Raw genomic sequence first — 72,089 nt, forward strand, 5'->3', positions numbered from 1 at the left:
AGTTGCTAAGCGCTGATGGTAATGTTCAACTGTGGCCAGACCCTATGAAGCCATGGATCCAAGTTTTCAACAAGGCACTTTACAAAGTGCTGGTAGCTCCATAATAGTATGGGCTGTGTTTACATGGAATGGACTGTCCTCTGGTCCAACTGAACCGATTATTGACTGGAAATGGTTATGTTCAGCTACTGGAGACCATTTGCAGCCATTCTTGGACTTCATGTTTCCAGACAACGCTGTCATAATTCTGACAATACCGACCATGACATCCTCCTGTGCGGATGCACACACATTGCCCGCACTCTTAAGGGACTTGGTGAGAATGTCTTCCACGAGTAATGAATGTTTTGGGGTGGGACACTACGAATGTAGTGTATGGACATATAAGGTGAGAATGTGGGTCTCGCGGGAAGCGTACGCGAGATAGTCACTGCAGTCGCACTATCCTGTGTACCCTCGGTGGCTCAGATGGATAGAGCGTCTGTCATGCAAGCCGGAGATCCCGGGTTCGAGTCCCGGTCGGGGCACACATTTTCACCTGTCCCAGTTGACATACATTAACGACTGTCAACAGCTGAAGGTATTCATATAATTCTAATTTCGTTCTAGACGGCTGTGGGTCATGAACAGACACCATATCCATATAAGCATAGTAATAGAGACGACAGGATTGCGTTGAGGTGACAAAACGCGTCACCACTTTGTACGCCAATGACATACTTCCTTCGAGGGCGAACGGCAGTCATGTAGATTCGTGACTACTAACATCAGTAACATCCGGTCGAGTGCGAAGGTGTCATTCCTACACGACACACGTTAAGCGGCCGACACTGTCATGGCCTTGTTGCAGGAAGTATACGTTCTTTGCTTCCAGGACATCTCTAGATACACGACATACGTATTACACGCGTCGGAAACGTTCCGTGGCTTCGCAGTACTTCTCAAAGAAGGTTTAATAGCCACCGATATACGATACCTACCGACTGCCAGGGCTATGGCACTTGCGGTCCAAGGGAAAGACTTCGTCAATGTTTACGCACCGTCCAGTACGAGCAAGAAGCGTGAACGTTCACTATTCTTTACTGAGGAATTAACACAATCATGCCAAGGCAGGACAGATGATACGGTGAAAGAGTGATTTTAATTGTACACAATCAGCTGATGACCAAATTCCTCAGCATTCACCAAGCCCAACACTTGGCGCTGTCATTCGCTAGCTCGGTCTGGTAGACACTTGTGACGTCTATGCCGATAGGGTTTCACGCACTTTACTGAACTGTCATCTAGCAGAATTTATAAGATATATATACCTCTGGGTATCTCAGGAATGCGGTCACGGCAGCAGAGTTCTAGCCAGCAGCATTTACTGACCACACTGCTTACGTTTGTACCATCACGCTTCGACGCGAACATGTGTGTCGCAGCCGCAGCCCGTGGAAATTTAACACCGCTCATTGGCCTCAACGGAATGCAAGACGGCGGTGGGTGACACGTGGAGACGAGAGGCATGTACGTCTGCTTTACAGTGGTGACTGGACTGTAGCAATCCGAGACTACTAGGTTCTTTGAAGATTATTAGTATGGAAGCTGTAGCAGGGAGGCGCAGCACTACAGACTTCTATTACGCCATCCTCTGAGTGCTCTGTTACGCCTCCATCAACCAACCTCCAGCTGAGTCACCCGAGTAAAAGCGAAGACTGACATTGACACGTCAACACCTGGAAGGGATCATCATTCGTACAAGTCAAACTGTCAGAATCGCCAACTAACTGCGCGGAAAAAAAGCGCAGAGACAGAACATTGATCCATGAGGTGACGACAGAAGACTGCGTCCTTCACGTCAAACACACAGACATGTTGTTGTTGTTGTTGTTGTGGTCTTCAGTCCTGAGACTGGTTTGATGCAGCTCTCCATGCTACTCTATCCTGTGCAAGCTTCTTCATCTCCCAGTACCTACTGCAACCTACATCCTTCTGAATCTGCTTAGTGTATTGATCTCTTGGTCTCCCTCTACGATTTTTACCCTCCACGCTGCCCTCCAATGCTAAATTTGTGATCCCTCGATGCCTCAGAACATGTCCTACCAACCGATCCCTTCTTCTAGTCAAGTTGTGCCACAAACTTCTCTTCTCCCCAATCCTGTTCAATACCTCCTCATTAGTTACATGATCTACCCACCTTATCTTCAGCATTCTTCTGTAGCACCACATTTCGAAAGCTTCTATTCTCTTCTTGTCCAAACTAGTTATCGTCCATGTCTCACTTCCATACATGGCTACACTCCATACAAATACTTTCAGAAACGACTTCCTGACACTTAAATCTATATTCGATGTTAACAAATTTCTCTTCTTGAGAAACGCTTTCCTTGCCATTGCCAGTCTAAATTTTATATCCTCTCTACTTCGACCATCATCGGTTATTTTACTCCCCAAATAGCAAAACTCCTTTACTACTTTAAGTGTCTCATTTCCTAATCTAATTCCCTCAGCATCACCCGACTTAATTTGACTACATTCCATTATCCTCGTTTTGCTTTTGTTGATGTTCATCTTATATCCTCCTTTCAAGACACTGTCCATTCCATTCAACTGCTCTTCCAAGTCCTTTGCTGTCTCTGACAGAATTACAATGTCATCGGCGAACCTCAAAGTTTTTACTTCTTCTCCATGAATTTTAATACCATCTCCGAATTTTTCTTTTGTTTCCTTTACTGCTTGCTCAATATACAGATTGAATAACATCGGGGAGAGGCTACAACCCTGTCTCACTCCTTTCCCAATCACTGCTTCCCTTTCATGCCCCTCGACTCTTATAACTGCCATCTGGTTTCTGTACAAATTGTAAATAGCCTTTCGCTCCCTGTATTTTACCCCTGCCACCTTCAGAATTTGAAAGAGAGTATTCCAGTCAACATTGTCAAAAGCTTTCTCCAAGTCTACAAATGCTAGAAACGTAGGTTTGCCTTTTCTTAATCTTTCTTCCAAGATAAGTCGTAAGGTCAGTATTGCCTCACGTGTTCCAACATTTCTACGGAATCCAAACTGATCTTCCCCGAGGTCGGCTTCTACCAGTTTTTCCATTCGTCTGTAAAGAATTCGCGTTAATATTTTGCAGCTGTGACTTATTAAACTGATAGTTCGGTAACTTTCACATCTGTCAACACCTGCTTTCTTTGGGATTGGAATTATTATATTCTTCTTAAAGTCTGAGGGTATTTCGCCTGTCTCATACATCGTGCTCACCAGATGGTAGAGTTTTGTAATGACTGGCTCTCCTGAGGCCATCAGTAGTTCTAATGGAATGTTGTCTACTCCCAGGGCCTTGTTTTGACTCAGGTCTTTCAGTGCTCTGTCAAACTCTTCACGCAGTATCTTATCTCCCATTTCATCTTCATCCTCTTCCATAATATTGTCCTCAAGTACATCGCCCTTGTATAAACCCTCTATATACTCCTTCCACCTTTCTGCTTTCCCTTCTTTGCTTAGAACTGGGTTGCCATCTGAGCTCTTGATGTTCATACAAGTGGTTCTCTTCTCTCCAAAGGTCTCTTTAATTTTCCTGTAGGCAGTATCTATCTTACCCCTAGTGAGACAAGCCTCTACATCCTTACATTTGTCCTCTAGCCATCCCTGCTTAGCCATTTTGCACTTCCTGTCGATTTCATTTTTGAGACGTTTGTATTCCTTTTTGCCTGCTTCATTTACGGCATTTTTATATTTTCTCCTTTCATCAATTAAATTCAATATTTCTTGTGTTACCCAAGGATTTCTATTAGCCCGCGTATTTTTACCTACTTGATCGTCTGCTGCCTTCACCACTTCATCCCTCAGAGCTACCCATTCTTCTTCTACTGTATTAATTTCCCCCATTCCTGTCAATTGTTCCCTAATGCTCTCCCTGAAACTCTCTACAACCTCTGGTTCTTTCAGTTTATTCAGGTCCCATCTCCTTAAATTCCCACCTTTTTGCTGTTTCTTCAGTTTCAATCTGCAGTTCATAACCAATAGATTGTGGACAGAATCTACATCTGCCCCAGGAAATGTCTTACAATTTAAAACCTGGTTCCTAAATCTCTGTCTTGCCATTATATAATCTATCTGAAACCTGTCAGTATCTCCAGGCTTCTTCCATGTATACAGCCTCCTTTCATGATTCTTGAACCAAGTGTTAGCTATGATTAAGTTATGCTCTGTGCAAAATTCTACAAGGCGGCTTCCTCTTTCATTCCTTCCCCCCAATCCATATTCACCTACTATGTTTCCTTCTCTCCCTTTTCCTACTGACGAATTCCAGTCACCCATCACTATTAAATTTTCGTCTCCCTTCACTACCTGAATAATTTCTTTTATCTCGTCATACATTTCATCTATTTCTTCATCATCTGCAGAGCTAGTTGGCATATAAACTTGTACTACTGTAGTAGGCATGGGCTTTGTGTCTATCTTGGCCACAATAATGCGTTCACTATGCTGTTTGTAGTAGCTAACCCGCACTCCTATTTTTTTATTCATTATTAAACCTACTCCTGCATTACCCCTATTTGATTTTGTATTTATAACCCTGTAATCACCTGACCAAAAGTCTTGTTCCTCCTGCCACCGAACTTCACTAATTCCCACTATATCTAACTTTAACCTATCCATCTCCCTTTTAAAATTTTTTAACCTACCTGCCCGATTAAGTGATCTGACATTCCACGCTCCGATCCGTAGAACGCCAGTTTTCTTTCTCCTGATAACGACGTCCTCTTGAGTAGTCCCCGCCCGGAGATCCGAATGGGGGACTATTTTACCTCCGGAATATTTTACCCAAGAGGACGCCATCATCATTTAATCATACAGTAGAGCTGCATGTCCTCGGGAAAAATTACGGCTGTAGTTTCCCCTTGCTTTCAGCCGTTCGCAGTACCAGCACAGCAAGGCCGTTTTGGTTAATGTTACAAGGCCAGATCAGTCAATCATCCAGACTGTTGCCCCTGCAACTACTGAAAAGGCTGCTGCCCCTCTTCAGGAACCACATGTTTGTCTGGCCTCTCAACAGATACCCTTCCGTTGTGGTTGCACCTACGGTACGGCCATCTGTATCGCTGAGGCACGCAAGCCTCCCCACCAACGGCAAGGTCCATTGTTCATGGGGGGGGGGGGGGGGGGGGGGGGGGGAGACACACAGACATAAGCAATGCATACTTTACCCATTATTCTCACCTGTAAGCGGAGACAAGTTCTGATCCAGAAATCATTACAGCTGTCGCTGGTTTGACGCACAGTTACTCTAACTCCAACAGGAATTGCTAGAACCGGTGACTGAAGAAGTGTTGGATGCGATAGGAGAAAGGGCACCCAATAAGTCACTAGGATCTGATGGGGTACCCTTTGAGTTTTCTAGTAGTTTCCAGGGGCTATTGGTGCCCTGTTCGACTACCATAGGAAACTAGAGTTGCAACTTTCGGCTGCCTTTGTGGAAGGCATCATCCCAACCCACAAACCTCACGGACGATCACGTATTATTGACTACCATTAACTTTTTTGAGCTTTGATATGAAAATCTTCACACGTCTACTGGCAGCTGGAATTCTGCGTACGACGTCTCGTCTTATCAACGGATCAGGCATCAATAGGTGGGAGCCCAATACCCGCGCCACCCTGTGGCGTTACAGGGACCTGACTGCCCTCGCTAAGTCGCTTCGTGTACCGGGAGCGCTGGCTGTGAGAGACATTAGTCAAGCATTTGATCACGTCAGTCATGTGTACTTAATTGCTGTTCTTCAGACTATACATTACCCGAGCGCTATCTTCAAGGTGATACTCCTACGTGGCGCAACATCTGAAGTACTTAACGGTAGGCTTTGTAACACCTTGCACATTCGTCGCTCTGTTAATGATGCCCATTATCGACAACACTGTACGCTTTAGCATCAGAACCTTTCTTGTACGGTCTGCGACAACGCCTGACGGGTTCGTCTCTTGGTTGCTTCATTTTTAGGTACACTTTGCATGCAGATCTGATAACTTCGTGACGAATATGCTGTACACGGTGCTTTGGAATGGTTAGTCCCTTATGGTGAAATTTCCGGAAGCCGTAAAAATGTACATAACTATGGTCTAACATTTGCACTGGGATGACACCTGCAAGCGTCGTCCCAGTCAGACTGAGAAAGTCCGCTGTCTCGGTATCTACTTCATGAACGACATCTCACGCATGACGACCCTTAATTATCGGAGCATCTTGCAACATATCCGCCCTGGACTTGTGGATCATCGTGTCCGTGCCTCGGACCTTCACAATGGACTGAATTTATTAATGTATCAAGCATCACGAATTCCGCATGTAGCGCGAATGCTACCAATGCCTAAACACACAATAGGGACATCATGGCAGCATTCAGTTTGTCAGCGCTGGAATGTAATGTGCGATATGATTCCTTCATTCGCCCTAGTTTCATGATCGAGCAGTGTCTAAGTTAGTGGCCACCTCAAACTTTGCCGGCGGTCCCAGATTAGCCTCATTGGCTTCTTGACCTTCCGGTGGCGCTTACTGATATACTAGTGCCATTTTCGTACATTGGGACGTTTTATCCGGAGTATAGCTACCTAAGGGACGTCCTCCCTTCTCACCAACGGCCAATGACCTCTACCGCGCACTACTTTGACGTCGGTCGCCTAATGTCATCTAACAGATGTCCCATGCATTGGAACGTCAACGCGGTAACGCTAGATTCAGAGGTACATTCGACCTGGTATTTGACGGTTAACAGAAAAATTGCTTAAGAGGGACTCCAAAGGATCCATTTTGCAGATTCGCGTTTGTGTGTGAGCTGCAACGTCCAGGATGGAGAACACTGGCTACATCGTTGCCTCAAATTTTGGCTTTTTACGGATGTCGCCCGCTTCTGTTTATCTCCCCTGTCCTCTATCCGAATACTGTTTATTACTCGACTAAGTCACTCCATGACAGGACAGCGACGTCCGTGGAGTAGAGCCGCATGTGCGTGTTACAGGAGTGACTTTCCCAGAGACAAGTCAAAGAGAACGCGGATTTATTTTTTTGTCCAATAAATGAATATCCTTCTGTCGCTATTTACCCCGTCCAAGTGTTCCTGTTTGGCGACGGAGACATGCCTCGTAAAATGACCCTTGCTCACGTTGCCCCGAGACTATTCCTTTACCCTGTGGTTAAAGTATTCGTGCTTCGTAAGAGCAAATATGTAGCAGGCGACAGTTCCACTCCTGCTCAAACTCAGTTTTTAATCTATATTTTTTCGTAACTTGATATTTAATTTATATGACATGTGATAGGTAATTAAAACAATGTATTTGCATGAACGTTTATTGAATTTCGTGTTATTTGACTAAATTTTAACAAAATTCAGTAAGTAGAACTAACATTTACAACTATCTACAAGTAAATGAAAATCTTGTTTCATGGAAAGGTATGCCTGACGTCATTCACGAAATCACTCATGAAGTTTGAACGTTAACCACTTCACCATTAACAACGTTCAGCACCTATGGTACATCAATTATATAGTAAATGCATAAAACTTTTGCAACTTTCTCTGCATTTCCAATGAAATGCATTTTATTATTCCCACGTTTTAATGGCTTACGAAAGGTTTACAAACTTTGAAGGAAGTCAATGATACCAAAGTCGTTGCCCCCTCCTATAAGGGGGGGTCTTAAAACATCCTCTGATTCTTTCAAGTTGTTGCCACCAATCGCCGCTCACCTAAATGTTCGTCTATTATGATTTGAGTACATTTAGTGACTTTTGCAATGTTTTACTTAGTGATGTAAACTTTCCACAACTTATATTTTATTATCTATATCTGTGTTTATATTGTACCACACCAGTCACTTTGTTGCAGCTATCTTCTGTTTTGATTAAATACTTACACTGTAACATTCTTTACGATGTTACCTAACGACGCAAGTTTCATGCTGTTAGTATGAGTTTTTCTTCCATAAAATTAGTATAAATGTATTTTGTCAAGTTGTTCACGATGTGCTGATTTACTTAATCGCAGTGAATAGAAGTTACTCCGACTTGCTCTCTGTGGTTAATGCAGGCGCCACCTACTGGCCTTCGTTTACCTCCGATAGCTTAGCTTAATCGCCACACACTTTGCACTGGTTCTATTCGGACTGACGACACTCAAATGTGCCCACATGAGATGCTTGTTCTGTATTCAGTCTATGTGCTCACTTTCGTTAGCTATGTACTAACGTTTGACTTATGTAAATACTATAGTACCGGTAACAAATTTCTGTGTATTTGAATACTTAGACGCGTACTTAAGCATATATTTCATATCAGTTTTCTTGTACGCTTCATTCCACAGCTTCAGCCTGATGAAAATTTGAAATGCGTAACATTTAATAGAAAATTGTGCGACCAAGACCTTTATTTCAAACTTGAGCCAAATCTGGATGGTCACCTGCCTCTACCTTGGGTGTATTTCTCACCAAGTAATTTTACATAACAATGTTAACCAAGTTTAGCAATTTTCAGCTACGTTCCTGAGAAATTTTGTGGAACAACTGCTTTTGAGTATTCTTCACATATAACGTAACGTACCCTGTGAAACAGTCTTGTGTGACAGGTCAAACAAGTTCGATTTTTGTATTTTTGTTTTTCCTGAGTGGAAACATTTATACCTTACACGTTTTAAGAGTTTAATTATTGAACTTCCTGGAAAGAAAATTTATTGTTGCAAGAAAAATACAGTGGGTCTAGTTCTATCTGCTTTCAACACGATTATTTAAATATCTCAGTAGTTCTTAAATGTAGATTGTTTTTCTCGTTTAATATTTAGCATGAAAAAGTCTGAAATCTGTTTTTGTTAAAGAGGAATGTCGACGTAGTACTAATTTTAAAAAGAAACAACTCGTTTATACAGTTCAGATTTTGTGAAGTTTTTTACCAATCACCCAAGGCAATGCAACTAATGTGAGGGAAGGAAAACAAGAGAGTGGGAGGCGCCAAATGGAATATTTGGGTGGAAAAAATACTCTCGAACTAGCCCTGAAAACGAGTGATATTTGATAACCACAGCACAGATACAGCAAGATTGATTTAGCACATCAGCAGTTTGCCCTTGTCAAGTGTGCATACTCTCAAAAAGGTGTGTCGTAATCCCATCACAAATGCCACGTAAAGGAGGAATGTGAAACAGTAACTTCTACAGGGTAAACCGAACATTTCTCCCCTAAGTTTTGTTGGAACATTTTATTACACAATTCTTTATAAAAAGATGTTTACATTTGAATGAATGATTTGGTCGGTCATCTATTCACTTTTTCGAAGTTTTGTATGGTATCCCTGATTATGAAAACATTCGTCTACAAAAACTGTAGGTCCTATCACCTCTTTAGAGAAGACGGTTCTTGCCTCCTGCACATGTGCAGTGAGCTGGTCTGTTGCATGGACAAGGTTCTTTGAGGACTGCATCCTGTGGTGTGCCCACAGGTGCTGCTACACCATAGGGTTTAAGTCTGGACTGTTTCCAGGCCAGCATCCCCAACAGGGAATTTCTCTCCCAAAGTGCTGAGTGAGCTATCACTCCATCTTGCATAATAACAGCATTCATTGGATTTGGTAGAAGACTATTCTTTCTGGACCACTTCAGCATAGACAGGTGCAATCCTTTTCCAGTAAGCACCAGAGACATTTCTGTAGCAGTCAGAAGCAGTTCAGATTTCCCATAGCCACAGACACTGTCAGGAACCATTATCTTAAAAAATGCACGTTGTTTTACTCTTTGCTTGAGGTATGGCATAACAGAACCCTTCCCAAACTCTTTTACAAAATTCCTGATCAATATTGACAGCATGGGATTTTGACTGGACATAAGCATGCTTTCCCAGGATTTTCTATGAATAAAGTCCTTTACAACTGTTCTACAAATGGCCTGTCTTTACTGGTAATCATACAAGAATTCAGACTTTTGGCAGCTGCCTAAGCAGCAACACCAATTTCTTACTTTAATGTCTGATTTTTATTTTAGTGCTTCATCTGAGTAGTTTGTTGTCCAACTCTGTTGCTGTCATGTTACCTTCACCTCAATTAACCCAAAGTCTATTAGCTTTCAGATCAACAACCAATACACGAGCACTTTTTTTTGTTAGACATTCTACTGACATGGAGGCCTTTAATCTGGGAACAAACATGTTCACGTTTTGGTCCCATTAATGACACCCTTAAAGAAGAAAAATTTTAAGGCAGTATACAGAAAGTTAAAAACTCAAGTAAGCAATGTGTAATCCATTATGTTGAAGAAAAATTTTAAATGACTATCTCCCTACTTAATATTTAGAGAATTATTTTTCTGTTCTTTGATTAGGTGAAAGTACATGAATACACAAAAAATAATGGACTTTCATTAACTTACCTAGTACAGATGTTTTAAAATTATGAAAATGATCTGCTCAGAAGTGTACCACCACAATTCTGCCAACAGTAGACTAACAGGTGTGGGAATTTTTCTACTATGATTCATCAAGTAATACAGACTGGCAGAGTTCATACAGGGAGCACCTTCTGTGAGTAAAATGGTACTCACTCTAAGACATCAAATCTAGTTTAATAAAAAAACTGGAGAAACTTCCATCACCCTCCATTTTGCAAATGATTTCACACTAAGTTCACGTATACTTCAAGCTTTTTCTGAACACTTCGAATACAAACTGTTAATGTTTCTTCAGTACCTGGTACGTCTATTCATTAACATTTGAACTTTGATTTTACACAATTTTACAGATAAATAGCGATGAGTGACAGCTAATTTCAAATTATTTATTATTCAGTTTCACCCTTTCGAACATGGAATTTCTGTACGATCATTTTACTGTATTTAGGTGTTACATATGATTTGAATAAGTTATCAAAATTTGGAACAAGGCAGTTTACAGAATGTGTGCAAGTGATTATCCTACTTGTGAAACTAGACTTGGAAACCAGTATTTTGCAAAGCTATGATTGTTTAAATCAAAGTATGTTCATAAAATAGGAGTTTTGCAGGAGAAACAATATAGGTTAGATCTGAAACTGTCCACTATCTTTGGCATTTTGTTATACTGTGCAAATAAACTTTTTTGCTTATTTAACACCCAGAGCCAGTAACAGTTTTAACCATAGCCAATGATAATTTTTCCCTCATCTTGTATGTATGGAATCACTATCTTGAAACTGTGTTGGATTATTTATGACTAATTTGAAATATGTCATATGATGCAGTTAACAAGCCTAACTGCTTGAGGAGAACCTACATGGTGACCCCAAGTGACCACATTCTTACTGCTTGCTGTTGTGCAATCAAAAATTTCTAAGTGATAGGCTAGCCCAGAAAGTTATTCCATATGGCATTATTAATTAGAAATATATAAAATATATCAGGAGTTGCTTTGTTTCTGAGACTGGCAGTTATATGAAGAGTGAACTCGTCTAACAACTGTGAGCAGCTTAGTAATATGTTTCTTCCAGTTAAAGTTTCCATCAGTATTTACACCCAACATCTAACATTGTCTCATTGTTCATCTGCTACATCAGTAGGTCCATACATTTCTGAGACTGGCAGTACATCCATGCACATCCATGTATATGTATGTAGTGTAGAAGTGAATGTTGTGTGTTCCCAAAATTGAGTTCAATTTCAGGGAACCACTTGTCACTAAAGTATTTGGAGGAGTGTAAATTGTACCTACTTAGAGTTTGTGGTCTAAATATGCTTAACTGAAGTTCTTGTGGTGTAGGCAACAAAGTATAATAATTTCATCACACTTAATCTTTCTGGCAGATGAACTAATATTTGTAAATACTAATGAGATCAGTATATTTGTTTTTGTTTATAACTGGCCTAAGAGTCTTACCTTTTCTTGCAATGAATCTAATTCAACACTGCGTGTGCATTTAATTTCAAGTCAGAGCCAGACATTTCCTGATCTTCAACTTTGTGACTAACAATTTTAGAATTTGACTTTACTTTTTGATTGTCATATGGCAGTCAGCACCATGTACTTTGTCTTGTCACTGTAGCAATACTGTACACTGTATATAATTTTACGAACAGGACTCAAAACAGGCAATTCTCCAGTTTTAGCTGAATAATGAAAGAATTAAGAATCTTTGCTTTTATTAAAAGTAATCTTAAAATCTGGTCTCACTGTCCACACATCTCAGCAGAGCTCTTGTCATAATGGAAATAGCTGTCAAACTAAAGTGTTGTCACCCATTTGTGATTACTACATTCGGCATGATATGCATTCTTCACATTGCAGCCACAGTCTTTAGTCCATTCTTCACATTGCAGCCACAGTCTTTAGTCCATTCTTCACATTGCAGCCACAGTCTTTAGTCCATTCTTCACATTGCAGCCACAGTCTTTAGTCCATTCTTCACATTGCAGCCACAGTCTTTAGTCCATTCTTCACATTGCAGCCACAGTCTTTAGTCCATTCTTCACATTGCAGCCACAGTCTTTAGTCCATTCTTCACATTGCAGCCACAGTCTTTAGTCCATTCTTCACATTGCAGCCACAGTCTTTAGTCCATTCTTCACATTGCAGCCACAGTCTTTAGTCCATTCTTCACATTGCAGCCACAGTCTTTAGTCCATTCTTCACATTGCAGCCACAGTCTTTAGTCCATTCTTCACATTGCAGCCACAGTCTTTAGTCCATTCTTCACATTGCAGCCACAGTCTTTAGTCCATTCACAAAGCAGCTGCCACCATCTCAGATCAATGCTCTCCATTCACTTTCCTAGAACAAACGAATATTAATCATGAGCTGAAATGGTAGGACACTATCAGTTTTATAAACTTCGATGAATGCACTAACAGGAAAAGGTTTAACAACATGTTAGTTTTCTACTTGCAAAGTCACTATCAAAATGGTAATCAGAAACTGGCATAGTGTTAAATATTTTTCAAAAAGCAAAAGCCTACAGATTTATTTCAAACATTCGGTAAAGTCATTTATCAAACCATCTCAAAAAAAAAACTTTGAATATACGCTTTGAACAGACAGGCTACATGGAAGGGTTGACATATATCACTGAACATACGTGTTCAGATTACAAAAATATGGAACTTCATTTTTTTTATGTTACTGCACTTTTACTGATTTTGTACGCATTATCTGTTTCATATCCATCATGAGATATGGTGTTCCGCCATCTGTGGGCGTCACTGCATCCGAGATAGCTGAGAATATTGCTGGCCGACTAGCTGTCGACGAACTCTGTACAAATTTTGAAGACATTGCCGCGATATCCTTTAATTAAAATTGAAATAAAATGAAACGTAAAAGTGGTACTATTTTGTATCTGGGCTAGTGAGCACACCATTAGGAAGTTTTTCTCTGTAGAAGCCTTCGTCCCATGACTGCGAGTGATGAGAGATGGTTATGAAGAGAAGTAATGTGGAGGATCGAAGCACTGAGCAGCTATAACGCAAAAATATGTAGTTTAAAGAGACTTCGAGATAATTTTCACAAAATGAATGGGAAGTCTTAAGTGGAGACTTACTGACATCTTCCAGGAAAAACTAACGTTCTTAGGCGTTAGTTTTTACGAACGTAAAGGATAGAAAAAGTTATGATTGTACTGAATTTGGCTATTGTGAAACGTGTAACTCGTTATGTGGATTTGGTAATTTGTCTGGTCTTTGAAGTTTCGGTGAAGTGTTAAAGGAAATGATTCAATGACAGTAACAGAATTTCATTTGTGTTGCCAAGTAACAATATACATAGCTGCGAAATCTGAGCGGAGTTTTAGTGTTGCTACTTTGATGAGGCTTCAGTAAATGATACTACTGACTCCCTATTTCATAGATTCTAGTAAATATTCATAGCTAGATAATACAGAGGAATTTTGTTGAGTATTAATAACTGTTTATGGAGAGTAGTTGTGGTGTGTGACTCAACATGATCAGTGGCGGATTGTGCTATATAAACACATTCTGAAGTGAGTGAGGAACGTTTAGGCAAGCAATGGTTCACTTTAATTCTAAAAGGTTTCGCTAGTGCGAGATTGAAGTGGCACGACGTCAACAACTGAAAGTTTAGGTGTTGAGAGAAGAGATTAAAGACTAATAGATTAGTAACTTTAGGAAAAATTCCCAATTACAATCAGAGTTGTGACATGCATTTTACGCCCAGGACCTTATTCCTTTTGTTTCACAAAAAGAAACTGCGGCCCACTAAAAGGATATGACTACGAAGTGAAGGGAGATTTCCTGTTTGCACTTAAAGCACTGTTTTCGGTGTTATACGACCACTTGCGGCTGGCGACAACACTCCTGACATCAAGCTAAGGAATCATTTAAAGTCTGACCAGTAAGCAAATTTGTCGAAAGTTTGCGCTAACCAGACTGTACGTGGAAGGATGAATGTAGCACAGTCACATAACCAACTCACTCCTTTGAAAAAGTACTCGTATTTTCATTGCCTTGAAAACTGCTGAAGTGTCTTATCGTGTGCACCCTTCTGAACCGATATTTATCAACCCAAGATACGTGATTTTTTCACGAACTTTCTGCAGCAACTAGCCGAGGGTCATACAGCCCATCCACCGGCTAAACTCTGCTGCTGAGTACTAAATGGCTGGAGTGGCATTCAGCAACACAGTAGCGGCAGGCTAGCTTACTTCATGCAGGGGCATAGCTCCATTATCTAGCAGCTGCCTACATAACGGGAAAGTGCCTCTTAATACGCCTCAGCTCGTCCGTTAACAGCACTTGTTGGCTTCCGCCGGTGCCGTTAGTCTCCCGAGCAGTCGGCTGTCCAATGTCAGTGTCACGACAGCCTGATCGAAGAGCATCATCGGTCACGTGAAGCCGCTGGTCGACGAGCCACTGTGTAGATCCGATGGTTCTGGGTCTAATTTTTACAGTTCTGGGTGTCATCACTTGACACCCAGGCCGACTGCAAGGGTCCCGGGTTTAAAAAAGCGTCTCTTCGCTCTTGCTGGTCACCTAGAGTCGCCTACGGTATACGTAGGGGCATCCACAAACTCAAGCCACAGAACTGACTTCAACATTTTATCAGCCCAGTTCCTACACCTCTTGTATAGAACCCATATTTAATACACTGAAGTGACCAATATTGTGGGATACCACCTCGAATCTTTGACCTCCTTCGCCCGGCTTAGTGCACCAAGTCGACATGGCATGGCATGGCCTCAAGCCGTTCGAAGTCCCCTGCAGAAATAGCTATGCTGTCTCCATAGCTGTACTTCACTACGAAAGTGCGGCCAGTGCAGGATTTCTGCACTAGGTGACCTCTACTATCTCCCATAAATATTCGATGGCATTCATTTCGAGCAGTGTGAATGGCCAAATCATTTGCTCTGTCTTCAATTGCGAACAATAATGGCCCAGCGACATGTCTGGGAACATTAAGTCCACAAATGGCTGCAAACTTTAAGTAGCCGAATAGAAGAGTTCCCAGTCGATCGGTTCAGTTGGACTGTATAAACAGCCCATACCATTATGGAATCAACAACAACTTGCACAGAGCCTTCTTGACAACTTGCGTCCGCTGTCATAGCCCATTAACGCGAAATTTCGCCGTACTGTCAAAGGATACGTTCATGTCGTTCCACAATATTTTCCGTGGTTATTTCAAGCAGAGTTGGTTGTCTGTTAGCTCTACCTAAATGCCACTGCTCTGTTAAATCAAGGCCATCGGCCACTGCTTTGCCCGTGGTGCTAGGTAATGCCTGAAATTTGGCATTCTCGGCACTATTGACACTATGGACCTCTGAATATTAAATTCCCTAACGTTTCCCGAAATGGAATGTCCCATGCGTCTAGCTCTAACTACCGTTCCGCGTTCAAAGTCACAATTCCCGTCGTGTAGCCATAATCACGTCGAACCTTTTCACATGATTCACTTGAGTAGATAGAAAGCTCCACCAATGCATTGCCCTTCTACACCTTGCGTATGCAATACTATCGCCATTATTATATGTGCATATCGCTATCCATGAGCTGTTAGCTCAGTGTGAATAGCTGCGTTATGGAATGACGATCAACCCCGCACTCACCGCGATATTGGGAGATCACAAATAGATCCCACACGTGCCATTCTGGGGCACAAGTGGTCATTCTGGCTGGTAAGCCTGCTGATGCCTTGACTGCAACTCCAGCACGCCATTACACATAGAAAATAAACACCGAAAATTATTTCAAGGAAGTTTTGTAAACATTCCATTGTAAGTACATATTTGTGTTTTGCAAGTCATTTTCAAGCCTGACATGTAGGATCACCTGCATAATTAATAGAATCGCCCACTGTGTAGTAAAGCAAGTTTAGGGCCATTGCCATTTGTTCTGTTATTTGCCTCCTTAAAAGGATTTTTTGCTTAATTGTGCTGTAAGATAAAACTGTCGTTCTGTAATTCAGAGTATAAGACCAGGCCCAACTTTGCTAAATTGCGAAAGACAGAAAAAATTTCCTAATTAACCACAAGCAGTAACTAGTTTTGCTATAGCTCTGTTGAATTAGCTAACAGTATTTTCTATTCCATTCACATTGTTGACGTATAAACAGATGCAATTACTCTACTACTGATAAAGTTAGGAAAATAACCCATAGAAATCCTTGAAGTATTCATGTAGCTTATTTCCAAAACATGGTAGGAACATCAGTACTTAGTTTATGGGTAATCAACACTAGTATGGTATTGGTACTGTTCAGCTGTTTTTGGAAGTTTCGTCATCGAAGGCATATTTCAGTCTAAATCCTTATTGTAACAAATATCAGACCTAAACCAATTTTTCTGCATTGTTCAGTTACTTTGAGCTGTAAAATTAGAATTGTAAATTATCGAAGATACGGATTTCACATTGTTATACTTCGTAGCTATTTTTGCAGGAGCTATGTAAGCAGTGGATGAAAAGCCATTTTAAGTCAGACTGTTCAGAGATTTCGAGCGTGGGACCTATATCAGTCAAAACAGCCATAATGTACTTGTGCAATAATATTTAACTTAATATGAAACCGGAATGTGAATTAAAACTTAATGGCAATATGAGGGTTAACTAAAATGGAAAACCGTCAGCACCTAGATTCAGAGTGTGAAAACCATGTCAGTCAGAACAATAATAATGTGATGGTGCAATTTTGTGTTGTGAATAAGACAGTGGACGACAATTGCGAAAGTCTAGAATAATTCCCTAATTAACCAAATGAAGTAACTTTTTTAGCTGCTTAGCTTTTATGTTAAAGTGTCACACGTATTGTTCATCTGAGTAAGACTTGGTTATGTTGTACTACACAGTGATTATTCTCACGTAACTAGAAAGTGCAGCATGAGCATACAATTAAGACACGGATTGGCCGTAACTAATTCAGTAAGATGTCTGACATTTATGGAAGTAAAGTCTGTGAAACGTGTGTGTGTGTGTGTGTGTGTGTGTGTGTGTGTGTGTGTGTGTGTGTGGGCTGGCACATTCTTTAACGTAGATAGTGCAGTACCCACCCATACTTAATTTTTCGCCCTCATCACTGCCACCGAGGAACTGCAAGATCTATGACCGGGCATGTCACAAACGCCAGCAAGCTTCTTGCCGCATTACCTCTTAATATTGATTGGTGGCACTGTTTTCTAGGTCACTATTCTCAGCCGTTTCTGTTTATTCGAGAGGGACAGCGATTCCTATTACAATCACCGCGTAAGAGCTACCGTGGAAAATAGTGTGGTTCATGATCTCATTTTTTACTTTTACAACCCCGTGCTACAATATTTGTTAGTGACCTATGCAGCACAGACAACAAGCCGAGGAGAAACTTATCTTCTCATCCCAGGTTCTGGGGAGAGGGCTGCTGTGATAGGGCAATAGCTCTGGTCAGGGTTAAACCGAGAGTTGCCACTTAAGTACGTATGAAATTTGTTATGCTTGTGGGGGAGACTATGATGCCTATTGAAAATCTGCCTCAGCTCTTAAAATTTTTGTTGAAGTCTTATGTCCTCACTCAGCACATAACTCGCAGTCTGAAAAGTTAGTGCTTTTCCGTGCGTGAATGACTGGCGAGAAGATTTCAATTTCAAATTCATTTTGTTCGACATGGGAAATGGCACAAGAAGTCATGTACTTGAAGTTTTACAAACCCATGGTAGTATGACTAGGCTCTATGGATCTGAAACTTTCGTTCCCACGTAAAAGCAAGTGACTGGTTCAGGCTCCAGAAGAGAAATTTCTCCATAGTGTTACAGCGTGCACCAGAGGAAACTGCTTCAGGAATGAAAACATTAGAAATGAATTACTAGTTCATTCACTACAAGAAAAAATAGATGTAAATAGAAACAGATTGTGGGAACACATTGGCAGAATGCAAGACAGACTTAAATTGATTACAAACAAGAGGGACAAAGAGGAGACCACACTAACTTGTTGAAAGGTGAAATCACCTAATCCATGAAAAGAGTAATCCAAACTTTGTTTCTATCAATTAACACTACGTAGAGCAGATTGTGTTCCTAACATTTGTACAATGGTTCTAGGGGTAGAGTGAATATTAATCAAATCGTCCTAGCTCCCAGTTCGAAACGAGGCATCGTTTAAAGTCTGAATAAAAGATGATCAATGACGGCCGAAGTCTTCCCTCACAATAAGTAACCATTTTTCTGCCAACAGCTTTGTCAAAGAGGACAGAGGACTAGATAGATGTTCAGAGCACTCTTACCCTTTGGAAGGGAAACCGCTCCAAAAAAAACAGATGAGCAATGACTAACGGCATGAGGATACAGAAGCCAAAGGAAACCAGTGCATTAAAGACAATGTGTATCCACAGGACATGTGGCCTGTAATTCAGTCATTATTATATCTCCATTGGCGAAACATTTCAGATTAGTCTCACATTCAGGTCTCCAGGAAGGGGCTGCCAAGGGGGTGGAGACCATGAGAATGAATAACCAGCAACGAAATAACATTCTATGAACGAAGCTTAGAAAGTCAAAAGTGAACGGTGGTAAGAAACCTAGAAAATGTTAAGAGGGAATGCGAAGGCATATCTAGATATAGTGGGTGCCAGTGAAGTGAAATGGAAATAAGTATTTATGGCCAGACAAATAAGGGTAATAACATCAGCAGGAAATTGGATAATTGGAGTTAAATTCTTTGTAAATGGTAAAGGACAAAGTTATTGCGAATAGTTCAGTGATAGGGTTTCTCCCATTATATCTGACAGCAAACACACACTGATAATTATAGTTCAGGTACACATGTCAACGTCACACACAGGAGACAGAACCTATGGAATTATTGAATGGGAAACTCGGTATTAAAGGGAGATGAAACTCTCATGTGATATTGGAATGCGGTTGCAGGGGGAGGAATAGAAGAAAGGATTACAGAAGAATATGGGCTTAGTAATAGGAACGAGAGAGGAGCGAGACAGTTTTGCACATTTCAGCCAGTAATAACGAATACCCTGTTCAAGAATCAGAAGGAGATAGTAAACTTGTAAAAGGCCAGGAAATACAGGAAGATTCCAGCTCGATTAAATGATCGTCAGTTTCCGCAATCAGACACTTGACTGTAAGGCGTACCCATGTGCAGATACGACTGTAGACTCAGATCACAATTTAGTAATTAAGCGTACAAGTTTAAAAGGATCGTAAGAATCAGTGTGGAGAAGGAATGATAAGACGTGTTTTAAGTTTGGTAAAGATGTGGATGGGGGGGGGGGGGGGTAAGGAATACCACAGTAGGGACTAGAGATGGGGGATCCGCTCCTGAACTGATTCATAGAGTTGAATCTTTCAAAGGAGTGAACAATCAGTGATTCAGAAAAAAAGAACAGTAGCTCCAAACGTTTCCCACAGCAGAGAGAGAGAGAGAGAGAGAGAGAGAGAGAGAGAGAGAGAGAGAGAGAGAGAGAGAGAGAGAGAGAGCATATCAGCAGCGCCTCTGTAGGTCAGAGCACAGTGCATGCCACACAACACAGCCAGTGTCGGCCTCTGCCCCAGTTCTACCTTGGCTGCCTGCATTGTGCAGTGCCCCATTGGATTTTGTGTTTCACATATGCCATGCCGTCTCTGTGCGTCCTCTGCCGCGTGCAGTGTCTGGCACAGCTTAACTTAGCATCGCACTCTGTCGGCGATCGTTTCAGTCGCACGTCCTGCCCTCTGGGCAGTTGATGCGAGCAACAGGACAGAGCCTCCTAGCGGAGAACATAAGAACTACTTGCAACAACCAGCTCGCAAGAGAACGGACGATTTGTCTCGGAGCGGGTGACTGGTGGCCGTTCACCGCTCCCCCACCCTCAGAACTCGCCCGCTCAACACTCACCCCACCGTTCTCGACTCTAGCCAGAGCGTTGAGCAAAGGAACTCAGGTGTCACTCTGGTCTCTGCGGTCTTAGCTCACGCAGTAATACAGCTCGCGGCTCGACCTACTCGACTCAGCGCCTCTGCATCGGAGTTTGCCTCTACTGGATATTGTTCTTCGTAGTAATACCGCTATGTATATTACATTATTATGTTATGTATACATCATTTATTTTTATTTTATTTTTATTTGTTTAAACTGATCAGATTAGGTTCCTGACGACTCCTCTTACTATAGGATTTTTATTATGGACACTCGAATTTACGCTTTAATTACGAGCGAACCGATAAACGTATCGCAAAATGTGATACACCAATATTTTCCTTGTTTTATTCTGCATAAGGCTATATGCAGCACTTTAGTCTTACAGTAAAATTTATATTTTTTTCTTATTCTGGTACGGATTTTGCGATTGTAGGCGTCTTCAGAAGGAAACATTCACTTTAAAAATATATGGCTTGCAGTGTATTTGTACGAGGTTAATGAAATTTTAATACATTATAGCCAAATATATTGTTAATGTAAATCTCAAGTTACAAAATTTTCCGATCACCCAAAAAACCACGACAGTGCAAAATAAACCAATAATCAAAAACTGTCATATCGTGGAAATTTCAGTAAACAATACAAAATTCTTACTCATTATCTGTGTTACTTCAAAATAGGATGAAATAAGATCAAAATACAGGTATAGTACTGGAATAAACCAAGTTTAAAGGGCAATGTGCCTTCCATTTATTTTCTATTGTGAGTCATGAAAAAGAGCTAGTTCATTTCAGGGTGTGAACAGTTCTGATCCGATCTCTGAAAATAACAGTTTTGCCCATCTCTAGTAGGGACTCCAGTTACGGAGTAAACATCCTTAGAAAATGCAGTCACAGATGTTGGAAAACCAAATATAGGTACAGGGGAACTAACTGCGAAGACACCTTGTATAGTAAAAACAGAGAACTGGCGAAGAAGGGGAGTAAAAGTGTTCAGCGAGAAACAGGAATGCAACACTTAAACGACTTACAAAAGAAATAAATAGTAAATGTGGCCCAACAAAGGCAAAATGGCTGCAGGAAAGAGGAGAAGAAATGTAAAAGGAGTGATCGTCTTGAGGACTGACTATGTAGAAATGTCTAAACAACCTTCGATGAAATCAAAAGCACGAGTGGTAACAATAATGGTGCAATGGGAATTCCACTGTTTCATGTAGAGGAAAGAGCGGATAGGTGGAAAGACTCAGAGCCCATATGCAGGAGAGGAATTTATGAGACAGAAGAAATTTGAGTCTACATGGAAGACAGGAGATCCAGTATTAGAATTTAGAACAGTTCTGCAAAACTGGAGATCAAATAAGGTAGAAGAGTTACGCATCATTCCATCAGATTTACTAAAATCAATGCAGAAAGTGCCAACCAAACAATTATTTAAGTCTGCTTGTACAATCTATGACACAGGCGACTAACCATCAGACTTTCGAAAAATCGCACAGGTCCGAAGATGGCAAGGACAGATTAGTGCGAGCACTATCTTGCAATCAGTTTAACAGACCAAGCATCCAACCTACTGACAAGACTAATATACAGACAAGTGGAAAAATTTGTTAGTTGATTAGTTTGGCTATAACAAAGGTAAGGATACGAAAGAAGTTGCATTTGATAATGGAAGTAAGAAAAAATTGAACCACGATCATACGATTTTTTACCTAGGAAAAGGGTTCCACAGTTTAAAATGGCACAAGATGTTCGAAATTCTGAGAGGAACAGGAGTAAGCTGTAAGGAAACATGAGGAATATACAATATTCATGAGAACCAATAGATAACAGCAAGACTGGAAAACCAAGAACGAAGTGCTCGGGTTATAAAAGATGTAAGACACAAATGCAATCTTTCACCCCTACTGTTCAAACTATACTTCGAAGAACCATGACGGAAATTGAAGGTAGGTTCACAAGTGAAATTGCAGTTCGGGGTGAAAGCTTACGAATGTGGTTCGCTGATGACATTGCTATCCTCAGTGAATATAAGAAATACAGCATCTGTTGACTGGAATTTATCTAATGAGTATAGAATCTGGATTAAGAATAAATCGGAACAAGAGTAATGAGAAATAGAAATGAGAACAGCAAGAAACTTATCAAATTTTAGCAAGAAGTTAAGGAATTATGTTACCATGGAAGCAAAGGAGCCATGACAGATGAAGCAAAGGTATAAAAAGCAAGTTAGCACAGGGAAATAAGGCATTCCTGGCGAAAGGAAGTCTACTGGTATCAAATATTGACTAATTCCAGAAATAAATTTATGATGAATATTTGTTTCTAGCAGAACAGTGTACAGTAATCGTAGAATGCGAGAAATCCAGAAGAGAATAAGCATTTGAGCTGTGATGCTACAGAAGGATGTTTAAAGAAAGGATGTGTGACAAGGAATGCAGAGGTTCTCCGCAGAATCAATGAAGAAAAAGGGCCCTAATGATATGACGTGTTCAGACACAGGGAATAACCTCTTTGGTACTACCGGGAGCTGTAGACGGTAAAAACTAGTGGAAGACCGATTGGAATACATCCAACAAATAATCGTGGGCACAGGGTGCAAGTCTGCGCTGAGATAAAGATGTTAGTGCAAGAGAGGAATTTGTGGTGGGCCATATTCAAACCAATTAAAAGACGTGAGTGAGAAAGGAACTTCGCTAATTCTTCGGTTTCTTTAAAATCAGGAATTTAAACAACATATCTATGGAGTCCAAAAAAAATTGGCGAATTTCGACATAAATTAGCACAGATAGCTTCCACTTACGAATGCTTTGTTACGAGTACATATTTGCTTTACTTAAATTTTACTCTTCACGAGGAAAAATCGCTATTGACTATTTTAGTGGCGACAAGAAACCGGAACGTACTGACAAACGATGTTCGTTCCAAAAAGCGAGGGCTGGAAAGAGATTGCCGTGCCGGACGTTTGAAATTGCATTGTTGCACTCCTTGGAGAAGCATTTCAAAAGTGAAAAACTGGCGAACAGTGGTTCAATAAAATTCATTTACAGAGCGTACCATTTGTGTTAATGACATGCTGCGGACTACGGATTACTTACTACGGTCGACACATTATATTTAAAGGAACAGTGACAGAAATATTTAGCGCTTCTGCTATAGAGGTAAAATATGCAGGCCTAAATGCTCCATCGTACAAGGTAATATTCTTATTTTTGTTCCTTACATCGTAAGTATGAACATCTAGTTTACATCTGAAGGAAATTGTGTGTCTTTTTGCGAACTGTAATATAATTTCAGATGACTATATATGCGCTTCCAGCCTCACGAAAGAAAACTCCCGATATTCACCATGTTGCATATTTTCTCCCATTAACAATTGCGTTGTTTCCGTGTGTGGAGCGCCTAATTTATAGAGTTCTATGTTAATAGCATTATTTCAGCCTTTGACCTAATATGGCTACTATGTGCCTCACCATCTTCTTATAAACCTGTTCACTGTTTAGTATTTTCTGTTGTGCCATGACTAAACTTTTACTCCGAGGTTTTCCAACAAGTTTTGGATGTAATATCTTGTACAGAGTTATTCAACAACATTGTTTTCTTCGAAAGCCATCATTTACACTCCGACAATGGTCTGCTACTACGAGAAATAAGAAATACTACGTAATATACACTTTTTGTCCAATAATATTAAATAAAAAATCTTATTTACAAGCTTCTCACTGTTCCCCGTATGCAGTATTTCAGGTGTCTGAAGGTGAAAATATTCTATCAAGTTGCTGCGTACAAATGTATTCAAGTTTTAATCTGTTGTGATACATTTTACCTCTTAGTGTTTACTTAACATCGTTTGTTGTGCTGTAACTGACGTAGGTAGTTTTTCAAACCATTCGACCACAAAAGCGAATTATAATGCCCGTTCTGGTAGACATACACAAGTCCAGTGACTTGCTTAAGTGACATACAACACATTTCGCAACTGAACACTAAACTTGAAATAAAGTCCAAAGGAATATGAATAATTTGTAATTCAAAACTAGTAGGTATCTCAACAAAACCGGAAGTATGTAAATCTTTTAAATATTTCTAATTATATGAACGGAAGTGTACACCGTTAACAGTATGACTAATTTTTAGTTTCAGCAGTCTACATTCAGTCCGTTGTATCAGCCTGTATTTATGCAGGTTTTGGAATACCTACTAATTATCTAATAAACCACGTCTATGGCAAGAGCAAAAGAAATTCAAGAGAACGAAGACAGAGTGAGAAAATATAGTTATGGTTTGTACACTGCAACAGATATGGTAAAAGGCCGAATGCAAAACCCCGAAGTATCGATCATGCGCCATACACTAGGAAGTGGGAATATCTGAAGCGATATCACTCGAGCTGGATCGATAGGAACATGCACTTAACGTACTCTTTTAGATTCGATCTGTTATCGCAGACATTGTGTGCCTCAGTGCATTGGAAACAAGGTGTCTATTACTAAACAAATCTAACAGAAGTGGGATACGTTTACAACGAATTGCAGTAACACCTCCCTCAGACAAATTTTAGTAATGAATATTAGTTGTTTAGGACAAGTGAGGACTGAATCTGTTTCCAGTGTTCGCTTTCTTGCACAGAAACCTAATGATTACTCAAACAGGCACTAGATCACTAACAATGACTTGTGCTGTCTGACAAACTACTTTTATACAAATTTGCAATTTCAGTAAGAATTGGGGAATTGTGATTTAACAAAACTCTTTACTACAAAAATCTCGAAGTTGTACTCACATTTTAAGACAATTTTTGAAAGATTTGTGAAATAGATTGCTTTTTATTGAAAACAATTGCTGCCAATGCATGAAGTATCACTTGCAAAGTTACCGCCTCCAATTGGTACGAGGTACGGTCAAATAACTAACGCTATCGGCTCAGGGCTCAGGCCGCTCCGTTATCAGTACGAGCGAGTTTAGGTACAAAGAGCAGCAACGTCGCCGGAAATAGGAAAATCCCGAAAGTTGGGAGTGTAGGCAGTTGTTGCTCGCATTGTCTTCATGCAGGAGATGCACCAGAAATGGTGGAGTATAAGACAAGCTGAGGTGGCTTCTTACAGCTCGTTTAGAGTCTATGATAATTTACGGTCAGGTATTAAAGCAAATCTGAACACACATGGGACCTCAGAAAAAATGTCGTGCATCCAATGACAAGATTTTCAATACCAAACAACGGAAGTTAACATTTCACAGTCAAAGACATTCACAATGAATCTCTGAATTTATTAACACTATACAATTTCAACAAACGATATCTCCGATGACAGCACTGCACCATACTACCATCCCTGAAAGCCACTCATCTGTTTTATGGACTTATGACGTCTCTTATGAGACTGAAGTATCACCATTCTCCACAATTACTCAGCAAATAATTATAACACGAGAAGCTCACATATAGCTGCGTAGTCATTTAATGAACAGATCACTATTTTGTCAGAAACTTTATGTAAATAACTACAACTTAGACAAAATCATGTTAATTTAAGAATTTGTGAATCACATTGCGTAGCCGATACCTCCAGTGTAAAAGTGCCAAAGGATACTTCTGACAAACAGGCCTAAATAACTGTTCAGACAATATTTGATGCCAGTCTTATTTATTGCGAGCACATTTGCGCGAGAATATTGTGTTTTGATTTGTGGACAAATACACTACTGGCCATTAAAATTGCTACGCCACGAAGGTTACGTGCTACAGACGCGAAATTTAACAGACAGGAAAAAGATGCTGTGGTATGCAAATGATTAGCTTTTCAGAGCATTCACACAAGGTTGGCGCCGGTGGCGACACCTACAACGTGTTGACATGAGGAAAGTTTCCAACCGATTTCTCATACACAAACAGCAGTTGACCGGCGTTGCCTGGTGAAACGTCCTTGTTATGCCTCGTGTAAGGAGAAATGCGTACCATCACGTTTCTGGCTTTGATAAAGGTCGGATTGCAGCCTATCGCGATTGCGGTTTATCGTATCGCGACATTGCTGCTCGCGTTGGTCGAGATCCAATGACTGTTAGCAGAATATGGAATCGGTGGGTTCAGGAGGGTAATACGAAACGCCGCGCTGGATCCCAACGGCCTTTTATCACTATCAGTCGAGATGACAGGCATCTTATCCGCATGGCTGTAACGGATCGTACAGCCACGTCTCGATCCCTGAGTCAACACTTAGGGACGCCTGCAAAACAACCATCCGCACGAACAGTTCGACGACGTTTGTAGCAGCATGGACTATCAACTGAGACCATGGCTGCGGTTACCCTTGACGCTGCATCACCGACAGGAACGCCTGCGACGGTGTACTCAACGACGAACCTGGGTACACAAATGGCAAAACTTCATTTTTTCGAATGAATCCAGGTTGTTTACAGCCTCTTGATGGTCGCATACGTGTTTGGAGACATCGCGGTGAACGCACATTGGAAGCGCGTATTAGTCATCGCCATACTGGCGTATCACCCGGCGTGATGGTAAGGGGTGCCATAGGTTACACGTCTCCGTCACCTCTTGTTCGCATTGACGGCACTTTGAACAGTGAACGTTTCATTTCTGGTGTGTTACGACCCGTGGCTCTACCCTTCATTCGATCCTTGCGAAACCCTACATTTCAGCAGGATAATGCACGACCGCATGTTGCAGGTCCTTTGCGGGCCTTTCTGGATTCAGAAAATGTTCGACTGCTGCCCTGGCCAGCACATTCTCCAGATCTCTCACCAATTGAAAACGTCTGGTCAATGGTGGGCGGGCAACTGGCTCGTCACAATACGCCAGTCACTACTCTTGATGAACTGTGGTATCGTGTTGAAGCTGCATGGGCAGTTGTACCTGTGCACGCCATCCACGCTTTGACTCAATGCCCAGGAGTATCAAGGGCGTTATTACGGCCAGAGGTGGTTGTTCTGGGTACTGATTTCTCAGGATATATGCACCCAAATTGGTGAAAATGTAATCACATGTCAGTTCTAGTGTAATATATTTGTCCAATACCCGCTTATTTGCATTTCTTCTTGGTGGAGCAATTTTAATGGCCAGTAGTGTATCTATAGGGAAAAGTGTGAGTATGACTAATTCAACTGTTGAGTCGAGCAAGTGGTCAAGTTTAGCCAAATGATGTCTGTAGAAAGAATGAGGAAATGCAAACGGGCTTTTTCGAGTGAAGAGTTCAAGGAAGCGATTCTGGGGACTTCTACATTACTTCTGCAAAGAAGCAGACCTGCCTGTGGAAAGAAGGTGTTCAATCATTGAAGTGTTTGATGTTAGGCAATAAACCGCTACCTTACTTCTGAAAGAACTATTTTAAGGTGTCTTAATGTGCTCCATAGTAGGACTGACGTTTTCCATTTTTACTGCGAAAGTGAACAGTATGAGTTACAATTCTTTGTATCACAAGCAGTAATTAGTAAATCATCGTGTTTAGCTCTGAGCCGTTCAATATTTGATGTATTATGGTTACGAAATGCACTTAGCTTTCGTGTATCTTTGATACCAGTCAAGTTTGGGGATTCTGCTACCATTCTCTTAACACTCAACGTAACTAATGCACGTGATTAGTATTTTCTGTCTGTATTTTAACTGAATATGACAGGATTTATTATTTGAGATGTCTTTTCTTGAACAAACCTTCAACAATTCTGTCGTCTAAATCGATTGCTGACATAATGCAACCCTTGTTACTAAATTACTCATTTAGATTTGTGTATTTTATTAACTCCTTTTTAGCCAATGTATAATCTATTTGACTGGGATCGCAGCTACAGTTTATTTACAGCGAATTAGCTGCAGATCATTAAAAACGTGCTGCTTGACCCCTATGACTACATCGTGTTATTCTTTTTAAACAGAAGACATACATAGCCCAAGTTCCTAAAGTACAAGCAACTGCAGGGAAACGAGTGGTTTGCTTGTCTGGGACGCTGTTCAGAAGGGCAACTAGGCAGCAGAAATCCGTTAGGAGCCCTCTCACACTAAGAAAATCTTTGTTACAAAATACACAACCTAACAAAAAATGTTTTGAGTCAATTCTATTCACTAAAAAATTGAACTACTGCATCCTCTACACAAGAAAATATCTAAAAAATTAGTGTTTTGCTACTATATAATTTTTAATCTAATGTTTTATAGAACTCTGGGAACTTTTATATAGTAAATTACTACCAACGAAAACCACTAACATCTTTATAAAATGAAAAATTCAAATTGGCAAAATTATATTAAGTACTATTTAGTTTTTATTCTTAATGATACTCTTCAAATGAGGTAACAGGAAACAGGTTCCAATTTCAATTAAAAACGACCAAAGAAAAACAGCTTTACAACTGAACTAATTCTACAAAACCATATTCAGAAATAAAACCAAACAGAACACGGTCAGGGGTGAAGTCTGAAGACAAACTGTTCTTACTCTGACCTTGCCGGCGACGACAGTATGTAGTAATGTCTGTGATAGCAAAGCATGCCATCAGATTCTTCAGTTGTCCCTCTATCACCAACGGCTCTAATTATGAAAGACTTTCATTGATGCCGTGCCCAGTGCTATCAAAGAGTTCAAATAGCACGACAACTAGCACATTATGCGTCGCATTCTCGCGGCACACCTTGACATGCATTCGCGATATACCGGCTGCCGGAGGGACATGACCGTTCGGTGATAACTTTCTTATTTTTTAGTGTTGTAAAAATCAGCATCTTCTGGTAACACCACTCAGTAGACACCACAGGATTACGATCACTCCTACAACGAACATCTTCGGCGGTTTTAAACTGTTTATTGCTGTAGCAGTTGCTCACCGCTCTGTGCAGCAAGATGAGAATTCAGCCCTGTACTGGTTCGTCGTAAGAGTAATCATCATATGAACATTACACTATGCATCCTTGCGCGTTTGCTGGAACCTCACTGGATTTTGTTTCACATGGAGCGGAAACGGAGCTGTTGAGTACAGACGAGTAAGACAGTAATGATACGTTTTGTGCTCTGAGTCAAGCGCATATCGACTTCGCGATGATACATGACAACAGCCTTATATCTACGTCTAAACTCCGCAAACCACAGTGAAGTGTATGGCAGAGGGTATGTCCCATTATATCAGTTAAGGTTTCTTCCTGTTCCATTCACATATGGAGCGCTGGAAGAATCATTTAATGCCTTTCTGCGTGCAATAATTATTCTAATCTTATCCTCACGATCCCTCTGTGAGCGATGCGTAGGGGCTGTAGTATGTTACTAGAGTTGATATTTAAAGCCGGTTCTTCAAACTTTAATAGACTTTCTCAGGATAGTTTACCTCTGTCTTCAAGTCTTCCAGTTCAGTTCCTTCAGTATCTGACACTCCCGCGAATTAAACGTTACCATTCGTGCTGCTCTTCTCTGTATACGTTCAATATCCCGTGTTAGACCTGTTTGGTACGCGTCCCACACACTGTAGCAACATTCTGGACTCGGTCGCATGAGTAATTTGTAAGCAATCTCCTTTGTAGACTGATAATACTTCCCCAGTATTCTACCAATAATTGTACCACCACCTTTAAAACGACAACCTATGTGATCATTCCATTTCATGTCCGCACGAATTGTTACAACCAGGTATTTGTAGGAGTTGCTGAATTCCAACAACGACACATTGTAGTCTTAAGATTCATTTTTCTTTTTGTGTAATGAATAATTTTACATTTCTGAACATTTAAAGCAAGTTGCCAATACCTGCATCACGTTTAAATCTTTTCAAGATCTGACAATCACCATCCAGGATGCAGAGTACAACAGATTGGTTAAAAACATCCCATGTTCTTTTGAAGCCGAGCCATATCGAGTTTATCCACAATTGTATAATCAGTTTCTCTTAGAATACCGAGTCATTTTATGTGAGACATACCGACATCACAGGAGAAAAGACGAACAATTACTGGAAAATCTCTCAGCAATGAAGTCATAGAAAAGATCTTCGATATAACTTTAGTACTGAGGGACAAGAGAATACTAGAGCCTACCACCTATTATTTGTTATGAATTATTTCGGAAGAAGAGAGATAAAATGTGACGAAGGGGGTTGGAAACTATGGTGGGTGTCTGCAAGGAACGGGAGGATGATTTTATTGTTCAAGAAAACGTTGTATAGATTGCATTGCATAACGTATGTCTAAGTGAACGTATTAACCAAAGTAACGTAAAGAAAATAAAATAACCAAAAAGCTGCACAAATGGTCGACAAGTTTAATATCTTCGTCTTATTCAATTTAGAGACTCATGTGCTGAAAACTGGACCTTAGAGGCTAGAGAAAAACCAAGAGTACCGTTGTGACATTTGAAGTTCTTTAACCCAGAAAACCACTGAGAAAGCAGAGAAATCTATGCTTTCAGTGAAAAAGTTGAATAGCGTATCAATAGTGTTGTGATTAGCAGCGGCATAAGGCATCTGCCATGTAGACTGCTATGCTAAATTAGTGTAATTCCTCCTGTGTTCGGAAAGGCTATCTTCATTACACCAACTTTGATATCGCTTTCCAAGAAGTGCGCAATTCTGTATTTTCCTCAAAGGAAAGTAAATTTTCAATGCACGCTTTCTTGTAGAATGACAGTCTTCCAGAAGGAGATACACTGATCATAGAAACGCTAAAGACAAGATTGAGTCATTTTTGCCACAATGGCATAGAAAAGGGGTATTTTCGTGACAGTGGCTGCTAATTTTTGAACCTATGATACAATTAACGAGTTGTCAAGAAGGTGAGCGAAAAGCTGAAGGAGCTGCAGTCACCAACCGTGGAGATACAAGAATGAGTCTTTACAAAATAACCGATTATTCAAATGTCACGGACTTTACTGAGAACGCTGAAGTTACAGTTCCTGAAAATTTAAAAGCACTTTTAAAGGGCTTGGCTGTTTCAGAAGACAGAGTCGAAGATGCTAAGGTCAAAGTTGCACTAACATGACTCATTTCACAGAACATTGAGGACAGTTTTATGTAAATTATATACAACGGCTTATCTGTTCAGCAGAGTCATACTTTAGTTGTCCGTTTTACGTATGATTCTAAATGAATTGTAAGGAGGATAATTGTTGATTAGTTCTACAATAATTCTAAATTCTGATAGATTTTGATTTAAGTATAAATATTAAGGTACATAACATTAAGCAAAGACTACAGAATTGTTCTGAATCGATAAATAAGTTTTAAAAGTAACTTCGCTTTTTCCACTTTCAGATTTCTAACATTTATGTACTACATAAATGTTTGTTGCATCCGGAGCAGGTTGCTGTTCGGAAATTACAAAAAGATTTAGCTGGTTGAGAAACAAAGTTTAAAATTATGCTGAACTTTTAGGCTAATGGATTTTTTTATCTCCCAGATATATTGTCTCGAAAACTGGTTAGGCTTCAGACATGTATATGACCATCTTTCAGAAGTACACTAGAAAAATTTTGTCAATGTCTTCGAAAAATGAACCGTTCTACGTAAAACCTGAAAAAGTAAAAATTGAGAGGGAACTTTTCTGTTTCTTACCACCACTTCGCCTAACTTTTCCCAGAGTTCCAAAACTTAAAGTTATTTTCCCTAATTTGGCTGGGGTGCAACTGTTTTAAATGTGTGAGCCTGAGCAGTTCTGCTGTATGGCGGCAGCGCACGTAAGAGTGCAACAATTGCCGACATTTTCTTCAAAACTTACAATTCCGCCTAGGAATCATTTTCTTTGTAACGGGAAAGAAACCTTTTCCGTCTATACTGGCCGTCGCATGAAAGACGTGATCTGTATTTGTTTGGGCTGACTCCAACTACATATCGCAAAAACGATATTGCAAATTCTGCCGAAACACCATAACAAATGCTCCTGACGTTTCTTAGGACAGACACCCTAGACAAATGTGTGTGCGTGAAACCGTTTCCGTGAGTATCTAAAATAATGGGAGAAAAATCTAAGTGTGCCCAAGAAAAAAATATTTTCTGAAATAGATCTCAATTACAGGAACAAATGAAATAACTAGAGAAGGCACATTGCTGTCCTCAAAGAAGATTCACACCACGTGCTTGGAATGAAGAGTCCTGAGTACGAGATACGGGTATGGTAGCCGAAGAAAGCCAGATTAGATGTGATTAGCGATAAACTTATCAAAATTGATGACTGAAGTAGAAGTGAAAGTTCTGCAAGGTTTGCAGGAGAGCTTCTGTGAAGTTTGGAAGGTAAGAGATGAGATACTGGCAGAAGTAAAGCTGTGAGGACGGGGCGTGAGTCGTGCTTGGGTAGCTCAGTTGATAGAGCACTTGCCCGCGAAAGGCAAAGGTCCCGAGTTCAATTATCAGCCCGGCACACAGTTTTAATCTGCCAGCAAGTTTCTTAGAAGTGAAAGAATTCTGTTTCCTTGGAAGCAAAATAACGTGACGTACGCAACGTGGGGAATATAAAAACCAAACTAGCACAGGCAAAGAGGGTATTTATGGACGAAATCTACCAGTCAAAGATAGGACTTAATTTGAGGAAGAAATTTCCGAGAACAGTCATTTGGAGCAGCAGCATTGTGTGTTACGAAACACGGACACAGAAGCTGAACGTTTGATTTGTCGCACTATTGACGAATCTTTAAAATTAGATGGATAAGATAAGGAATTAGGAGGTACTCCGCGGAGTCTATGAGGAAAGGAATATATGGAAAACGCAAAAGGTACAAGATCAGAGGACACGTGTTGACATCAAGCAGCAACTTCTACGTTGAGAGAGCTGTAGAGGATAAAAGCTGAAGGGAACACATCTAACAAATTGAGAACATTGGCTGCTAATGCTACTCCGAAATTAAAGACAGGGGCGACATTTGTGGTAGGCCGCAGGAAACGACTTAGGTTGAATTTGCTTTAGCAATACAAACTAGTATCTTCCAGTGCACTTTGATATTTTCAGTTTAATATGTATGAAAGAGCATCACTGCCCTATAGCTCCTTACTTCCGGGATGGGGGTTCCCTACTCGGTGTCGTGTATTCTCCGGCCTGTGAATTTTCCGCCCAGAAAAGGGTCCACTAATCCCCTGGGGACGCGAGCAAGCATGCTCAAGCCGTACGGTACTGGCCATACTGTAAGTTGCATGTAATAATTTCAGTGTTATTAGTTCTGATATGTATATAATTTAACGAAGAAAGTTCTTACTGATTAAAAGTAAAAAATGATTCTATTAATTTATGCAGAAATTTGGTTTAGAACACACACAGCGACGTTACCCAAAATAAGTAAATTGCGGTCAGGTTTTTGAAGGGCCATTTGTTGGCTGGTTCAATGCTGAAATTTGTTAAAGTTACGCCAGAGAAGCACTCAGCCCAAAACACATGAAAGAAGGCGCAAAAATATAGTTCAAGAGTGCATTTGTAGATAAAAAAATTGAGACTAACAAAAATTAAGAACCTATTTAGGAGGTGGTTCTTGATAAAATTTAGAAAATTTTGCACATAACTGTCATGCAAAAGAATACAGTGTATTAGTTGAAGAAAGAGAAAATGAAGAATCCAATGAAAGTAGTAGTAATATATTTTCTGACATTTGTCAGTGACCTTTGACCGTCTTGGAAATCTAACAACTGAACCATCAAAATAGTAAGTGACAAAAAATTTGAAAACAAACATTACTCATTCGTTTTTGTTTAATAGACAATGAGAAAAAAAGAAGCGTTAACCAACAGTTAACGTCTGACTACTCATATCAGCCACAGCGTGAGAGTGTTTTAAGAACTTGGAGGGGCACATTCAACTAAAAATCACAGTTTGTACTATTCTTGTCTCTTTACCACAGACAATTTGGTAATAATGCAAATGCAACTGGGTAGATAGTATCATTTTTATTACTTCCAAAATCTGCGTGAATTGTATATATCTGAAAACTGCTTGCTACAGCACTAAGTACCATCCATAAAAGCCTCTTACTTCTTAGAGCCTTTCTCCCTGCTCTTCCACAAAAAACTATTATCCTATCTCCTGATTTATCGTCGCTTAACAGGACACTGCTGCCATCATTTCATAGTTATTAGCTCTGCTTTAAGTCCAATCTCTTGTCTTGTTTCTGGATCCCTCTCACTTCCCTGCGACTTTGCCCTTTGCTTGTATAACATCCTCTTCGTTGTTCGCTGCTCTGGCATTTCTGTCACAAATTCGTACCCTCTATTATGCAAGCTACCTCGCTCCTCTGAATAGATTTTGGAAACAGACGTATTTTCCTCTCGCGCCCTCTTCTTTGTCTGGTTCAGAGTCCTCTGTACTTCCAACCTTGCGTCATCCGGAGCTCCACATTGATGCTCGTCCGAAAAGAGCACTGTAGAATCCTTGATTTTAAGCTTTCCATGGCAATGCTCCGTTTTGAACAGCGCCAAATCACAGTCCCATCTTCCTTCGTTTTCTTCACTGTGTAAGAATAACCTCCATAGTGGCAACTACGCTTACCACGAATTGTCGTTGAAACTTCGGTATCACAACTACTGAGATGGTAATATCCAAGTAGCACGATCTGAAGTCTACGAAAACTAGAGCGATACTAACAGGCAGGTGGGACTGTGCGGGCGCAGTTCTGCCACATTGTCTGTGGTTCTGCCGAGTCCAGGGAACAGGCAGAGCAAGGTGATTAGGACGGTCCGGCTGTAGGTAGGACGGGACACAATGGACGCAGGTACGAGGCGGAGCGTTAGCAAATTTCTAGTGGGGGCGGAAAGTTCGCAGGGCGGAGAATTCATACATTCCTCCTACTCAAATACATATGACTGAGGTCACAGTGAATGATATCGTTTAAATACTTTAACGATATGTAAAACTTATTACCCTTCGGATTTAAGCGATGATATGTAGAGCACTATAATGCCAAGACTTCATACACAATTGCGTGAATCTGTAACCTAACACCATGTACAGATCGAATTCATGAAATTTACAGCTCGCTCATTTTTAAATATCTCCGAGTTGTCTGTATAAGGGGGGCTATGCTCCAGACTGAACGCTGAAAGGCATAATCAGTCTTAAATGATGATGATGATGATGATCTCCGAGTTATGTAAACACAACTGACATAACTATGGCAATTTTAATTCAAAGCTTGCTCTTCCGCAACGCAATAAAAACATTTTCCAAAAATGCAACCTTTCCAACCAGTGTTACTTTAATTACGTGACCAACTTTTTGGACTGACTTTGAATGCTCAGACTAAAAGAGGTTGAAAGTAGCTCAGTGTGAGCTGAAGCTTTTTGTTCCTCTAGTAAAAGACAACTCTAACAAAGTTTCAAAACTGGGCAACAATTTTAGCGTGACAAGTTTTAGGGGCAGTCTACAGGCATGTTTGTGTGTCAACCAGTGCCGTACCAATTCAGACGAGAATCCTAAAGGCTGCCCTTAAAGTCTAGACAACAGTTTGAAAAATCTGTATGCATTCTTAAGACGAAAATGTTTCAACAAATTCCTTAGAAAAGGAAACCAAAGAACAAAAAGATCATGTCCCACTGAATGCCTTAAAATACGCCCCTACCCACAGCGCTATTACAGTGCAATGTAACACGTACATGACCGTCCTTTTAGTTACCTAACGCGATAAACGCAGAATTCTAGCCATGTGATTGAAGTGAGTTTGTTCCATGTCTGCTATCCCGTTTCCAGCAGGATGGAAAACTGATAACGGGGTGTTGATAGCATCACGAGTAGTGAGCAGTGCGTCAACAAGTCAGCTTTCACCAGCTGCGTGATCGACGACACAGTTACTCGACAGCACACGTATTCACCACGGCTACAACATGTAGTAATCTGGATTTTTGATGCACTTACCCCATCACTGAGCTTCAATTGCTATTTGTCACGCGTGAACAATGCTACGAATGCTATAGTTACATCAATTTGACGGGAATACACAATTGAATCATTCGATACCATTTCGTTAATACCGCTTTTCCTTGCGCACACATGGCAACATTAAGGGACGAAGCCGACAGTGTCGGTAGGTGTGCCACGTCCTTTTAGACAACTGAGGGGTATTTTTATAAAACAAGGCGATGAACAGCCAACATTAAGACCATGTTCTTTCTTTACAACAAAGATTATGCTTAAACACTTCGTGTCATCACTTCAGACTGACACCAACGGTAAAATCGCGTTCGTCAAATACTCATCAGTCCAGGTGAAAAACACTCCCATACCGTGGATCTGTGGATGCCAGTTAATACAAAATTAAATTGTTTTTAAACACTGAGCACTTAATTTCACACAAGTGATTTAAATATGCAGCACAAAATATAGAATACAACACCGTCGTTGACAACTAACAACCGCCAATAAAAGAAATGTCAGAATAATTATGGCCAGCTACGACGTCCCGCAGGGGGGAGGGGGGGCAGAACAGCATTACGGTGAATTGAGATTAGTCACACGATACCGCGTGGATAGATATCCAGTTATAAAACATTTAGGTATCTAACACGAAAACATCACAATGCGACATGTACTGGACCTCCGCGGTGATAGGGTGGTTGTGAGGAGACTAGGTTCACGTCATTAACGCCTGCCAACTTAGCAAAGAAACAAATCTGACCACAGTGTGGGGAGGGGGCGGGGTGAGAAAACTTATTCAACAGATTGTTTCTGCAAGTTATCGGGCATCTCCACTGCACCTGTATGTGTCTAGTAAACTACACAATGTAGCACCAATACCGAGCAAAAATTATTCACGTTACACCTTTAAGACACCAAAAATTCTAAAGATTTAATTATATTAATGGTAGTATGTACAGAACACGAGATGAGAAAACCTCAGATTTCTGCAATGACAATGCCACCAATAATTTATGGTGGTGAAACTACAACTGCAACAACTGGAAAATAATGAATAGCAGCTCCGGAAAAAGAATCTTTAGAAAACAGTAACTGGCTACAGACTTACGACAAAAATTAGGATTTCAAAGAATAAATCAAATAATATAAAAATGGAGAAATCACGACAAGAATAAACGAAAATAGAATGCCTGAAACAGTTATGACTTATCGACCAACAAGGATATTAACAGATCAAGAAAGAGGGGCACAGGTCAAGCAGTAACTAACCATATACTGTAGTCATTGAAAAGGAGGATGTAGCAGGAAGTGCGTACAATTTTAAGAAAGACATGTGGAACAATATACGGATGGTTCGCACTATCTACAGACTCTGGTGTATTGGATACAGTACTTGACCAATCTCTTCAGTAGAACTGCCATACGCTATGCTTACCTTCAGTGGTTGTCGGTGGCACAGTTCCGCTGTGCTGTCCAGCTTCTGCTACCCCACTTGTTGTTTGTGGCGCCTTCCATCGCAGAGAAGCAAGTGCAGCAGCATTAGGCAAGGAGTAGCCCTTAGAAGATTTAACGGCTCCCCCTCCAAGCTGGGGGTACACGATAACCATGGGTTTTATTCGTCTCTGCCTCACCGTAGCCATCCGCATGAGCTCCAGTCGCTCGAGTACGTAGGCTTGTTCGAGAGTGGGCCACTCTTCCTGGCAAAGATTGAGAGGGCCCTGTGGTGTCTGGGAGTACACCACCACCCTGGGCGTCTCCACAGGGGATGACGCCTCTCCCTGTTCCACCACGCTGAGCTTCTCCGAAGGGGCTGACGCCTCTCCCTGCACCATCACCCTGGGCTTCTCCGAAGGGGGTGATGCCTCTCCCTGCACCATCACCCTGGGCTTCTCCGAAGGGGGTGATGTCTCTCTCTGCGAGTCCGAAGCCGTGCTGTTCACCCCGGATTTCAGCATGACCTTGACGGAGTGGCGGTAGTGCAAGGGGGCAGCCACGGCCACAGCCTTACCCCGCTCTACCGGCGACAAACAAGCCGCCTCGCCACAGCCTTCGGTCTCGACGCGCTGCGGTGTGTCGGGCGACAGCATGGCTCAGCAACTGAGGAGCTGTGGGCTGGCGGTGGAAGCCTCTGGCCGCCACACACTGCTGCCAACTTGTGGCGGAAAATCACACTGCAGCAGGTGAACCTCGGAATATTCGGCAGGAAATTCCGGTCCAGGTTCGTTTGAGCAGTTACCAGACAGCGCCAGACAACAGGCTGTACTGCGCATGCGCAACTACGATGACGAGGCGGCCCGTGCTTGGTGCTTGCTCTTCTCATACACTTTTCGTCGCATTTCTGGTGGAATTTCGTCCGCGGTGGGGCATCACGTGACCATGTGCAGCCCTGCTGCATGTTGGTGAGAGGACATACAGAGCTGTACGTAAAGCAGTTGTTTTATCATATCCCACCCAGATAATGGATGCAAATAAGGAAGCAGTTCTTGGCAAAATATCATTTTAAATTAGACTCCACAGCTCGGGGTGAATTTGACAGATTTTTTTTTTTTTAATTCGTACTCTGCAATATTGTTATGTAGCATTTCCAAAAGGTTTACATCCATCCACACAGCACTGCAAAAAGCTAGTAGGATGGAATAAAAATTTCTTGTAAAAAAAAAAAAAAAAAAAAAGTTTCTTGTATAGCTTACACCGGAAAGGACAATAAATTTCATGACTATTTCAAAATGTGCAAAAAATTAATAAGGATGTCTGTGAGGCAAAGAAACTGTACAACTGACAGCTGGGATTAAATATGAAGCCATGTGCGGAGTTAAAACGATAAAACACCGTATGCCGCCCGTCTACAATTTACCACAGAACAGCATTCTATAAATTTAAGACGTAAACACAAAGTAAGAAATAACTTCAGGCCTAGAGGAAGTGCTAGACAAGTGCCTTGTGATCGAAAAACACTTTCACAGAAGGCAAATTTGTAAAATTCTGCGACAGCTGTCATTATATTTGAAACAAAATATTTAGTTTAAAACTACTGACCAAATTTGCCTACTTAAGTCAGCTTCAAGTAAATGTTTACACATGTTCGTACGTATATAGCATTAAGAGATCTTACAGTGTCATAAAAGGAACAGGACATCAGAGACTACTTCAGCCAGCATCGGAATTTCATAAACCATACTAAAATGCTTCATTCCGCTCTAATTGCATATTTCTATGCCCAGATGCACTCTGAATTACCTGATATTCAGCTTTTCATGTGGTTTTCGTGATACCAGTTTTCTCGGAGGTCCAGTACTGTATTCTCATGTTTGGTTCTTTATTAGGGTATAATGTCGTTCGTCCCAGAAAATGAAAATTTGCACTTGAAATTGAACGAAGTTGAAAGTAGCCAATAGTGCGGAATGAAACGTTTCGTTTCAAATAAACTAACAGCCTCAGCGGAAAGAAAATTAATAGAAGCAAATTTCTCTACAAAACAGACAGAAATAGCTTCATTAAGACATTAATGGTTGATTGCTAATAACGTGGAAATAATTTAAAATCAGAAAATTGAAACCACTAACTTATTTTGGTCTTTCATGGTTATGAGAATGTATATTAATTCACTTAATGGCTCCTGACCACAGAAATCTGTTTTGATTTCATTTGTCGTGGGAGCTGTAGACGGAGAGACCAGCAATATTACGAAGACACAAAATATATACACGGGTCACGTGGGGAAGGTTACCCCCCCCCCCCCCCCCCCGTGTGCGCCACTATAACTCAGCTTGCTCTGCGCATGCGCGAATCTGGAAGCTTGGGAGCGCCGGAAAAATTTTTCCGGGTAGCATCTGGCTACTTGCTGCTACTGCTCATACAGCAAACAGCCACGCTTCAAGTAGCCAGAAGCGGAAGGAAGGCACTGCTCATACGCGAATTCAGCTCTGTGCATGCGCACTAGCCCGCTGGCAACTGCCCATACGAATCTGTTACCATACGCCACTTGTATATACCACTTGCTTGACACACAGTAACTTTTAACAGTTAAGGTCTGCTACTCACGCACCAACTTAACGGCCGGTCGACTGACCGACCAATTACGTGACAGCCTACACACACACCCCCACCGACTGCACTCAGCGATTACAGGGCCACCCTGTTTTTGTGATTTTTTTTATCTTTAGTTTATTGTATTTACGTCGTACGGGATCCCTCTTGGTTTTACACAGAAACAAAAACGGGTTCTTGACTTGGCTGTTTTAAAGGTAACAAGGCAAAAAAAAGACCCATAGAAAGCTGTGGGCAAATAATGGCCAATGCAAGGAAAGAAATTCACTCACGTTCTATTACGTAAGCAATTGGGAACTGGTTATTTTCGTTATTATTTAAGACTGGTTGGATCATGAATTTCGGCGAACAGAAATCATGCTGTCGCTGGGTGTGAATTTTATGCCTCTTGCGAACAGAAACCAGACTGTCGCTGTGTTTTTTAATTGTCTGTATATTATTTTACCTGTCTGCTTCATATGTACTTTATTAACATCATCATCCCTTTGTTCTATGTTTTAAGTTCCACGATTTGTCCGCCATGTTACCATTTAAGTCTCCGATTTTATCGCCTGTTTTTATTATTTATTATCTCCATCTTTTTAAAACAAATTCTGTAGGCTGAAGAGGGAATACTAAGCTGCTGCCAGCCCGCCCCCTTCGGGGGGAATCGAAACTCAATAAAGAAAGAAAAAAAATATGAACTTCGGAGCTGCTGAACATAATGAATATTGAGCGTATGGCATTGGTGGCCGGGAGACCCCTTACGGGGCGGTTCGGCCGCCGCTCCACAAGCTCTCTAACGCCACTACGGTGACTTGCGAGTGAATGAGGATGAAATGATAATGAAAGACACACAACACCCAGTCATCTCGAGGCAGAGAAAAATCCCTGACCCCGCCGAGATTCGAACACGGGACCCCGTGCGCGGGAAACTTGAACGCTACCGCAAGTCCACGAGTCGCGGACTGCTGAACATCATCAGACCATTCTTAATGTAGAAGAATACAGTCATCAATCACTTATCTTGATCGAAAAAGGAGTCCAATTTCAATAAATTGCCAGGAACCATTAAAAACTTAATTAAGTCCGCAGGCGTTCGTGGCCGTTGTTACTATAGGTAAAATCTTCTGGATTGTTAGGCCACGTCATATTTCCTGTAAAATAATCGACTTTTCGACCGCTCTGCTGGGGCCTTCTTCAGGCTCTTCCGGCGTTCACTATTGCTAGAACACTTCGAAGATTTTAACATAATTAAAAACTTGTTTTCAGACAAAGTACAGTTTAAACAGAGTTTGAAAGATGAACATCTTAACAGGGACTGTCAAACCGCCTTAAGTAAAAAGGTTGTTAGATTCCAGTTTTGACAGCACTCAGTCACAGCAGTCGAGATCAGGTATTTTCTGTATGATAAATTTACTAAAAGTGTGTACATATGTTTTCTTCTGATAGCGAATTAATTCTGTAAATATTAGCAGATCCAGTTTACCGTAACGTATTCACATATCTTGACAATCTCCTGACAAATGATCAAGGAAGTGAGTATTACATTCATAGAGAGGTCGTAAGCTACGAGGAGAGGCTGCTAGCTACACTACGATTTCTAGCCACTGACAGAAGTGGTCTTAGATTCAGTGCTGTTGTATTCTTACAGTTATAAACTAAAATAGCCCGTGAATCCTGTAAGTTGGTTTATAGCTGACCGAGGAAATACATCACGATAATGAAAAATAACTAAAATAAAATACGTTCATGTAAACGTTTTTAATTTATTTATATACGTTGCATAGAAGATGACGTGTAAGTTTAAGAAACTCATTTCAGATGCGAAGAAGGCACACATCACCTAACAAATACAACAACATAAGGGATGAAGTATTTACGAACTGTTAAAAAAAAAAAAAAGTGCCACACATTGTTCTTCAAAGCAGAGGGCTCGGATACCTAGACTGGACTTTTTAACACTTATAACGATGAAGCACGTACATTTTATTAATTAATATCCATCGAATGGCGATATATCGGTTTTTAGATTTCGTTTCTGGTAAGTATCGGAAATAAAACATAGAAACAGAATTACTGAAGGTCGGCAGCCTTTTTTTCTCTACGTGCCACACCAAACCGTTACGTATTTGTTAAAAAAGTGAAAAAAATGCTTCATTTCTTGTATCGATATTGCTATACTTCTAGCACGACATGTCCCACAAACATCTACAGTTTTTAAGTTTCTCCAGAAACTCTGTCTCTAAAGTTTCATCCACCCCACACCCTGTCACGTATATTATAACAGAATTTAATATTATGCACTGTGGCGAAAGACGAATTTTTCCCGGGCAGCTGGCGCGATAGCGCTGCACACGACAAAATTCTTGGTGGCATGGCTGCGGGCTCGGGGGTAAGGGCGGCGGGCTGAAAGCGGTCGCCTTTCGGGTGGTCCTGTCCTCCCGCCATTCCAACAAGGGATGTTCGTCGGTCAGTCGGTCAGAACATATACGTACGTTCAATTTGTCGGTCCGTCCGTTTGCAGGTTCGTGTGTAGAGCCCTGAACAAGCCAGCGAATGCAAGCATTTTATGAAACTAAATGCACATTCCCTTCGCCTCATTACGGTACAAGCTTGCTTCTACAATCATATGTTTGTACTTCCAAAACGTGGTGCTCGAACGACATTTCCTTGTTTTACCCAACCTTGGCGTTGTGATGCGAAATAAAAAGAGAAAAAAGAAGATGTGTGGTGTAAATATTGGTTACTAATATGGAAAACTTATTCTCACACTAAGTTACTCTGTGAGTTGAAGATGAATTACATTTCAGGACCGATGGAGAAAAATATTTGTAGCTTCTATCAACCATACAGTATTGATTGAAAAGCAAGGTACAATAGTGAGAGAAGCCGTAACACTACACGAAATACTGAAAGCAATATTCCGATTTCTTGTCAGCTGAAGCTTTTCTTTTCATCAGTCTTCTGACCGGTTTGTTGCGGCCTGCCACGAACTCCTCTCCTGCGCCAACCTCGTCATCTCAGAGTAGCACTTACACTCCACCTCCTCAATTATTTGTTGGACATATTCCAATCTCCGTTTTCCTCTACAGTTTTTACATTCCACAGCTCCCTCCACATCATGGAAGTTATTCCTTAATGTATTAATGTATTAACACATTTAAATTTCAGAGAAAATCTTCAGCAGTTAGACTGGGATGAAGTGTACAACGAACCCGATGCTAATTTAAAATATAACTATTTCATGATACACTTGTAAGAGAATTTGAAAACTGTTTCCCCAAGAAAGTAGTTAAATCTAATTATAAGAAACCATGCAAAAAACCTTGGCTTACCAAAGGAATACAAATATCTTGTAACCACAAAAGGGAACTGTATCTAACAACAAGAAAGAGTAATGACCCAGAAACAGCCAAATATTATAAAAATGACTGTGCTACATTAAGAAAGGTTATTAAAAAGTCCGGAAGCATGTGCATCATGTCTGAGATTAATACCTCTGATAACAAAATCAAAACAATTTGAAATACACTCCTGGAAATGGAAAAAAGAACACATTGACACCGGTGTGTCAGACCCACCATACTTGCTCCGGACACTGCGAGAGGGCTGTACAAGCAATGATCACACGCACGGCACAGCGGACACACCAGGAACCGCGGTGTTGGCCGTCGAATGGCGCTAGCTGCGCAGCATTTGTGCACCGCCGCCGTCAGTGTCAGCCAGTTTGCTGTGGCATACGGAGCTCCATCGCAGTCTTTAACACTGGTAGCATGCCGCGACAGCGTGGACGTGAACCGTATGTACAGTTGACGGACTTTGAGCGAGGGCGTATAGTGGGCATGCGGGAGGCCGGGTGGACGTACCGCCGAATTGCTCAACACGTGGGGCGTGAGGTCTCCACAGTACATCGATGTTGTCGCCAGTGGTCGGCGGAAGGTGCACGTGCCCGTCGACCTGGGACCGGACCGCAGCGACGCACGGATGCACGCCAAGACCGTAGGATCCTACGCAGTGCCGTAGGGGACCGCACCGCCACTTCCCAGCAAATTAGGGACACTGTTGCTCCTGGGGTATCGGCGAGGACCATTCGCAACCGTCTCCATGAAGCTGGGCTACGGTCCCGCACACCGTTAGGCCGTCTTCCGCTCACGCCCCAACATCGTGCAGCCCGCCTCCAGTGGTGTCGCGACAGGCGTGAATGGAGGGACGAATGGAGACGTGTCGTCTTCAGCGATGAGAGTCGCTTCTGCCTTGGTGCCAATGATGGTCGTATGCGTGTTTGGCGCCGTGCAGGTGAGCGCCACAATCAGGACTGCATACGACCGAGGCACACAGGGCCAACACCCAGCATCATGGTGTGGGGAGCGATCTCCTACACTGGCCGTACACCACTGGTGATCGTCGAGGGGACACTGAATAGTGCACGGTACATCAAAACCGTCATCGAACCCATCGTTCTACCATTCCTAGACCGGCAAGGGAACTTGCTGTTCCAACAGGACAATGCACGTCCGCATGTATCCCGTGCCACCCAACGTGCTCTAGAAGGTGTAAGTCAACTACCCTGGCCAGCAAGATCTCCGGATCTGTCCCCCATTGAGCATGTTTGGGACTGGATGAAGCGTCGTCTCACGCGGTCTGCACGTCCAGCACGAACGCTGGTCCAACTGAGGCGCCAGGTGGAAATGGCATGGCAAGCCGTTCCACAGGACTACATCCTACATCTCTACGATCGTCTCCATGGGAGAATAGCAGCCTGCATTGCTGCGAAAGGTGGATATACACTGTACTAGTGCCGACATTGTGCATGCTCTGTTGCCTGTGTCTATGTGCCTGTGGTTCTGTCAGTGTGATCATGTGATGTATCTGACCCCAGGAATGTGTCAATAAAGTTTCCCCTTCCTGGGACAATAAATTCACGGTGTTCTTATTTCAATTTCCAGGAGTGTATTATTACAAGGGAGACAGGGCAACCAAGAGTACAGGATGACGGCATCACCATCAAAGAGAATGGAAACTTGATAAATAACAAGCCGGAAGTCGAAAATATTTTGAATAATCATATTTTTAAATGTTGTAGACAAAATAGGATCTAAATGTTCATTGGGAGAAGCAAGGCAGTTAATGGAAGAGGTCTTAAAGTTCAAATGGCACTGAGCACTATGGGACTTAACATCTGAGGTCATCTGTCCCCTAGAACTTAGAACTTAAACCTAACTAACCTAAGGACATCACACACATCCATGCCCGAGGCAGGATTCGAACTTGCGTCCGTAGCGGTCTAGCGGTTCCAAACTACAGCGCCTACAACCTCTCGGCCACACCGGCCGGCGAAGAGGTCTTACCCACACCATTTGATACAATTGAAATTCCACTCACCTCTCCTTCTGAAATTAGGGTGACAATAAATTCTCTCAAAAATAATAGCTCACATGGAATTGATGGCATTTCCAGCAGGATAATAAAAGCTTGTTCCCAAGAAATAAGTGGGATTCTTAGCCACATATGTAATAGCTCTCTGAAGCATGGTATTTTCCCAAATAGACTGAACTGAAGTATGCCATTGTTAAACCATTGCATAAAAAAGGGGATAGTCTGATATCAACAACTACCGCCCAATCTCTCTTCTGACTGCCTTATCCAAAATTCTTGAAAAAGTAATGTATTGTAGAGTAGCTTCACACCTTTGTAAAAATAAAGTTTTAACAAAGTGTCAGTTTAGTTTCCAGAAGGGTTTTTCAACGGAAAATGCTACATATACTTTCACTAATGAAATATTAAATGCTCTGAGTAACCGTAAGTCACCCGTTGGGATTTTTTGTGATCTATCAAAGGCATTTGATTGTGTATATCATGGAATACTTCTAGACAAGCTCAAGTACTTTGGTATGAATGGGACAGTGCTCAAATGGTTTAAATCATACCTAACTGGAAGAGTGCAGAAAGTTGAAATAAACAGTTCACATAATATGCAAAAAACTGGTGATTCCTCAAACTGAGGACCAACCAAGAATGGGGTGCAGCAAGGTTCGGTCTTGGGTCCTCTGCTGTTCTTAATATGTATTAATGACTTGCCATTCTATATTCATGTAGATGCAAAGCTGGTACTTTTTGCCGATTATACCCAAGTATAGCTATCACACCCAACAGTCAAGAATTAACTGGTGAAATTGTAAATAATGTTTTTCAGAAAATCATTAAGCGGTTCTCTGCAAATGGGCTCTCATTAAACTTTGACAAAACACAGTATATACAGTTCCACACAGTAAATGGAATGACATCATTAATAAATACAGACTTCGATCAGAAATCGGTAGCTAAGGTGGAATATTCAAAATTTCTAGGTGTATGCATTGATGAGGGGTTGAACTGGAAAAAAACACACTGACGATCTGCTGAAACGTTTGAGTTCAGCTACTTATGCTATTAGGGTCATCGCAAATTTTGGCGATATACATCTGAGTAAATTAGCTTACCACGCCTATTTTCATTCTCTGCTTTCGTATGGCATCGTATTCTGGGGTAACTCATCATTGAGTAAAAGAGTGTTCATTGCACAAAAGCGTGTAATCAGAATAATTGCTGGAGCTCATCCAAGATCATCCTGCAGACACTTATTTAAAGAGCTAGAAATCTTTACTGTAGCCTTACATGTTGTTAACAATCCGAACGAATTCAAAAGTAATAGCAGTGCTCATGGCTACAACACTAGGAGAAAGGATGATCTTCACTGCTCAAGGTTAAATCTAACTTTGGCTCAGAAGGGGGTAAATTATGCTGCCACGAAAGTCTTTGGTCAGTTACCTAATAGCATCAAAAGTCTGACAGATAGCCATGTAGCATTTAAAAGGAGATTAAAAGAGTTTCCTAATGGCAACTCCTTCTACTCATTAGATGAATTTTTGGATATAGTAAGTGGGTAATTTCCCAACCCCTACCAGAAAAAAATTTAAAAAATAAAAAATATTGAGTGTCATGTAATATTTTGTGTAATGTAATATCTTGTATAGACACCTTTTATTAACCTGACACGTTCCACATCATTACGAAGTGTCGTATTCATGATCTGTGGAACAAGTACTAATCTAATCTAATCTCTAATCTGTTATCCTGACCCCCCTTATCGTTCTCCATATCTTCCTTACCTCGTCGATTCTGAGAAAAGCCCCTTTTTCCCACAGCCCCTGATTCGTTTCCATATAACAGTGTCCTCCAAATGCAAGTCTCAGAAGTTTTTTTTTTCTAAAATTAAGGCTGATGTTCCATACTATAATAGTAAATTTCTTGTGTCCAAGATATCCTCTTTTCTGTGCTAGTACGCTTTTAATGTCCCGCTTGCTTCCTCCATTATGTGACATTTTTGTGCGAAGTAACAGAATTTCTTCACCTCATCTACTTCTTGGTCGCCAATTTTGATGTTTAGTATGTCGCTGTTCTCATTTCTGCTACTTCTCATTAGTTTACCTTCTGTACTCGTTTGGCCGTTCACTGCGTTCAACTCTCTTGTAATTCTTCTTCACTTTGCTTTCATCCTTGAGTTTTAATACCACTCCTGAAACGTTCTTTTTTAAACGAAATTGCTTCTTTGATGCATAGACTGGTTCTCGCACTTATCTACTCTTGCTATCTTCGGAATTGTGCGGATACTGTTTTTCCAAAGTCTGATGATATATCTCCAGTCTCATAGTTTCTACAAACCACTTTGAATCGTCATTAGATTGTCACTTTCCCCAATGATGTCAGAAATTCCAAAGGAATTATTAATCTTGCTAAGCTCTTTTAAGCTGAAGGTGCTATGAAACGTCAAATACGCGTCTGTATATATTTGTAATACGCGGGTGTTGACCTATGTACATCATCTTATCCTGTCCCATATTAGTCAATATTTTCCATCCTTTCTCTCCTGTCGTTAATTCTGGGAGTATTTACATCTTTAACGGTAAGATGTCTCCCAGTGCAGTTCCCATTGCTTTGCGTCCGGTTAAAACTATAACACATGCCACATGTATCCTTGCCTTTCCGTGATAGCCTTACGATTTAATGCCACTGAAGCAAGGTAATCTTTCACGTACTCGAATAAGATAATCCAGCGATTGGCATTATATAGCTTCATATTGTTCGACATAGTGGCGCAACGAAGCTTCCCTCGCTATTGACGTTTACTTACGCAGGCTTGCGCACGGTCTGTACACACGCCCAAGCGAGTGCTCGTTTGTATCTTGTACAATCTTCCATGACTGAAAATCGATCGATCCTCAGGCAGTTTGAAAAGTCCGAGTGCTTACGCAATGTTGCCCTGTTGATGGTCAGATACGCTTCTTTTCAAGCTTTGCAGGTACTTGTGTGGTCACCTTCACAGTGCGACATCTTCATATCCTAAAGTACCTGCACTGCGGACCGTAATTTGAATAATACAGAAAATAAAAGTGAGACCAATTTTGTTTCTCCTGTAGTCTTCCTGAAAACCTACTACCTTTAGTGAATGCCGCGTTGGGTAGCAGTGCGGTCTAGGGCGCCTTGCCAAGTTCGCGCGGCTCCCCCCCCCCCCCCCTCGGAGGTTCGAGTCCTCCCTCTGCCATGGATGTGTGTGTTGTCCTTAGTGTAAGTCAGTTTAAGTTAGATTAAGTAGTGTGTAAGCCGAGGGACCGATGACCTTAGCAGTTTGGTCCCATAGGAACTTATCTTTACCACTGCTGCGAAGGGTGTTCTTCACTTTGTAATAAATAAATAAAAACTGGCATGATCCAGAGAGTTGGTTTAAACACAACGGTGTTTTACTGAGTATGGTGCTATTTCATTTTGCATTCGTAAAATCTTTCATCAGTGATACCCTGCCGTGTACGGTGGGACCTACAGTTTAATGTAGACTTCGAAAAACGGCGCTGTTCGACATTTTTCATATTAACAAATCAATGGCAGAGAGGAAATAAGTAGTAGATAACAGAAAGAATACTTAGTACTGCCTTCGGACGGTGGTCTAACACTCACCCACTGAAGCACCGTGCCGTACTTTCCTGTCTGTAGCTTTCCAATTTACCAAAGTATCGGCCTTAGGCGCATTTTGCGTTTCCAGTTTTTAGTGTAATAGTTTTTCCTGGCAGTTCTGTTGTTCCCTTGTCATTACTAGTGGTCGTGTATTGTTTGTCATGACTGGAGGTAGAACTCTCGCTCATTTTCCTAATAGCTCCCCATTAGGGGGAGTGGTAAATGTGTTTCATGTTTCTTAGAGCTGCAGTGGTCCGTCGGGTCGGTAACTTGACTTTTCGTTTGAGGAAACTTTTGAATCGGACTCAACGAAATTCGAATTAATCGTCTTACGTTCAGTGTGTACTTGCTGTAAATAAGTGGGAAACAAAGTTCCTCTGAATGACATCAATGTGTGAGTGTATTACATGCAAAATTTACATTTTCAGCAGGGATACCACAAGTACACCACAAGTCAGTGCAATCAGCACGACCACAACCACGTGATCCAGACCATATTGTTGCAATATTGCCTCCTTCTGATGATGAACCTGCAGTGGCACGGATAGTGAATCATAACAAAAATCCAGAAAACCGGCTGGTTACCGTTTATACCAAAATAACCTGCCAGTGTAAATCACGGCTGCAGTTCACCATTCACAATGGATGTAGTGAAATATTGTCTTTCATGTTATATGTTGTGTTGTTTGCAGATAATTTCAATCTTTAACAAGATAATTGAAAATATATCATTGAAAATAAATAAATTTACTTCACACAAACAATACATGAGCACTAACAGATGGCACTGGTTTTAGTTTCATTACACAGTGGCTCACATGGTGCTACAAAGTAAATTGTATAATAAATTGAGAAATAAGAGAAACAAAAATTAATTGTATGTTAATGTCTTGAATTTCATGTGTTATTAGGACTTGTACACAATGATGCATTAGATGCAATGATATAACTACTAACACAAATCATAAAGTCAGTAAAACAGTACACAAACTGAAAAAAAATGGCCCTATATGAATTAACAATATTTATACTGGAACAATTCCCAATTAAATAAAACAAACTTGATTAACATTCTACTTTTTACTTTTCATATCTAAACCTTTCTCCTAACCAGACCTGTTTATTGATACCGTCACTGTAGAATGTTTGATTTTGTTGGCAGAACCACAACCTCATTTCTGCTTCTACCACTTCATCACTGTCAAAGTGAAGTCCTCGAAGGTATTCTTCAAGTTTCGGAAACAGATAAAAATCGGATGGGGGTCCAAGCGGAGACTGAATGGAGGGTGATAGACGACGGTGAACCCGTGGTGACGGGTTGCTGCAGGTGCCGCAGCTCTCGTGTGTACTCTGGCACTGCCATGCTCCAAGTGTTGACGACTGGAAACTCGATTGCAGTCCGCTGTTTCTCACGCCCCAACGTACTCGTAGTTATGTTACACAAAGCTTTGTTACACGCTACAATTCGAAGCCCTCTAGCAGCAGAGTTCCAGCTTGCCTCAGTGAAGCGAGAAAGTCAACCGAGTAATATGCATGACATATAAATACCTCAACCGACGCTGAGAACAGAAGAAAACATTTGAAGGCTTTACTTTTCAGCACGCCCTCGTAGAAATACGGACTCAGCCACAGTAGAATTAACAGAAGTGTTACTTGAAGCTTTCGATTAGGATTAGGCGTTTCGCACGCATATCCTTAAATCTGTCCCAAGCTTATGATACTATTGACGATAACATTCTACTACACAAAGTGGGATCATTAGAAATAAGAATTGAAGCTAACGAGCCGGCCGCTGGTGGCCGAGCGGTTCTAGGCGCTTCAGTCTGGAACCGCGCGACCGCTACGGTCGCAGGTTCGAATCCTGCCTCGGGCATGGATGTGTGTGATGTCCTTAGGTTATTTAGGTTTAAGTAGTTCTAAGTTCTAGGGGACTGATGACCTGAGATGTTAAGTCCCTTAGTGCTCAGAGCCAATTTTTTTTTTTTAAACACAAAGAAACAAGTGCCATGTATTTCAAGTTGAAGAGGGAAGATGACACTGTTAAAGTAAATGTAGATGGTACCTTTATAAACTGCGGAACAAACTCAAAATTTCTAGAAATGAATACTGATTATCATTTGAAGTAGTGTCAACGCATAAAGATAAATGCAAATTGAGTGTCATCAGCATGTTATATTCTTAGAGTCCAGGTCATCAGTGTGTGGCATCCAGAACCTTTCAGCTACACATTGTCTATATGAACACTCAGTTCTTAGCTATGGTATTCCTTTCTGGGGAACAAATGTCCACAATATGGAACAGTTTTAAACTATAGAAAAGGGCCATAACAGTAATGAATGGAAATAGTAACTGAGTTCATTGTAAAGATATGTTCAGAGCAATGTGGAATTTAACTACTGTACTCCATTTGAGTATATTTACGAACCATTCAAGCACATAAAATAACTTGATTATTACTGCACAAACAGCTCTATCCATGAGAATAAAACATAATCTACCCTTAACTTACACTTGGTAAAAACAATAAACATAAAACAGCATTTTCTGGCCTGGAATAAAATAGTACAATTAATTATCTAAAGAGATTAAATAGATCACTAAAACAAATTTTAAAACACAGTTAAAAACTACGTATTGCACATTACATTCTGTACAGTGAATGACTACGTAGATAATACAGAGTAGTGGTTTGATAAAAACAGAAATAACTCACTAAGGAAAGGTGCGGTCTCAATTTTTCAGGAAAGCTAACGGGAGTTTGGAGAACATAACGTGAAAACCAAGCGACATTGTCTTGGTCCTGATGTCAACTGATACAGTGTGTATAGTTGTGCGTAGTGTGTGCCGGGATTGACGTCGAATGAGTATTCTAGATTTTTAGATTATGAAATCAATTGTTTACTGGAATATGTAAACAGAGCGGTATTAAACGTTATTTACGTATCGGACTAGGTCTGCTGTTCTCAACAGACTGGCGTTATTCGGGAGAATGATGACTCCAATCTCCGCCATGTCATCTTGATTTACGTTACATCAATCAAATGTTAGGATGGTTCCTACTAAAAGGCTACAGCTGACTATCTGTGCCCTTTTTATCCTTAAACTATAATATGTCCGGTTTCATCTTAAAAGTAATTCACGCTTGAGTAAACTATTACTACTACTATATTTAAGTCTGCTGAACATTGTAAATTAACATGAAGTAGAATAGGCACACTCTCTGATTCGTATACAGATGCGAAAGCTAAAAGAAGAATTTTGATTTCGAATAAGCTTCGCACTATGCTAGAATGAAGAATCTTTTTTTCATTTTCGTAATATTTATTGTTGAAATAAATACAGGTGCACTGTATTGAATTTCTGGCTACACTTGCCAGCAACTAATATCTTTAGCGTTCCAGCAACGTTGGTTATAGCTGGATTTTCATGTCTCCAGATATGTTATTATGTTTCAGAAAATTAAGGCCAGCATATAACGAGAAGCTGCGGCCGTAATTGAGTATCGTATTCTATACTGAAGCAGTTGTCAATTAGGGAGTGAAGAAAAGCACGAACTAAGAGCACCGGGAGACTTGGCCCACAAGATAAAGTATCTCGTTAGATAAAGGGGAGGGGGGGCGGGAAGGGGGGGGGGAGGGACAAGCGTGGATGTTCTCGTACGTGACAAGGGGAAGACTATACGGTATGACATCAGCAATGCCTTGCTACCACAGACTCCGCTACAAAGAGGTAAAGCAGTTTGTGTATTTCAATTGTGATTCGTTAATACAACACATCCATTGCACAGCACCACTTCATTTCGTCTCTCTGACTACGACGAAAATGAGGGCCTGAAACAAACTTTTCTTTGGATGCATACGAGGGTTGGAACTTAAATAGTGGCAACTATTTATTCCCAACCGATACAAAAGAGTTACATGTTTGCACCTGTTACTGTCCTTCAGAGTAGTCATCAGCGTTGTATATAGAACCCGTTGCCAGCGATGTGGAAGGCGTAGTATACCGTCAGCAGAGCCTGTTCTGTTGATGGAGCGATGGAGCGGTCTACTGTCTGTCGAATCTCTGGAACAGTTCTGAAGCGAATGCCACCGTTAATGCACAGTATTACTGTTCGTTTTTGGAGCATCACTTGCGACCAGCTTTGCGAAAGAAGCGGCGACACTTTCTGCGCACCCTACCCATCATTTTGCACGACAATGCGCGGGCGCATACAGCGCAAGCTGTGGCTGTTCTGTTCGGTCGATGGGACTGGGAAGTACTGTACCATCCACCATACTCCCCGGACTTAAGTCCTTGTGACTTTGATTTGATTCCGAAGATGAAGGTATCACTTGGTGGCATTCGCTTCAGAACGGTTCCAGAGATTCGACAGGCAGTAGACAGCTCCATTAGCACCACAACGGAACAGGCTCTGCTAACGGTATACTACGCCTACCACATCGCTGGCAACGGGTTCTATACAACGCTAGTGACTACTGTGAAGGACAGTAACAGGTGCAAACATGTAACACTTTTGTATCGGGCCGCCCTCGATTAGCTGAGCGGTCTAAGGCGCCGTAGTCATGGACGGTGCGGCTGGTCCCGGCGGAGGTTCGAGTCCTCCCTCGGGCATGTTTGTGCGTGTTTGTCTTTAGGATAATTTAGGTTAAGTAGTGTCTAAGCTTAGGGACTGATGACCTGAGCAGTTAAGTCCCATAAGATTTCACACACATTTCACTTTTGTATCGGTTGTGAATAAATAAATGCCACTACTTAAGTTCCAACCCTCGTACACTGAATTGTTTCCCGCTATGGTATGATGCTAAAATTTTTCTATAACATCACACTACAACGCTATTCAATACATATTCGATTCTTTTATTCTCAATACGCAGAAATACACTGCCTGATAAAAAAAAAGTTAAGCAGCCAGAAGCAATAGTCGAGCGTAAGCGTAACTTCGTATATGTACACACCATCGGCGATAATGTAAGTGATTAGAGATGCAATTTTCAGTGACACTTAGAACGGCCACCGAAGTGCATTAATGTTGTTCATGTTAGTGTTGTTACCAAAATTGGAAAGGTATATAAGGGGCCTGAAAGCGTCAGATATTGAGTGATCTCTGTGAAGGACGCGGAGATGCCTCATACTCGTACGATTCAGCGTTATCAGCACCTGACAGAGTTTGAAAGACGCCTAATTGTGGGTGTCCATTTAGCCGGCTGGTAGAATCGTTCAGTATCCAGATTTGTGTGGCGTTCTGACGTGACAGCGGCCCGACGTGACATGGGAACGTGAGGGCAGACTCACTCGTCGTTAAGGTTCTGGTGGATCACGTCTGACTACCACAACGGAGGATGGCAGTATTGTGCACCAAGCCTATCTTATCCCGTTCACATCTGCGCCTGCCATCCGGGATCAAGTAATGGATGCCCCGCACTATTGGACGGAGACTAGCAGCAGTCGGACTAGGGAATTACCGTCGCATGGGTGGGATGCCGTTAACGCCACAACACAAAAGTGGTGCCATGATCGGGAGGCATGAACTGCTGATGAATGGCATGTCGTGCTCAGCGATGAATCGCCGTTGTGTTTTAGTCCGAATGGCGAATATGGCGGTGACCTGGGGAGAGGTCCCACTCCGTTGTTTTGGAGAGAGACAGCGATGTTACTGCTGACGTATGATATGGGGAGCGAGGCCTACGGAAAAGACAGGACGCGGCGCGTACGTCACGAAGGTAGGCCCGCGCTCGCTCGCTCAACTGAATAGACAAACTACGTCTCTACACCTGTTGACTCGTAACTAGGTGTGTACGTTCAAACGAGAATTGCATCTTCTACTGGAATCCGCTATTGTGGAGTCTTACTGTTATTAGTCCTACAGTCATCGGAACTCCATAGGCCTACTTATAATTTGTAACAGCTGTACTGGGGCACAATAAAATTAAAATCATGCCAAAATATTATCAATTGCATAAGGCACCACTTCTTGTATGAAATGAGGACTGTTAAGCAGAAGAGACTAAATGCTATAAAACAAGCCGTTATACCATTCATATCGAGTACTGGTCTTAAATTTTGTTGTAGTACTGTTAAACAGTAAGACTTCATAACAACAGATTCCAGTAGAAGAAGCTATTCTCGTTAGTACGTACATGATCATCTGAAAGTTAACAGGTTTAGAAACGCATTTTGTCTGCCGAGCTGAGCGAGCGAACGAGATGAGGCCTACCTGCGTGACGTACGCGCTGCAGCCTGTCTTTCTCCTGGGCCTCGATGGGGAGCCAGCGAGTATATCTTTAGGTCAGGGCTGGTAGTGATTGAGAGAACTCTAATCGCATAGCGCTATGTCATGTGTTACCTCTCATGCGACAGTATCATGGAGTCATTTTTCAAAAAGACAATAGTCGTCCGCACATGACATGTGTCTTTACAAACCGTCTGTGCCAAGTTGACACATCCCGCTAGCCAGTAAGATGCGTAAGTCTGTCCCTGATAGAACACCATCGATCGGACGTCAACTCTCTTCCAACGCCAGGACCTGTTACAACAATCGTCTGCCAGTTTGCCTCATAAAAAGATACAACGCCTCCATGATACTTTCCCAAATGAAGCAGTGCGTGGAGTAGTGGCGGCTCATTACCAAAACAGATGGTAGTGCACTTAGTTCGCCAAGAAACCAATTAACAGAGAAGAGAAAATGGTTCAAATGGCTCTGAGCACTATGCGACTTAACTTCTGAGGTCATCAGTCGCCTAGAACTTAGAACTAATTAAACCTGACTAACCTAAGGACATCACACACATCCATGCCCGAGGCAGGATTCGAACCTGCGACCGTAGCGGTCGCGCGTTTCCGGACTGAAGCGCCTAGAACTGCTCGGCCACATTGGCCGGCTGCGAAGAGAAAAATAGCGCACTGCTCGTGATATAAGCAGATCGCTCGAACATGTCACTATAAAATCTACTCGTAATAACACCAAAACGTGTATACAGAAGAATGGAAATTAAAATGAACTGCAAATCTATGTACGCGAAAAGTAATAGGCGTGCCGTATGAACCTGCGAAAAGTAGTGGGCCTGCCGTATGAACCTTTCTAGAAAGATCGATATTCATACTATTCGACAAGTGTCTGCCGTTTGATGTGGTGGTGATCACTTCTGCAGGAATTACAGTCTTCTTTCCTCCATATCTGCAACCTTTTCAGTCACTCTTTGAATGAAGTCAGGAGTTTCTAAAACGAGGTCTCGGTCAATAGAGATCTTTGCGAGCGCTGATAGTCTTTGTTGGCCAATAATATTCCCTAAGATGGTTCTGAGGGATTTCAGTGATGGAAGACAATGGTCTGCTTCTGACACGACCACTGTAATTGCAATTATTGCTTTCAAGAGTTACGCAGAGTCGCTCAGATGTTGCCTTCAGTCGCTTCAACAATGTTTACAACGTGACCAGTAATTTGACATGTTCTATTTTGCGCATAATTGGGGGAGGCGTTTCGCTGATTTTGGTTTAAGACGCTCTCATAACCGTTGTTTTCACAACTGTTATTTATATGCGGGTGTTCATTCCCGTACCTATACACTTGTCTATTATCGTCGGCACCGTGGCAGTTATTCAACCATTACGATTATTTCTTGATGGTGAGCCACAGTACGCTGAATTATAATTTCTGTTATTTCTCTCTTTGAAAGTGATACTTTGACGCTTTCCGAATCCGCCGTTATCGCTATATCCTTGCGGCGGCGCGTATGGATGCCAACCGCATTGCGCGTTGCCGTATTGACTTTGCTATTACTGTCGTTGTTGTTATTGTTGTAATTACCGTCAACACGATTATTAAATCCTTCATCAGTTTTCACAAGTTTGAAGAATTAGAAATCAAGAAGCTATTTAGGCCGACTCCTACTTTAACAATTTGGCAGGTGGTTAACATGAAAAGTCCTGAACTCAATAGGAAATTAAACTCCAAACTTGTAACGGCACCTGCTACATGTTTCCAAAGACTTATACGTAAGATAAAAAAGGAAGCGTTGCGTTGCAGCAGAGATGCAGTTAGATGAGAGAGATGTGACTGTCGCGTTTTTTTTTACCGCTCTTCCTATTGCAATAGTTTCGTTAATAATTATGGATTTTGGGTTAATATAAATAACATGAAGTTAATTACAGTGTCTGTCTATTTATTTGACAAAAAGTTCATCACACCGCATCGAAATATGAGTTCCTTTCATTAGGTGACATTGTACCCAATTAGCAACTTCTACAGCGGATGTATTCGAGACGACCATCGCCGCAGGAAGAAGAGGTAAAGATTCCCACCGAAAAGAAAATAAACTAAGAACATTTACCATTAAATTTCCTAGAAAATTTATTTCAGATATATTTGGTCTGTTCGGGAGCTGCCTATAAAAGCATTTCATTAACTTCCAGTTATGACTTCACAGCTAAAAGTCAGAAAACATTTCCAATTCAAAAATTCTAATTCCTTATGTATCCAATACTAAAAAATAAAATAGACTACACCGGAAACCGAACAGAGACCAGATCTCGCAATATTCGGATCGTCAGTAAAACACAATGTGATTGTTGAAATATTAATATTGTATTCTTCGTTCCATATATACAACAATGAGGACACAATGAGAAGATGAGAACTCTACCAGTAAGAAAGGAATAAAATTAAGGAAACTGAATAAAGTTTCTCCAGAGACCAGTAATTGAACTTTACGGAATGTGGACTGAGGTACGTCAACCAAAGGTAGGATCAAGAACATTCCATTGATTACAGCACGCAAAAGAAATTTCGCCACAATATCCTGATCATTAAACTGCTTAAAACATTTTTGCAAGCAACAATATTTATGGCAGAGTTGGTTTTTCATTGCAATAGTAAACGATTTTTATATATGCAACAGAACATAACATAGGCCATCTTGTCGCGAACGTACATAGCGCGTGAAATTTTTCACACCTATTGAGTTTCTGTTACCTTTCAACAATTCAATTACAATATGTACCTTTTATTGTCAGTAAAATGGAGTCAAGTGTCAGTGAGAAAATTAGTACTAACAGTGCTCGTCACGGAAGTACTGAATCAGAATGTATTAGATAATGAAAATGACAAAGCATCGCAAAAGGATAGCAATGTTGCAGTCGAAAACAGTACACAACTGAATTATGTTAATTCGCAATCCCCAACCGAATATTTTCTATCAAAAAATGGCTCTGAGCACTATGGGACTTAACTTCTGAGGTCATCAGTCCCCCAGAACTTAGAACTACTTAAACCTAACTAACCTAAGGATATCACACAGATCCATGCCCGAGGTAGGATTCGAACCTGCGACCGTAGCCGTCGCGCGGTTCCAGACTGTAGCGCCTAGAACCGCTCGGCCACTTCGGCCGGCCATGACGCAGAATTTCTGATCTTAGGACAAACTTTTTTGAAAACCAAGTACGAACTCATCAGAAAGAATGTAAAAAGATTAAATGAGAGATCTGCAGCCGGCGCCTCTGACAGCGATTCTAACCTAGTTGAAACGCGCACCAGGGAACTAAAAACTTATGTTGACGCGATTGAGAAGGTCATAAACAAAAGAGAACATAAAATTCTCGCGAAAATGGATAGTGATACGAAAGCAATAGACGGTAAGATTCGTTCCGAGCCTATCAGTGAAAGAGATAGTTCGAACGAACCGCTTTCCGCGGCCAACCAAGAGAGCAAATCAGTACGGGAACGGTTTTCAAACATCAAACTTAATTGCCAGTGTCAACACAGCCGCCTCCGAAGAGGCGTAGGACGGCGTCGCAATCTGATGACGTAACGCCTGAGCTATCGTCAGTCATAATAGACGAGTGTCTAATGAAACATAGATAGTTCCCAGTCATATCACAAGAATCCATGAAAACACATGCTGTTGTCTTTGTGAGAGCTTTTCGTTGTGTTTTACTTCGCATTGGTCCGGAATGCAAAAGTTTCAATTCGTTTCATACAAGCTGATGCGCTGCTGCGGGCAGGCTAAGAGGTAGGTCGTTGTCGAACGTATGAAGAATCTGAACAGAACGTATGAAGAATCTGAACAGGCCTTCGTACAGAAATACTGGTAGCAGGGAATTCAGGAAAGACTACGTATGGAAGGTTTTGATCCACAGCCATTGAAACGTGAAAGAAGGCGGACTGCGCCGGTATTTCGAATGATACATGAACAAGACTAGATACTGGAGCAATCCGATATCACATGTCGATGTTTTGAAAATATTAAACAGCCATTTGCCGAATAACATTAGTGAGAATCTGATAAATGTGCCAGTTTATACCCTAGAATAGTTCCTCACAGGCTTGGATTCGATTGACCTCATTTCTGAGAGCAATCAAAACAAATGAATGTAACAGAAGCTAGTCGGTCCTCAGTAGTCTGACAATCTCTTAGCTCCTTCCTTATCCCAATCCGAGACTTATCCCAATCCGAGACATACATTTCAGTTCTGGAACTGTTATCTGCTACGTTGATAACGAAGCGATCAACTACGGAATCCACGAAGCCAACCTTCTCTTCATTTATGACCTGCCGTTCTATATCCCGCCAGCGTTCGGCAGTGACGTGAAAAAGCTGAGTGCTTTAGTTCCAGTACGTGTGCCAGCGTAAGTCTTGTTATTTCTTGGGTCAAATCTTTTATCTTGGCTCCAGTTCAGTTCTGTTGGGTTCATATTGTAAGGGTGCAGCAGTAAACGTAAAACTGCTGCATTTCTACATGTGTTCAATGCTGTGAAAATAATTGCTTTTCATGTTTCTACGACACTTACCTACATCTGCGGTATAAAACAATGGACATAGTCCAAATAAAAAGTATTTGGTTTTTCATTTTTGCCTTAAGTAATTAAACTATTATGTTTTCTTAATTTAAGCAACCTTTATTAACAGTCTTTCATAAAATATCGATAATTAAGAATTTATGTTTGAAATGGAAACAGGAAATTTGTTTGCAATATGTAATTAGAAACAAGAAGAACTGCATTATTCATAAAAAATGATGATGAATTTTATAAATACGAGATGTAGGTATTTCAGATTGAACGAGAAAAAAGAAGACTTGAACCAGCGTGTCATGAATTACAGTTATTTATGAGTCTACTACGCTATCAACTCTGCTACCAGGCTCGTATTTCGGTACGAGCTGTAGCTAATAGTCACTCGAAACTTCAAAGACAATTTTTTTCTCTAAATTTATGAAAAGCATTAAAAACAACCTATTTCTCGGCACTTTTTAACAATGTTTTATACGCGTGTTTCACTACGGAAGAGCAAGCAGACTCAGCCATTTTCACAGTGGGTATTAACAGTGCGACAATCAGAACACAACAGTGCAGAGGCTGTGACTGTACACGATTTTTGAAATAAAAGCTACATTGCTAAAGCGTGATTAAGAAAAACGTTGATGGCTGTTAATACATTTGAATATCTTAAGGTTTCATTTAACGTAACTTTGCAGTAATATATCGAGTACAGAAGTAGGATCTACTTCCAAGAGCATGGCATCAGTATACGTGTGCTACGGCTTCTGACCAGTCATCGCGTTTGTGTTTGTTTACATCAGGTTTATTCTTATGATGAATGGAGTGTAGGAGCTACAATGTCTTGACGCGATTTTGCAGCTCTGCGCTTGCACTCATCCTCGCGGCGTGGTGAGATGATGATGTCTCGTTTGTGCGTGTTTGTCAGCTCGCTGCTGGCTTCGCCGCTCCACTCAGGGAGGCTCACGTGTGGTGTTTACACACCGAAGTCCCTTCTACGAGTACAGTGTTGCCAAGCATTGCCTGCGCACACATGCCGCCCCCACCCTCGCCCTCCCCCGCCGAGACACCCCGATATGCGTTTCCAAGCGTGCTGCAGCCCAAACCACCGTCAGAAAGATTTTGTCCCGCTCAGCTGCGTTCGCTGCTTAGAGCCGGGTATTTTAACAGAGATAACTGGTGCTTCTTCACTTTTATAGGGAACTCAAAAAGCAAAAACAGTTAAACAAAATTACTCCTGAGGGTAGCGCAAACTTGCAAGCCGATATACGAGCTGCACCTGGCGTGTACCCAGAGCAGACGGTGTTCAAAGTCGTACTGAGAAGTGGTCTCACACAACCATGTTCTTTACAAATTTTATTTGGTTTTGTAACGGTGAAATAACATCTCAACCCATTAAGTTTCATTCTTTTTCCTCCTCTGCTTCTGCATGCTTTCACTTCTTTTGTCAGACAGTACATATGGGTGTATGCGAGCTTCACTCAAACCAAGAAGCAACGTGCCACTGATGCAAAAGCCAGGGTGCAAATGCAGACATCAAAGCTACCGTTCTTATGTTAAATATTGAAACTATTACTGCATACAAATAGATAAGAATATAATAATTATCATATGCTCTAAGACAAAAATTTAGTGCACCACAAAGGAATTAACCGATGGGATGGAAATCGGTTGATGCGATATGCACGTACAGACACACAAATGGTTACAATTCCAGAAAAAATTTAGTGCACCACAAAGGAATTAACCGATGGGATGGAAATCGGTTGATGCGATATGCACGTACAGACACACAAATGGTTACAATTCCAGAAAAACTTGCCCCCCTTCTAACAGCCGTGTACCGCAAGTCTCTAGAGGAACGGAAGGTTCCAAATGATTGGAAAAGAGCACAGGTAGTCCCAGTCTTCAAGAAGGGTCGTCGAGCAGATGCGCAAAACTATAGACCTATATCTCTGACGTCGATCTGTTGTAGAATTTTAGAACATGTTTTTTGCTCGAATATCATGTCGTTTTTGGAAACTCAGAATCTACTATGTAGGAATCAACATGGATTCCGGAAACAGCGATCGTGTGAGACCCAACTCGCTTTATTTGTTCATGAGACCCAGAAAATATTAGATACAGGCTCCCACGTAGATGCTATTTTTCTTGACTTCCGGAAGGCGTTCGATACAGTTCCGCACTGTCGCCTGATAAACAAAGTAAGAGCCTACGGAATATCAGACCAGCTGTGTGGCTGGATTGAAGAGTTTTTAGCAAACAGAACACAGCATGTTGTTATCAACGGAGAGACGTCTGCAGACGTTAGAGTAACCTCTGGTGTGCCACAGGGGAGTGTTATGGGACCATTGCTTTACACAATATATATAAATGACCTAGTAGATAGTGTCGGAAGTTCCATGCGGCTTTTCGCGGATGATGCTGTAGTATACAGAGAAGTTGCAGCATTAGAAAATTCTAGCGAAATGCAGGAAGATCTGCAGCGGATAGGCACTTGGTGCAGGGAGTGGCAACTGACCCTTAACATAGACAAATGTAATGTATTGTGAATACATAGAAAGAAGGATCCTTTATTGTATGATTATATGATAGCGGAACAAACACTGGTAGCAGTTACTTCTGTAAAATATCTGGGAGTATGCGTGCGGAACGATTTGAAGTGGAATGATCATATAAAATTAATTGTTGGTAAGGCGGGTACCAGGTTGAGATTCATTGGGAGAGTCCTTAGAAAATGTAGTCCATCAACAAAGGAGGTGGCTTACAAAACACTCGTTCGACCTATACTTGAGTATTGCTCATCAGTGTGGGATCCGTACCAGATCGGGTTGACGGAGGAGATAGAGAAGATTCAAAGAAGAGCGGCGCGTTTCGTCACAGGGTTATTTGGTAACCGTGATAGCGTTACGGAGATGTTTATTAAACTCAAGTGGCGGACTCTGCAAGAGAGGCGCTCTGCATCGCGGTGTAGCTTGCTCGCCAGGTTTCGAGAGGGTGCGTTTCTGGATGAGGTATCGAATATATTGCTTCCCCCTACTCATACCTCCCGAGGAGATCACGAATGTAAAATTAGAGAGATTAGAGCGCGCACAGAGGCTTTCAGACAGTCGTTCTTCCCGCGAACCATACGCGACTGGAACAGGAAAGGGAGGTAATGACAGTGGCACGTAAAGTGCCCTCCGCCACACACCGTTGGGTGGCTTGCGGAGTATAAATGTAGATGTAGATGTAGATGTAGAAAAACTGGGTGATTTATTCAGGAGAAGGAGCTTCACAAATTGAGAAAGTCAGCAGCGCATTGGCCCTTCTCTGACCCTTATACAAGCAATTGTTCAGCTTCGCATTGATTGACAGGGTTGTTGGCTGTCATCCTGATGGATGTCGTGTCAGATTCTGTCCAATTGGCGCGTTAGATCGTCCAAACCCCAAGCTGGTTGGGTGGCCCTGCCCGTAATGCTACCAAACATTCTCAATTGGGAAGAGATCCGGCAATATTGCTGGCCAAGGTATCACGAAGAAAAGCAGTAGAAACTCTCGCAGAGTGATGGCGGGCGTTATCGAGCTGAAATGTAAACCCAGGCTGGCTTCCCATGAAGAGCAGTAAAACTGGGCGAATAATATCATCGACGTACCTCTGTGGCGTAAGAGTGCCCCGGCTTACAATCAAAGGCGTCCTGCCACGAAAAAAAAAATATGTCAACCCAATCCATTACTCCTGGTTGTTAGGCCGTATGGCAGGCGACGGTCGGCTTGGTATTCCACCGCTGTGTGGGCGCATACAGACACGTCTTCGATCTCGAATCTTATTGGCTGGAGCAGAATTGTCTTCAGTGATTAGTCACACTTCGAACTGAGCTCCGATGACCAACAAGATATGGCTGGAGATGGCCCAGGCAGTGGTGAGACACCAACCTGACTATCGCCTGCCATACGTTCCGATAATCAAGAGCGATGGTCTGGGGTGCCATTTCATTTCATAGCAGGACACCTTTGGCTTTGATGCACCACACCCTTACAGCGCAGTAGTATGTCGACGATATTCTGCACCCCATTTTATTGTTCTTCATGGTAAGCCATCTTGGGCTTACATTTCAGCCCGCCAGCACACTGTGAGAGTTTCTACTACTTGCCTTAATGCTTGGCAAACCTCACTTTGGCCAACAAGGTCGCCGGATCTCTCCCAACTGAGAACGTTTGGAGCATTATGGATAGGGGCCTCCAACCAGCTCGAGGTTTTGACGATCTACCGTGCTAACTGGAAGACATCCAACAGCTGTATCAATCAGTCTCAAGCCGAATAACTGCTTGTTTAAGGATCAGAGGTGGACCGACACGTTCTTGACTCGCTCAGTTTGTGAAGCTCTTTCTCTTGGATGAATCATTCATTTTTTTCTAAAATTACAGGGCTATTACAAATGATTGAAGCGATTTCATAAATTCACCGTAGCTCCATTCATTGACATATGGTCACGGCACACTACAGATACGTAGAAAAACTCATAAAGTTTTGTTCTGCTGAAGCCGCACTTCAGGTTTCTGCCGTCAGAGCGCTCGAGAGCGCAGTGAGACAAAATGGCGAGAGGAGCCGAGAAAGCGTATGTCGTGCTTGAAATGCACTCACATCAGTCAGTCATAACAGTGCAACGGTACTTCAGGACGAAGTTCGACAAAGATCCACCAACTGCTAACTCCATTCGGCGATGGTATGCGCAGTTTAAAGCTTCTGGATGCCTCTGTAAGGGGAAATCAACGGGTCGGCCTTCAGTGAGCGAAGAAACAGTTGAACGCGTGCGGGCAAGTTTCACGCGTAGCCCGCGGAAAATTGGCTCATGCCAGAACTGGAGACCGACAGCGCCGACTTCAGCTTTCAACAGGATGGTGCTCCACCGCAGTTCCATCATGATGTTCGGCATTTCTTAAACAGGAGATTGGAAAACCGATGGATCGGTCGTGGTGGAGATCATGATCAGCAACTCATGTCATGGCCTCCACACTCTCCCGACTTAACCCCATGCGATTTCTTTCTGTGGGGTTATGTGAAAGATTCAGTGTTTAAACCTCCTCTACCAAGAAACGTGCCAGAACTGCGAGCTCGCATCAACGATGCTTTCGAACTCATTGATGGGGACATGCTGCGCCGAGTGTGGGAGGAACTTGATTATCGGCTTGATGTCTGCCGAATCACTAAAAGGGCACATATCGAACATTTGTGAATGCCTAAAAAAAACTTTTTGAGTTTTTGTATGTGTGTGCAAAGCACTGTGAAAATATCTCAAATAATAAAGTTATTGTAGAGCTGTGAATCGCTTCAATCATTTGTAATAACCCTGTATAATTATTTTTTCGTCTGTTCATGTACATCACATATACCGATTTCCTTTCCCATTCAGGTAATTCCTTCGCGGCGCGTCGTGTTTTTTTTTTTTTTTTTTTTTTTTGTCGTATATGTAAAGGAGCAACAAACGAATTATTGTAATGTCGTGAACCACACGAGGGATTTATTCAGGAAACGAAATGATCAGTACAAAAAGGCAGCCAGGGTGATGGATCTGACGTTGCCCGAAGCTGTCTTTGAGAGAAGACGTAAGATATACCCGGATCAGAATAACTAAGTGATTGACAGCGAAGCACCGTTGAGCGTGGAGGGGGGCGATACTCTTTTGCCGGTCCGTGCGCGCGCATTATGGCTGTAGTAGTAACAGCTGTATCCGCCTGCTTAGCTGGGTGGTAACGTGCTTGCTTCCCATGCACTGGGTCCGGGTTCGATTCCCGGCCGGGTTGGAGGTTTCCTCCGCTCGGGGACTGGGTGTTGTGTTGTCCTCAGCACTATTTCATCCTCACTAACGGCCTCAAGTCGCCCAGTGTGGCGCCGCCTGAAATAAGATTTGCACTTGGCGGCCGAATCCGACTGGGACATCCCGGCCAACAGTGCCGTACGATCATTTCATTTCAGCAACAGCTGTGCGGTTTCTTACTGGACTACCTTCTCACGCCGCCTTTTAATGTGCGGTACTGAGTTCGCTTTACAGAATCGTTATTTCCTTGTCGCTTGACAAACGCACTCCCGTGTATAAAATGATACCGTGTTCCAGTTATTTGTATATCTCAACAAAAGCGACAGGAAGAGCATTGTTTTTACAATAATCAGAATGAACCACGTTCGGTTGTATTCTATGCATAAGGAGTGTTAAAATGGATCTGAATCGTTCATGCAAATACAATAATAACATTTCTTGAGTACCTAGCAATCACCCAATCACTGTGGGGTGTACGTGAACTGTCATACTTGTGCGGATGAGTAGTCCTTATTTAATATGATATTTATTGTGCAACTGTAGTATACTCCATTCAGTCAATAATATGAAATACAAACACAAAAATAAAGACGAATTAAGGCAAAGGGTAAATGCCACTTAGTTCAGAATTACTTGCTTCCTCACACTGTCGTCATCTGAGCTCTGGTGCGTGGGCGTACCACTGGAATTGCCCAAGGATATAATTATATTTTCTTTATTACCCTCGACAAACACTTCACTTTTCTATGCTTCTTTAACAACCGTTTCCGTATGGCGTACAACATTTCTCCACTTCTCTGGCGTTGTTTGTGCCCTGCTTCCTCTAACAGTCTTTGAATTACTGCAACAGTGAAGCTTTTGTTATTCGTTGCCCTGTAATTTTTAATTTGTGCCAGAGTCATTTCGATGGCGTTAAAGTGGCAGCGGTATGGTGGAAGCCTAAGAACCCTGTGGCCGTGTTCAATAGCTACCTCGTGTACAACATACTGTTGAGACTTTGGCTTATTTTACTTTACTATTCCCATGATCTCTGCCCTACGTAAATCGTCCTGAATTTTCGCAATGTAACGTTTCAACAATTCAACAATGTCGGCTTTTTTCTTTGCCATCGTTGGATAATAGCTGAGTGGTATGGGGTATTATCCATTACAATGACAGACGGCCGATTAAATTTAAGTTTTCCTATAGTTGCCCCTTGAACCACTTCAGGAAACGATCGTGGTTCATCTGCTCGTGGTAGTCATTTGTTTTCCTCGATTTGTAAACGAGGAGACAGTTAGGTACGAAACTAGATGCAGTTCCAGCATGAAAGACAATAATGCTTGCTCCCTTTCCCACTGGAACTTCCACATATGCTGTCATCTGCCCGATCTTTTCTGACAGAATGATGCAGCAAGATTCGAATATGGAAAAATGGCAACTATTGAAAAATATGACGAGAACGCCCAAAATTTCACTACATTTAAGCACTATGACATAACCGATGAGTTTAAGTTTTTTGCTAACAAATATAATGCTGTTATTATTAATAAAATCGTGACATATGTGTATAGAATTAACGTAAGGGTAGAGCGACTAACACTAGATGACAGAGCTAATAAAAAATTCTATGAAGATCAGGGCGCATTAGAAAAAGTTAGAATAGCTTGTACGAATAAATTTGGGCCATTTAGCTTGAAGCCCGACAAATCTTCTGGTGTGCCATGGAGAAAGTATAGTAGGTGTAATGCATTTAAGTTTGTAACCTATTGTAAACCTGAAACTAGTGCGGAAATTGGAAAAGTGAAATCATGGGTAGATTTAGAAAATCAATGTAAATCCTTTTTATATAGGTGTACAAGTTGCTGGTGACGAACCCGATAAGTCGGACGTTGTACAAAGTGAAGTTAAATATGTAACCTTTATTGTACATAATAGAGTTTATATGACATTTTGTAAAAGAAAGGGAACGGTCACGTTCTGAATAAAGAATGTTGTTACAGCTAATGTCTGCGTTGGAATTTTTTTATGCCAGTTGGGAGCACATCCGTAACTATCCTGATGACCTGCGCCTCGCCTTCCTGGTACCAACTACGCAGCAGCGTATCGACGATCTTGCATTAACCTATCCAGGTTTCATCGAGCCACACAATGTCTTCAAACTGCACTGTAACTATAGCTATCAAAAATCGACGACGTCATGCTACGGTGTCGCCTCTCACCATTATAATTTTCTGTCCATTAATTTTTTTATAGCGAAAACCGAGGGCTCTGAAAACCGTTAACAAAGACGCATTGCTGCCACTGAATAACTCTACCTCGCGAAGAGTAACGCACGGTTTTTTAAGAGTTGGACATTCTTTTCTCTCGTAATGTCCATATACGTGGTGGCGTGTTTATTGCAGTAAAGAAATTCGATAAAATCTAGCGAGGTTATCACGGATTCCGAATGTAAATTAATCTGGGTGAAATTGAGTGTCGAAGAATGTTCAAAAATGGTGATCGGATTCTTTTACAGACCACCTGTTTCAGGATCTGTAGCTGTAGAGCGTTGCAGACAGAACTTGCAGAATATCATTAGTAATTTCCTGTCATGCCGTTGTAACAGGGGGTGACTTCAACTTGCCAGGTATACATTGGGAGTGTTATGCCATCAAAACTTGTGACAGAGACAGGGAATTCGTGTGGCATTGTCCGAAAATTGCCTTGGGCAGATAGTACGAGAACCAACTCGTGAGGGTAAGGTCTTAGACCTCCTGGCAACGAACAGACGTGAACTTATCGAATCAGTTAACGCAGAGGAAGTTATCGATGATGATTAGGCTGACAGCATCTATGATGACGGGTCCTACAAGGAATGTTAAGAAAAGTAAGAAGATGTATTTGTTCAGCAAGGGTGACAGAATGCAAATCTCAGAATATGTCAGAAGTCACCATCAAATATTCGGTGATGAGGACGAAGATGTGGAGACCAAATGGAAAAAAATTCAAAGGTATCGTTCAATATACCCTAGACAAGTATGTTCCGAATAAGGTCTTAAGGAATAGAAAAGACCCACCAGGTTTAATAGCCGTGTTAGAAAAGCGCTACGTAAACAAAGAGCACTTCATCTCAGATTCAAGAGAAGTAAAAACCTAGCTGACAAACGGAAGCTGAACGAAGCGAAAATGAGTTTAAGGAGAGCAATGAGAGAAGCGTTCAGTGATTTTGAAAGTAAGACATTGTCAACCGACCTGAGTACAAACCCTAAGAGATTTTGGTCGTACGTAAAATCAGTAAGTGGGCCAAAATCATCTATTCATTCTCTCAGAGACCACATCGGCATCGAAACGGGTGATAACAGAGAGAAGGCCGAAATACTGAATTCTATCTTCCGAAGTTGTTTCACCGCATAAGATCGTAACACTGTCCCTCCTTTCAATCGTCGTACAAACGTCGAAATGGCAGATATTGAGATAACCGATCGCCGAATTGAAAAGCAGCTACAATCGCTTAGTAGTGGAAAGGCGTCAGGACTAGATAAGATACCTATAAGAGTCTATAAAGATAATGCGGAAGAACTTGCTCCCTTCTAGCAGTAATTTATCGTAGATCGCTTGCGCAACGAAATGTACCTGGAAAAGCTACCACTGGAAAGAAAGCGCAGATCATTCCCGTTTTTAAGAAAGGCCGTAAGACAGATCCATGCAATTATAGCTCTATATCTTTCACGTCAATCTGTTGTAGAATTATGGAACATATTTTTGGAAAATGAACATCTCCTCTATAAAAATCAACATGGATTCCGCATACAGAGATCCTATGAATCTCAGCTCGCTCTGTTCCTCCATGAGATCCACAGCGTAATGGACAACGGCGCTCGGGTTGATGCTGTGTTCATTGATTTCTGTAAGGCATTTGGCACCGTCCCGTGTTGCCGTTTAATGAAAAAAATACGAGCTTACAGAGTGTCGGAACAGACTTGCGTTTGGATTCAAGACTTTCTTGCAGACAAAACTCAACACGTCGTTCTTAACGGAACAAAATCGACAGATGCAAAGATAATGTCCGGAGTACCACAGAGAAGTGTGATAGGACAGTTGCTCTTTACGATATATATAAATGGTCTAGTAGAAAGCGTCGGATGCTCTTTAAGGCTATTCGCAGATGATGCAGTTGTCTGTACCAAAGTAGCAACGTCAGAAGATAGTAAGAAGTTGCAGAACGACCTTCAAAGAATTGATGAATCTTGCAGGCTCTGGCAGTTGACCCTGAACGTAAATAAATGTAACATATTGCGCATACATAGGAAAAGAACTCCACTACTGTACAGCTACACTATTGATGACAAACAGCTGGAGACAGCGTCTGCCATAAAATATGTAGGCATAACTATCCAGAGCGACCTTAAGTGGAATGACCACATAAAACAGATAAGAGGTGAAACGTCCCCTTTGAAAAATTATGAATGGCTCTGCTGGTAATCTTCTACGTTATTTGATTTTCAAACAGCTGAGCAAAACTCAACGTACTCAGACAGTTTTCTCTTTACTTATTCTGATCATCACTAAACTGACGCACAATATTTTTAGCGCAACGCTATCTGACTTTCAATAATCCCTACAAAAGAATGGCCCTGACTAACAATAACCTATGCCGCGCGGGATTAGCCGAGCGGTCTAGGGCGTTGCAGTCATGGACTGTGCGGCTGGTCCTGGCGGAGGTTCGAGTCCTCCCTCGGTCATGGGTGTGTGTGTTTGTTCAAATATGCTTCAATTGGCTCTGAGCACTATGGGATTTAACTTTTGAGGTCATCAGTCCCCTAGAACTTAGAACTACTTAAACCTAACTAACCTAAGGACATCACACACATCCATGCCCGAGGTGTGTGTGTTTGTCCTTAGGATAATTTAGGTTAAGTAGTGTGTAAGCTTAGGGACTGATGACCTTAGCAGTTAAGTCCCATAAGATTTCACACACATTTAAGAGTAACATTTACCTCACAAAAATCTTCGTTACTCGAACTACTGCAATACAGTGAGTGCCAATCCTGCTAGCTAAATAATACACTAACTTCTGATAGGCATAGTTAGCAAATGAAAGATTTTGATAGATAACAAACAATGTATTTACCTTAGTAGCGTTCAAAAGTCATAATATATATATAATTTTGTGACATCAAATTAAACAAATTTCTTTTTTCTGGTGGACAACGTCCAGATCGTCCGCTCAAAACTCTGGCATCTCTCTCCCCACATCCACCACTGCTGGCAGCTCACCTCCAACTGCCCAACGCTACGCGCTGTTCACATCCAGCTGTCCAATACTACAATAGCGAATATTCCAACAATACGAACTAGCCACAGACTGCGCACAGCACAGTCAGTGATTTTCATACAGAGCGCTACGTGGCGTTACCAACATAAAAACCTAAACAGCCTACTAACAGAGGGGAAAGCAGACACCAGAATCGTATCATCGAAATAATCTTAAGGAAATGTAACTCATCCACGAAAGAAGTGGCTTATAAGGCGCTTGTTCGCCAGGTTCTTGAATATTGTTTATCTATCTGGGATCCATATCAGGTAGGAGTGATACGGGAGATTTTGAAGATCCAACGAAGAGCGACGCGTTTCGTCACAGGATCGATTAGGTGGCGAGAGAGCGTTCCGGATATGCTAAACAAACTCCGCTGCAGATGTTACAAGAGCGGCGTGGTGCATCACAGAGAGATTTACTATTGAATTTTCGGGACACCACTTTTCAGGAGGAGCCGGACAGTATATTATGTCCCCCCACATACTTCTCACGTATTGACCACGAGGAGAAAATTTGAGAAATTACAGCCAATACAGAGACTTACCGACAATCATTCTTCCCACGCGTTCGATTGGGACAGGGTTGGAGGGATCAGATAGCGGTATCGGATGTACTCTGCGCCACACACAATTAGGTGGCTTGCGGAGTATGTTGTAGATGTAGGTGAAAAGCATCTTATTGAAAAGAGTCCAAGTTTGTTACATGTGGTTCTGACCATTTCTTCTTTCCGGGTTTCCGCAGTTTGGATGAACTTTTCCTTCTGCACAGTATTTGACGATAGTATTTTTGTATATCTTCTAGGCATCTGCAGTTCTTTCGACTACCTTCGTCAGAGGCAAAAGAATTGCACCATTATTCCTCTCTTTGTCGAAATATTCTCGCACCGAGCACACAAACCCAAGTGATGACCACGCGTAACATATGTAGATCGCTGGCTGAACTTTCCGTTTATCAGCCACAATTTTTTGCACACTTCCACTACAAGCTTTAGACATTTTGAAGCAGAAAATAAACTCCCCGCACACAGAAACAAAGCACACAACGAAACGAACTGCAGCTGTTTACGTCATCGGCCGCGAGCGTCGTCTACAATTGGC

The 72,089-nt window shown here is 41.6% G+C and overlaps 1 protein-coding gene across 1 annotated transcript; it reads right to left on the reverse strand.

Annotated features, from left to right (window-relative positions):
* Positions 1-11,513: 11,513 nt before the first annotated feature.
* On the reverse strand, positions 11,514-38,215 carry LOC126153343 (uncharacterized). Its single transcript, XM_049916065.1, has 2 exons — positions 37,564-38,215; positions 11,514-12,759 (listed from the first exon to the last, which is right to left on the reverse strand). Exons 1-2 carry the CDS (start codon positions 38,213-38,215, stop codon positions 12,752-12,754), a joined length of 660 nt encoding a protein of 219 aa, XP_049772022.1. The 3' UTR covers positions 11,514-12,751.
* Between the last annotated feature and the right edge of the window lie 33,874 nt (positions 38,216-72,089).

Source organism: Schistocerca cancellata, chromosome 2 (genome assembly GCF_023864275.1).
Source record: "Schistocerca cancellata isolate TAMUIC-IGC-003103 chromosome 2, iqSchCanc2.1, whole genome shotgun sequence".
NCBI classification, from domain to species: Eukaryota; Metazoa; Arthropoda; class Insecta; order Orthoptera; family Acrididae; genus Schistocerca; species Schistocerca cancellata.

What these genes read in the sequence shown, in the direction of transcription:
- LOC126153343 (XM_049916065.1), bottom strand. Translation starts at nt 38,215, where the DNA reads ATGCTGTCGCCCGACACACCGCAGCGCGTCGAGACCGAAGGCTGTGGC.